This window comes from Telmatherina bonti (assembly GCF_933228915.1).
Source record: "Telmatherina bonti genome assembly, chromosome: 5".
Lineage (NCBI taxonomy): Eukaryota > Metazoa > Chordata > Actinopteri > Atheriniformes > Telmatherinidae > Telmatherina > Telmatherina bonti.
In genome coordinates this window covers 31,459,859-31,531,947 of record NC_136623.1, presented here as the reverse complement: position 1 = coordinate 31,531,947, position 72,089 = coordinate 31,459,859, and the positions used below count along the sequence as shown (strand labels likewise).

General features: G+C 39.0%; 1 protein-coding gene across 1 annotated transcript; it reads right to left on the bottom strand.

Annotated features, from left to right (window-relative positions):
• Positions 1-45,465: 45,465 nt before the first annotated feature.
• emc2 (ER membrane protein complex subunit 2) lies at positions 45,466-71,795 on the bottom strand. The gene is made up of 11 exons (XM_079240186.1): positions 71,744-71,795; positions 70,376-70,489; positions 66,838-66,902; positions 65,781-65,866; positions 64,081-64,138; positions 58,801-58,886; positions 58,506-58,565; positions 55,086-55,167; positions 54,736-54,846; positions 53,002-53,106; positions 45,466-46,056 (listed from the first exon to the last, which is right to left on the bottom strand). Exons 1-11 carry the CDS (start codon positions 71,781-71,783, stop codon positions 45,970-45,972), a joined length of 894 nt encoding a protein of 297 aa, XP_079096312.1. The 5' UTR covers positions 71,784-71,795; the 3' UTR covers positions 45,466-45,969.
• Positions 71,796-72,089: the final 294 nt, after the last annotated feature.

The window sequence follows — 72,089 nt, the reverse complement described above, 5'->3', positions numbered from 1 at the left end:
TGTTTCAGATCATGAATCAGATTTTCTAAAAGTTTCTCTGAAAGAAAGATCAACTTCTGGTGAAATGTTATGTGCTGAAGGTGTGTGAACTCTGTGTATTCAGTGATCCAGTTATTAACAATACTTTAAGCAGACCAGTTTAGTTTTATTTTAATTATGTTTATACACAAAAACAAAGGGTTATGTTTACTGGGGGGGAAAAAAAATCAAGTTTTTCTAACTTCCAAGCACTTCTGGACTAATACTTCATTAAATCATGTTCTCCCTTTCATATGTAAGTCGCTTTAGTTAACAGCATCTGATAAATGACTGTAGAATAGAATAGAAATCTGTGTCTGGTCACGATTCCCACATTGTTTACAACTCAAACACTGGATATTTATTTTCAATCTATGTTTTATTTGGTTATTTTCTTTTATCTAAAACCTACAATAAGCCTATACGAACTACTTTCCCCATTACAGCATGCAATCAATGCGACCTGCAGATCTGCAGGTCAGGATGTTGTTTCACACCAGAAAGAACAGGAGCATGCAAACTGAAACAACAACAACATGCTGCATGGATGCTTTTGAACTCGCCTTGAGGTCCCTGATGCAAGGATGACTTCAGCTACAAAGTCACTTTGACTCAGTGATTCTGGAATCAGGTAACGGGATCGGGCTTCATTAGGGTGACTTCAGCCGAGCTGGCAGACAGCCAGGTGAGCTGGACGCACAAATGGACATTGATTTTTCAATAAGGGCCCTGAGGCTGTCAGCCAACCAGGCGATGGTGATATCTTGTCTCACGGGGATGGCCTTCTCCTGATGATGGCCTGACTGGCACCCGACTAAAGGCCACCACACCAGCTCCATGCGCTGCCCTGCCCCTGACCCTACCACATGCCCTCACACTGGTATAAATAGGTATTTTTCTGAGGCGTGGCTCAGTTTTTTTTAAGTATCTCTGGAGATCTATGGTGAGGTGGCATTGTTATAAAAACATCATCTTTTGCCAAAGAAAAAAACAGGATTGATAGGAGAGTCTGTCTTAATGCCTGCACAACTGTCTTTAAACAGATCCAAGGTGTTGGAGAGAGGGAGGGATAATTTCTCTGGTCTGGTTTGCAGTTAGTGTTCTCGTTTCAAGGCCAGAAAAGGCCCCAACACTTCAGTTTCCATCCATCTGGTCTTCTCTCTACCCCAGTCTCAGTAACTCTAAGATCACAGCCTTTATTGTATTGCCCTTATCCTGAACCAAACAGTCAGCGGGGCATCCTGGTGTAAAACAGGTACAAGATGGATAGTATGAACTTATTTCAAGACAAAGAAGTTTGACAGCACAAATACAAAGAGAGCAAACAGAGAGCAAGTAGAAAGTAAGGCCTGCATTGCTCACAAACAAGACGGAGTAGCTCTTTGCTGGAGAATTGCCTCAGAAGTTAAAGACTAAACACAGCAACGCGAGATGTTTTTCTTTTCTTAATGACGTGGACAAGCCAAATCAAACTATAAAAACATAAAGATAATAAGCTTCGTGTTGTGCGAAGTCTGAATTGGGGTAACAAAGTCCAGCTTTGTCTGAACCTGCTTGAACAGTTCCCATCTCACGCTGTCAATTTGAAACACACCAACATTACAGTAAATCAAACAAATCAGGGAACAGGGAGAACTTTACAAGGATAAAAACACCAGGGTACCTAACTTCTTCATTTAGGGGCAAGCATGAAGGATAAAGAGTTGTTCCACTTTCTTCTAAAGCATGTGTTCATATTTCTTATGTGTGACTGATGCAGTCTCAAGTAACAACACTGTCTCTGTTATAATAATCACAGACAAAAATATGCTCTAAACATGATCCTCTGTGTAGCGTGTTGAGCTCAAATTATCAGTTTGAAGCATTTAAGGGGTTCAGTTTAAATGTTTCTGCAGGCGACTGTAAATCTCAGCCTCTGACAGGCGCCTTCAGGTGAACAGCACTTCATCTGGGAAATGAGCATCCCTGTATCAACATTTAGCTGCTAATAAAACCCCCAAGTTTAAATTGGATATCCGGGCTGTAAAAGAATCACCTGTAGATTTTTGGAACTACTTTGACCCTTGCGCATCAATCAAGTCCCAGTTTAGTGCTTGCACGGGCCAGATTTTTATTTTTCTCTGAGCTTTATTGGAATTTGATTTGCCAAGATAAAGTTAAAGCCATTAATCTTGCTCTTCCCACACGTCCCCTCCAATAAACTCCCTTGAATGGGTCTACATATGCCTTTGCTCCAAACCTCTCAAGAGTGAATGAGTGTGAAGGCATTTGGTGACACCATTTCGTACGTAATTAAAATATTTTCTGTCAGGATCGAACACTGAAATGAACTGCTGCATAAGTATGAAATGCAGACAGAAACCACAACTTTAATCACTTTCACAGTTCTAGGTGAAAGCCCAGCACAACAAGTCTGAAACACTTCAAAGAATACTTACCTGCAGAAAGCTAGACAGCAGTTCTTCAAGAATAAACAATCCTCCAGATCGACTTCAAGTTTTAGTTGCATTAGCTGTAAAGAAAGTAGAAATGTCTAACATATTTGCAAGCAGAAAGAAAAATAACTCATTCATCTAAGTGTGATCAACAGGCTGCTTTGTGTTGACTTCAGCTGCTTCCATTTGCATCTTGGACCTGTTGCCCACTGCGTGTGTCAGCATGACTTACACATGGTTTCCTCCTTGCATTGACATAACCACAACCACCCTCCCTGCTGCAACAAACACTCACAATTTCTGTGCTGCTGTCCCCGGATGGCCTGCACCCAGCGAGGAGCATGAGCCACACAGGTCGCAAAGGGAAAAACAGTGTTAGGTCCGCTGGATCACACTTCCACTCGTTGCCTCCCCTCTGTCCTGTTACCCACACTTTTCTCAAACAAATTTTCCCAAACTGTTGAGATTCTTGCAGCAATTAAAGCATTTCCCTCATTCCCTTCCTCTTCTTTCTTCTCAGTCCTTTTTGGCAAGAGGTGCAACCATGTTGGTCAGGTCGTCTCCGTGTTCCTGGGCCAGACCTGACACGAGCAATTGGAGGCAGCAACCATGATCTGACAAATAAAAGGAACAGTGGATTACAGCGAGGAGGACATTTGGGGTTCGAGAGGCACTGAGAATCACACAGGGCGTGCCATTGTTTCTCAACCACCAAAAGATTCTGGCAGCTGTCTGGCCTTTTCTTTCCGAAACCCAAAGAGCCGTCCTGCTCTGGCAAAAGTCTAATAAAAGAGACAGAGAGAGGTTGCTGTGAAAATAAGAAGCATTTGTGTGGCTTGAGGGCTGTTGGCGTGTTGTACTGACCTGGAATACACACCCCGTTGTGGGGTAAAGGAGTAAGGGGAGGAGAGCTCTGACGTGTGCTGGGAATGCGTTCTGTGAAAATGATGAGTCATTCAAGCGCACTGCAAATGCACTTGATCAAGAAGAACGTGTAACACTATATGAATATGATAGGTTGGTTTCAGTTTGTTTTATTTTGAAAAGCAAAGCAATATTTTGATCTCTTTAGAGTCCAGAGTAGCACTTGTTTCCACTGGCCTTAAAACCTTAAAGCAGGCCAGGCAGGATGCAGAATATAAAACCAAATGGCAGCACATTTTCCACTCTGCCCTTACCTGGTTTCTTTATATCTGTGTGTGTACTCTGCTAATGTTATGTGGGTTGTGTTCCTTTAAGTCAGTTTCTTTTAGATATTTTTTACATTTTTATGTCTTCTTGACATCATGTTCCAATCCGGATCAGTCAACAACTGCAAAAATGCAGTTGTGAAAGCCTTTTTGACACTGCTCTCATTCCTTAGTTCAGGCTTTTAGAGTTTTACAGCGAGATTTTGTCCATCATTTGCATAATTTCTTTCATAGCATGATTTCAGATCCACAAAACACCTGTTTGAGTCAATACTACTACTACTACTACTACTACTACTACTACTACTACTACTACTTATAATAATAATAATAATAATAACAATAATCATAACAATAATAATCATAATCATAATCATAACAACAATATTAATAATAATAATGACAATAATAACAATAACAATAAGTTTTCTGATTGACATAGTTAGCATCTAGCCATTGAAATGGGAACTTCACTGTAGTTGAAAACCTCAATATTTCCTCTGTGAGACCTTAAAAATGGCTGAAAGAGTGAAAATTGGAGTCGGGTTTGCCAGAAACACAATATTATCTGTAGATTCCAAGGTGAAGTTGTCCAAGTCACATAAACAACGTCAAATGAGGAGATGAGGAGGCATGTGGATATAGTAATACAATTTTACTAAGTGCAATTAGTGATTCTGACGCCACTTTTAGGGCTTTTCACCCTGATTTCAACCAGTTTAAATGTCACAAAAATGTTATAAATCAGATTTAATTTCTTTGACAGGCTGAAAAAGGAGGATATCAGAAAGGATAAAGACATTTTTCCAAACAGATCTGGTACTTTTATCTACGCAAAATGTGGCCTTCATCAAGACCTAATTTCAACTTGTTAGCATTTCATATGAAATTTCATAAATAAACTACTGTAAAACGTAAACACGAAACTTGAGATAGTTCTTTGAGGGAAGGACATCCAATGCAAGCTGGTCGTGTCTGAAACGTATTGGCGGCTCAGACTGATGGGTTGGTTTTACTTTAACAACAGGAGCATCATCAGTTAAATCTTTGTTCAGAACTTTGTTGACAAAAGGATGAGAAACAATGTAAGAACATAGGGAAGGGGTACTTTCTGATTACTATGCTTAAAGAAGCCAAAGTGAAGTTAAAAGCAAACCTAAAATAAAAAGGTCTTGGATTAGGAAGAAGACCTCCTCCTGATGACCCTATAGGGATCTGGTTGGTTCATACAAAACCAGAAGATACTGAAATTTTGGTCCGAAAGATTCAGTGCTTTATAAACAAACACCAGGATTTTGAAATCAGTTCTTTGACAGACAGGAAGCCAGTGTGAAGACCTGAAGACTGGACTTGTGTGATCTACTTTCTTGGTCTTAGTGAGTGTTACAAACCCCGACTTTGCTAGGAGAAAGGGGCAGCAACATCAAAGACATAAAAGAAATTGGCATAAACAAGAAAGATTTAATATTCAACCAACACAATGTCAACAACACAACCTGGTTGGTTCACACCACACAACCTTCCAATAACAACAAAACAAACCAACAAAGCTCACTACAAGCACTAATAAAGGTGGCCATAACAAGACTCTCAGAGGAGTGAGCCAGTCACAGTCAGTGTGTCCTGTGGACGCAGCAAATCGCAGAAGTGTGATGGCACAGATGGTAGAAGTCCTGGATTCTCTACATAAAACAAGAGGCTGAGGCCTGGGGAGGTAATAGTGAGGACTGGAGCAGCATTCTGGACAAACTTTATGTCTCTGATGGACATATCAGGGACGCTGTGGACAGCAATACAGTAGTCTAGTCAACTAAAGATTAATGCATGGACACGTTTTTCTAAATCCTGCTGAGACATCAGTCCTTTAATCCTCGATGTGTTAAAGGTAACTTTACAAATGTCTTCATGTGATGCTAAATCAGACAGAAACTAAAACTTTGTAAACTGCTGCTATTTAGAAGGGAAAAAATACAAATGCTACTCCACAGAAAGAATAACTCAAGTACTGTTTAGTCTGTCAAGCAATATCCATCTGGATGTGTTAAAAATAAAGATAATTGTTAAGGGATTGTCTGAATTTTTAATGTAAATGAGAAACACAAAAGCAACTGATGGTCAAGCATAAGAAAGTAAGGAAATGAGTATTTGGTGGATTATTTGTTGTAACAGTAGCTAACTTTACATGGAGTCAAATTGCAATCAGTTCAAAAGCTCTATCAAAATGTAAATAATCCATGTGTACGCATCACTCCCAATGAAAAGTGTCAGACCAAAAGGATTTTCATTTGGTTTCACGGGGTAGATCATTCTTTTCCCAAGCCAGTTGTGCCATCATGTAAACACTGAATCAGGAAGTTGCCAGGTTGCGTTCTTACAGTGATGTTCTGACTAAACACAAATGCGCAACAAGCGACTTTTACTTATTTGATAAGATGGAGGCAAACAAACAAATTCACTGGTGTAGCGGAATAGCCTCTACAAATTATTAATTTATTAATTACCTCGGAGCACCACTCATCACCTTTAATTAACTTAAAATTCAGGCGGATGAGACACATGAAATAAACTCAATTCAATAAACAGTCTCACGTCAAAGGAGTAAATCCTAAGAACGAATGAACCAGAAATCGTGCATTCAGAAATTATGACAATAACGGATGAATTGATTATACATATTTATTTACAATGATGGTAAACATACAGCAGTGAAAATGAGCAATGATGGAGAGATGTTATTGGTGAGATGGTATGATGAATTTGTCAACATGGAATTTCATTTATACCATTAATAAAGAACGCTGAAATTAATTAAATGAGATGGAGCAGGAAGAAACTGGTTGGAATTAAGCAAATAAATCGGGATGATTATCTTACTTAAATCTTTGACAAGAACGTGTTCAATAATTCTAAATTTGGATAAGAATTCAAATTTAATTATTTAATTAGAATTGGATGTACTGGTTTGGGACATCACAAATGTCAGAGCGCTATCAGATCCTACTTTGAACGCTGAATCCGGAGTGTGGGTCGAAGTGGGTGGTTGGTCCCCTATTCGGCGCGATTCCGGGGGAATTGGATCCCTGGAGCGTCAGAAGATGTAGGTCTACGCAGCTACTCTGGCCTTCTGGATCCGTTCAGCGGAGTTCCAGAGCGGTGTGATGATGATCCAGATTGTCCCAAAAATAGATAGTTCCAGATTTTACGTGTAAAGACGTAATGGAAAAAGTTGGAGCTACGGTTCTAGTTAATTACTGATCTCGGGAAAAATACTGGTTACAAATAAACACTTGTTGTACTTTCTCCCGTTTGGAAGAACGGAGAGGTAAAAACTTATAATGAAATAACAAAAGAAAAGAAGACGAAAGGCTAAAGACAAAAGCTAAGGACAAGAAAGAAACTTAGAGGAGACAAAAAGCTTAAACGAAGACAAAAAGCTCAGGAGGAGAAAAAGCCCAGGAAGTTGGTCTGCCAGTCTAATTTAAACAGACCCGCCTTTCGAACTTCCAGCCAATCATGAGTTGCTTCTGTCAGAGGCTGACCAACCTTATCCAATCAGGTCAGCTCCAGTTCCTTCTCTCTGCATCTCATTAATGTGAACAGGATACTTTCAATTCCTTGCTTTGTCTGCCGCAATACACATCAAATCACATTCTTTCAGAGTTATGCAGATTCCTCGTTTGCTGGGGAAGGAAAGCATTTTATAGTATTACTTTCACACATGAAAAGATTGGCTACATGTAATTTTTATTAAAGGTGGATTAATTAATTGTCATGACTCGTCCTCATTGGGTAATCCTAAAAAGAAAACTAACATTTTATTCATTCACATTAGTAGCTTAAGAGAAGTCTGAAGCTTGGAAAACATAACATTTACCGCAGTGTTTATGATTAATGTGTGTGTGTGATCAGTTCAAAGAATTAAATCACATATCAAGATAAAATAATAGAAAAGAAGAAATTCAACCAAAACAATTAACCACAGTCTTTTAGACTAAGTTAGATCGGTTCCTTCAATTGGGGAAAGAAGTTTGGATTCCTTCTGTCTCCTTCTCCGTCAGGGGACGGGTTGTTCTGGCGCCATGGAGTCTCGTCTTTTGGCTTAGAAGTGTCATTTCTGACCAGAACCAGGGTTTGGTCAGATGCGACTCTCGGCATTTCCCCCGACCTGCAACCATAAATTGTTAGATGTGCTTTAATCCTTCGTGTTGACACAGCTGCATTCTGTAGGGAGTAAAGGTGTAAATCTCTGAGTGTCACCACGCCTCTTGGGTCAAATGGTCACTCTCTCTTCGTCCTGTGTGGACCAATCTTACTGCAGAGAAAGAAATACAACTATTGTTTAATCCAGTCGAATGTTTTTAATCCTGGGAGGCCAAGATCACTACACTGGAAAACAGCAGAGATTTGTTTTTAATTCAAACTGTCTACGCTTTTTCCTCTTTGTTTGCAGTGGAAGCGCACAAGTATCGAGCTGCTGCTTGAAAGTACTGCAAAACCCACAACTGTGATGATCAGTGTCAGACCTCTCCATCTCCTATAAATCCTATAAACATCTTTCGGCGCACGTCAGACAGGACCATCCTGCTGAAATTTTAGTTCATGCATACACCAGATCAGAACAGATTAGTTCCCATGGAAACAGTTGCCCTGAAATCTTAAATCAGGATGATTTCAAACCGAATGAAGTAAAAGTCTCCAAAAGGGAATAGCTTTATTAAGCTTTATTTATAGCTTTATCAAGAAAATACATTTGTGGGAAGAGCAGATGAGCTGAGTGAGTTGAAGCCATTAAAAATTTGCCATATCTTCTCTGACAATGCCAAACAGATCCTTGTTTGGTGTCATTTATTCGACTGGAAGATAAAAGTTAAAAAAGCAACAAGACTTATTAGCAACATAATAAATTTCACAAACAGGGGCCTCAACAGCACATGGAAGAGCCACACAGCTCTGAGATGACAACACTCACCCCGACAGCGTGGGGTTTTTCAAAGACCACCTGTTGACTTTGGGTGCCGAGATAGGCGGAACGACCTGCCCGCAGACCTGACCTCCGCCCAACAAAACCTTTGTTGGATCAGCGTGGACATGCTGTTTTTGTCAGTGACCAAACCAACCATATTGGACTTGTGACAAATGCTTGAAAAAAGCTATCCTCTCAGTGTCATGATGGAGTGGAGAGATGTGGACCCAAACGCAGAGATGAGAAAGCAAGGAGGTAGGTTCCAGAAGGTTTATTCTGATCCAACGCTCACAGGGGACTAACTAAACCACGTAAGGCAACAAAGGGGAACAAAATGATCCAACAAACACAACTGAAACAGAGGGGCATAAATACACTGGAACAAAACGAGACACAGGTGAAACAAATGAACCCAGGTGAAACCAATCCAATCCAATCCAATCCAATCCAGTTTATTTATAAAGCACTGTTAAAAACAACAAAGTTGACCAAAGTGCTGTACAGAAGAAACAATAAAACATACATATTTACATCATAATGGGGCATCAGCACATTGTTAATAGTAAAACAACCCTTTAAATTAGTCAAACGCCAAAGAGAAAAAATGAGTCTTCAGACAAGACTTAAAAACAAGAAGCGATTCAGCCTGTCTAATGTACAGGGGCAGCTTATTCCACAACTTGGGACCAATAACAGAAAAAGCTCGGTCACCTCTCAGTTTACGCTTCGTCTTAGGAACCACAAGCAGAAGTTGATCTGTGGACCTCAGAGAGCGTGTAGGGGAATACCTCACCAGCAGGTCTGACAGGTAGCGAGGGGCCAGACCGTTCAGGCATTTAAAAACAAATAAAAGAATCTTAAAATCAATTCTGTAACGGACAGGGAGCCAGTGAAGGGAAGACAAAATTGGTAAAACATGGTCAGACTTTCGAAACCAATGAACAGAAAATCAATGAAGCAAAACAAGAACCAAGAGAACTAAACAGGAAAAACTACAAAATAAAACAGGAAACTAGAAACTAAGGCACTGAATGAAACCACCACATCAAAACAGAAACCACCACATCATAACACTCAGTGTGTGACTGAGCTGATAAGCAGCATGAGGAGGAAGTGCCAAGCGATCTAGGGACCAATGTACCAGCCTTTATACAATAATCGGAATCAACAGATCTTCCTTGGCAGTAACTGAAATTTGGAGTAGATTTTTTTTTAACCACAGAACCAGTTTTATTCTGCTTGTGTAAATTTTGTAAACAAAATTTTTTGTAATTTTGTGTAAATGCAGGAAAAGTTGTGTTCTCTCATATATTATAACTCTCTACAACAACACACTGACATTCTGTGTTAGACTTCTGAAAATCTCAATAAAATATCCAATTGGCACATAGACTCCAATGAAAACAAATTAAAGCAGAATTTTCACTTGTAACCAACAGTTAGTTTTTAAGATGCTTGTTTCTTTTTATGTTTTACACCAGGAGAAGAAATGTTTCACATATGTTTGCAGGAAAGCTTGCAAACAGATGAGCTAATTTCTGTTTAATATGCACTTTTACTTGAACCTTTTTTTTTTGTTAGTAGTTACCAAGCAAAAAGGAACAGGAGGTTCAGCAATGTAATAACAATGTGCATGTGCATGAGTTCACAACTTTCACTTCTTGCCCCCAAACACCACCAAAACAAGACAGAGCAGACCTGTCATGTTCTGTTTAAACAATTCTGTGGATATAAGAAGATCAACTACTTCTACCTAAGTGCAACAATCAGAAAACAGACCAGTCCTTCTCTCTTGTCCTGCAGCTGGTTCTTCACCTTGACTCTTCTCAGAGTGGAGTCAAGTTGTGACATGTATGTTAATGTAAGGCTAAAACTGATGTTTTCTGTAGTCCTGGAGTTACTCTCATCCTCTCATAATTCTGCATTATCTAAAAATATCTGAAAATATCTTAAATATCATCTCAGTGTGTAAGGTGCTGCCACTGACCATGGGAAAAGAGCATAAATAAATATCCTCAAAACCCAGCTGTCTCTGATGTTTGTAAAGAAATCTAGATGAATACCAGAAGAATGTGTTGCAAACTCTGAGAACATGCTGAGCAATGTCAGGCATTGTGTTCATGATACCATGTTAACTGCTATTGAGTGATTTGAGCTTTATTTAAAGTTCAGGGACTAGTTTGTTTCCAAAAGTACCGGTAACTATGAATCTGAGCAATCCAAAATAACCAGTGGCGTTCCCCAAGGCTCCATTTAGGGGCCACTGCTGTTCAACATCAGCATGCTCCCACTCACGCAAATGATTTTTTAAAAAAAAATTTTTTTTTTTTTAAAATGTTACCATAGTTATGCTGATGACACACAAATCTACATAACAATCTCACCCCCTAACCTGGAAAGAACACACAACCTTCAAGGGTTGAACCAGCAACCTTCTTACGGTGGAGTCACAGTGCTAATCAGTTTGCCATTCTGTTGAAGTTGCTAGATTAAATTGGATTAATTTTAACCATATGTGCCATGTAGTAAAATGAATAAAGTATCTTCTGGCTTCTCTGCAAAGAAGGCAATGGTTTAATTGGAAAACAAGCTACTTCAACCCTCAGATTGAGGGGTAAGGCAGAGGGAAACAGAGGTACAGGGCAACAAAAACAGCCAGAAACTTTAACTGTATGTTCATTCTCATTTGTTCCCAGGCTGGAGAAGCATAGCCTGTGTGTATGTGTATATAGGGAGGTAGGGAAAGAGAACAGAGGACAAATGCATGAGACGGCACTGGACAATGTCAGATACATCCACATGAGAGCATGCATACTGGATTAGACCCGCTCCTTATTTATTGCTTTACCACTGCTTTCATGAGCATAATATACTTCCAAACATCATTAAGCAGCCCAGAACAAATCCTGTCGTATTTACACAGCCAGGTACACTGAGGGCACAGCAGGACAAATGTAAAGTATCCTGGCAAATGGAGGCTTGGAGACTTTGATGATGTCCAGGTTGGAAAGTCCTACAGTAAATATTCCCACCTCCGCTTCAAGTCAATAAAATTAATCATAAAAGGTGATTTATTTTAGGGCTTCAGTGTTTGGTTTCCATTTCTGTTTCTGGTGGGAAGCTTCATGCTCAGAAAACGAAGCACACACATACTCAAATGTAAACTGTTAAAATGATGTTATCAAAAGGCCTTTTAGTGCCGACCATTTGAGAATCCTGACACACACTAATATTAGCTCTAAAAGGGGATTAATGGTGGCTTATGACTCCTGCAACAGAGCAGGTCTTCAGACAGATTTGTGTGAGTCAACACAGAGAAAGCGGGGGCTTATTGTGAATAATTAGGGAGAGATGAAATTGAGTGCAACTCCTACAGCAGCACAGCACGTTGCACTATGTAACAGAGCTCTCATCAACTTCACGCCACAAAGCTAATATGAAAAACATCTGTTTCAACATTTCTGGCTTCCTAAAGCAATGCGATTGAGTGGATTGTGGCACTGTGACCTTGACGGCATTCAGTTTTTATTCAGTTTGAGTGCCCGCATTCGTGCCAGCACCTCTGTTGCCTCTGAGGCTGAATTATGGCTGTGGAGGTTTGCTCTTGTTCAGTTTTCTCTGCTTACCATGACTGTTTTCACAGAGTGACAATCTAAAATGCAATAATTCCCACTCTACTCTCCCTGGATTTGGATGAAGTCTAACTTCTGAGTAGTGGTGGTTTGTCAAATTAGTTTGTTTTTTTTTTGCAAACAATTAGCAAAGCATAGTTGAACTGCGAGACAACATTCAGTGAATGTGTAAAACTATTGCGGAGCATCCTATGAATGAATGCAAGTAAATACTTGAGTTATTATCATATTATAATCACGCTGGTAACGTTCATATGGGTTCTGTTCATATAGAATATCTCTCTGATGTTTGTTTTAGTGGATTTTGTCAAACTGAAAAGCCATTAGCAGGATCCAAATGAACAACGTTCAATGTGGCATAAACACAACATACACATACTGCCCTTTGTTTCTGTGAATCAACCACAACACTTTATTCAGTACACCTGACATTCATCACCTAATCAGGTACGTCACATAATCATGGTTGCCACAGCAAAAACAAACACGTGAAAAATGTCAGTGACAAGATAACACGAGAGGACATATCAAAGTTTGAAAGTTTCAAACCTTGTTCAAATAAAAATAGTTATATACTGTGATTTTCAACTGGTGGTTCCCGACCCAAAAGTGGGTCACAGACCTTTAAATGGGCAAAATGCTGCTTGGAGCTGTAAACTACCCCAGTTTTTTTGTTCATAATTCCAGACCCGGGTCTCTCATGTCAATGTTACTCCTCAGAGTGAAGTAAACCCAACTTTAATTTCTTATGAAGACAGTATTTTTTAAAGGCTACACAGTGGTGGAGTGGTAAGTGCTTTGGCCTAATAACAAGAGGGTCACTGGCCAGCAGTTATGATGTGATGTTTTCCGTGTTCCAGGTTCACCTTCCCCACCGCAACTTCGTGAAAATTGCTAATAATATACTGTGAAACGACATTTCTAACATCTCTCAGCCAGTGGTACCAATAGCAATACAATAGACACTGTGGTGTATCTATCTCTTATTCTTGCTCATTCTCACAGCTAACTACTTTATCCATAGTTCGGTCAGACCAACCAAATAACTCTTTTAAGGCTGAGATTGTATAGGTATTGTATTTTTTTAATTGGTTATCGGCTGACATATCTAAAACTTTTTTTTTTTTTTTTTTTTAAACGTGTTTTCTTAAACTGCTGGTGTATGCCCTTTGTGGGTCCAACATGAGGCCCAAGTGGGTATGGGCCCCTGGGGCTGTGCCCATTTTACCTATTGGATAATCCGGCGTTGCTCACAGCCAAAAGCTGTTGCAGCGGTGCTGCAGAACACTGTTCAATCTGCAGGTGCATATATCACCAAGAAAAAAATGAAACATTCACAATGTAAACTTTATCCCATCATCTTTTGTAAACACTTTCTTTTGTGCTTGGTTTTGGTGAGTTTCTATTGTTAGTCTTCTCAAAAATAACAAAATAAAAAAGAATGAGGAGAGAACAAAGCAAAGCACAGGGTTTGTGCAGCGAAAGGCAGTGAAACACGCTTCTTGAGGCTTCTTAGACATTTTTCACTGATGCTTTCGCTGTTGTATTTAATATGTTCACTTTTCCTTTAAGAAAATTGAGGAACGTCTGCACCATCTTCATTACTCCTCTTTCACAGAAGACTTGTCCTCATACATCATCTTTAGTGCCTTTCTTCTTTCTTAATTCTCTCTATAAACAATAGTTCCATCTAGGAGAGAGCCTTGCAGAATGTTTACATTAGAGCTGCAGCACTGCAGACAGACAAAATGTCCAGCTACAAAGCCAGTCATAGTTTCTTATCATCCTGTCTTTATTTGTTTTACTTCTTTGAAAAAATAAAAGCAATACATCTTTTTCTGATGGTCATTTCACAATGATTTATAGATAAATCAAATCAGTCAGGCTGCAGGAGAAGTGCTGGATGAAATAAAAAGAAACCTGAGTTGGGTTCCTCTGTATTCTTTCACATTCTTGTTGGTTTCGAAGTGCTATCTTTGATATTTTCGCATGTTTCTCCTGGGTTTTGAGGCCAGCTGAGCAGTGTGGACTGAACACTGGACAGGGGGAGTCACCAGTAACCCAAATATTATTCCACAGAAATCCAATATGTGGGTACAAGTATAACAGCTAATAGGTTTGCCACTGTCCTTGCTGTGCACCACCCAAGGAGAAACAGCCGCTAGCACGAAAAAAATCCCACCCTCTGTCCGGCTGATCTAACGGCAAAGACCAGTTTTCATGCCAGGGTCTCAAACTGGGGTCCAGTAAGTCACTCTATAACTCGCTAACACTCTTTTCATTTTTCCACTTTCTTCTTTAAGAACACAAGAACAACATGCTGCAGAAATTCAGAGTGGGGTGCCGAGCGTGACTTGAACACTACACTAGGTGTGTCCAGATTAGCGTGGGCTGCGGCCTGGCGCCTCCATTGTATTTCATTGTTATTTCAGAACTTTAAAAGAAAACATGCAGGATGGTTTCCACAGGCTGGAACATCAGGGAGGGTCGTGTGAGCTCTGATGCAGAGGTCAGGCTTGAAGTCATTCGGCCCCAGATTTCCAGGAGAAGTTTTTACAAAGGCCACACAAAGATGTCCGCACTGCTTTTTGCTGCATCATAGCGCCTTGCCAGCCATAATTACAACATCAGTGTGTTTAAAAGCAGTCTTACGGGAATCTGAGGGCCCCATTACTGAATCAAGACTGTGCACTAGCAACCATGGAGCCATAAAACACTCATCTATGACCAGCAGTAAAAGAAGCAGCAGGGCAAAAGAAAGAAAAAAAATGGCCCCCTGACAACATCACATTTAGTACAATAACAATCACACCCTCTTTATGGTTTTATTGCATGTAAGCATGATTGATTCATTGCTTGAAGTGGAGGACACATGGAAATATATCTGCCACAGTGTTTGTAGCTATGACAGCATAATTTCCATGGATTATTGTCGTTCATGCAGCACCACGTGTGTGTTGGTTGGGGATTATCTGAGGTAAGAGGTATTGCTAGGTATCGGTGGTAAATATACATTTTCATGAAGGAGACATGCAACCCTGTTGTGAAAATAGGAGCATACTGCTTTCGGGAAAGGAAAGAACTTAAGAACTGGTACACTGTCAATGCGTGACATTTATTCATGAGATTTAATGTCTTGACTGAACACTGTTGATGTTAGCAGGGGATTCAAGATTTGCATTCGGGTTCAGGTGCATTTAGACAATGTCCCATAATGGATACTTGGAAAATATTAGGTTTTGGCCAAATACAACAAAGTTCATGGAATTTATTATTTGTCATAAATACCATTTTAGTAAAAGTTTTAATAATCTGTGTTGTATTAGTTGAAACCGCTGCAGAGGAAAATGAACTGTGCAACAATTTACGGCTTAATATAAAGACATTTATGCATATTTTTTTGCATTAATACCCAAATCCGTTTAGTTTCCTTTGCCAATGTGGAGTATAGAATTTGGTCCAATGCAACAGTACAGGCTGTGATGGTCTGGTGATCTGTCCAGGGTGTACCCTGTCCCTCACCCAGTGATTGCTGGGAAAAGCCCCAGCTTCCCTTAGTTCAACTACTGTTCATTAAAAAATTGGATGGATGGATGGAAAGGTCTAAATCAGCTGACAGTTTAAATCACTCACAGAGGATGTCGCCTGTAAAAGAGTCAATGCGTTTCATGGCTGATTTAAAACTAAATATTCAGTTTCTTTCAGAGTAGCTTATCCATTCAACCTGTCACATTATCATGTTAAAAAAAAAACTGTCTTCATAACACTGAAAATGCAGCTGTTGATGCAGCAAACATCAATAATGTCTATCTGGTACAAACGTCTGGATACCAGCATAGGTAAATACGTACCAGCAGCAGTTCTGGAGTTGGAGTACCTGGAAAAAAAAGGGGAAACTGAGAGAACTTTGTGAAGTAGAGGAAGAACTGTTGAAAGACTGCGGCTTTATTAACATGAGCATCAGATGAAGTGGAAACATAATTAAGAGCTTGTTCATCATGTCATGTCATTAGTGAGAAACCACATTAGAGTCTATAGGCTGTGGTATGGTTTACAGTATCTGCTGGTGCAATTAGTAACTTTTAAATTCACTTGTGTGAATCATTCCCACAGCTCAGTCATGTAACGCCAAAGGCCTTTGGTCACTTTTAAACCTGCATTACTTGATTTTGTTTGGCTCTGGGGATGTTAACACAACTTACACATCTTGTCAGAAAAAAAGGTGCATACAAAGAGAAAATTTAGACCTTCATGACTGTTCATAAAGATAAACGTCTGAGAAAAGTATCTTGTATTTATAACTTTCTTTATTTTAAGGTACAGAAAAATAGAAAAGATGGACTTTTGATGGACAGGTGTGCTTCACAGGCAATGTTGCCTGCAAAAATGTTCACATCTGACTCTTGCCTTTCTGTCACCTTATTGGGGTACAGTTACATTAATAGGGGGGAAAAAGCATAATAACCTTTTAATGAGTATTACTTTAGATTTGTTTTTTTATTTTTAGGAAATGTAATTAAATCTACATAAATAGTTACTTGAGTAAACATTGAGCTGTTCTTGCTTAGGTTTGGTCACCACCTCCTGAAGGAATTAATTACAAGTTTTTTTTGGTTATTCCTCCCTGTGGATAATGTTAGCTAATAGCTAGTTAGCTATTAGCAAATGTTAGCTAATAACTAACATTTTCCATCTGCAGTTTGTAAGCTGTGAAACAAAGCAAACCAAACCAACAGAGTACAGTTAGCATCTCTAGGCCAAGAGTTTTGTAGATTTTACTCTAAGTTACAGTAAATAAGAGTAAATTTACAAGACTTTGCCACAATTCATGCAACTGTATGGAATCAGATTTGTTTCAGAATCTCCAAACAAAACTTTTTAAAACTCAAGAAAAAAACAACAACAACTCCAAAACTCACCAGCCAATCGGAATGCTTCCCTGAAAGAGCCCGCCCATGAAAGGTTTGTGTCAGAAATTAAACCAAACAATCAAAACCAAAGACTGTGAGGCGCAACCAAAATAGCGAGAAGGGAGGAAGAGGAAGAGGAAACTACAAACAAAACTACTCAATTTAACCAAATAAAAGCCTAATAGTTTTCATGATGATTGATAATTTTTGATTTTGAGATAATTTATTTTACTTAAGTTTTAGAAAGTTTTGCTGTTTTTTGCTTGAGTTTTAAAAAGTTTTGCTTGGAGATTCTGAAACAAATCTGATTCCATACTAATGGGGTTCAGGAGGAATTGCCCAATCACAGGACCACGAAGTGGAAGCTTGGCAATAATAGGAAACAAAAACACTGCAGAGGCAGGATTTTTGCAGAACTGGGATAAAAGTAAGACAAAGGCATTAACCTCAGTGGCTGAATTACAAACTGTGTGGTAACAAACTGTCAGAGAAGAAAGGAAACCATAGAGATATCCTGCGAGGAAGACAAACGTAGAACAATTGTGGCTAACAGCAACAAATTGTGTGTGGAGCAGAGAAGCAGCAAGTAAAACTACCTGAAAACACAAGGAGAAAAACTGAATTAATAACTGCAGAAGAACCCACAGAGCATGACGAGAGCAGCTTAAAGGCAGGAATGAAATCAGATTCATAGGCAAATAAACATGACATAAAGGCTAGATGTGTAAGGATTTCATAAATATGGGGCAGTTTTTTTTTTTATTTCATTTTATTTAAAGCAAGAAATTACAATGAAAAAAATGATAGGATAGAACTGCTTATTTTGACTGAATTATGGCCTCCACAGTTTAAAGAAACATATTATTTTTGCATATACTTGCCCACTTTATTAGGTCAGCCTTGCCAGTACCAGGTTGGTCCCGTTTTCTTTCAGAACTGCTGTAATTCCTGGTGCCATAGAATTGACAAAGTGTTGGAAACATGCCTGGGAGATGTTGACATGAAGCATCACACAGTTGCTACATATCAATGATGAGGATCTCCAGTTCCATCGCATCCCAAAGCTGCTGTGTTGGACTGGCATTTGACTGTGGAGGCCGTTGGAGTACCATAAATTCATCGTCATGGTTCAGGTCACCAGCTGGAGATGATTTGAGCTTTGTGACATGGTGAACTCTCCGGCTGGAAGTATCCATCAGATGATGCTACTCTGTGTTCATAAAGGGATGGACTTGATTAGTAACAATACTCAGGTAGGCTGGTGTTTTCGCCACCCCTGAACCATTGACACAAAGCAGGATGGATCCATGCTTTTATGTTGTTTCCATCAAGCTGTGACCCTGTCATGCATATTGCACTTTAAATTAAGGTTCTTCAAACCAGACAACATATTTCTAAACTTCTATGGTACAATTTTGGAGAGTCTTTGTGAACTGAAGCCTAAGTTTTCCTGTTCTTAGCTGACAGGAGTGGTCTTCTGCCGCTGGAGCCAATCTGCTTCAAGGTTGGACATGTTGTGTTCAGAGATGCTATTCTGAATATTTTGACTGGAACCAGTGCTTATCCCAGTTCCTGCTGCCTTTTTTATCATCTCCAGCCGGTCTGTACATTTTCCTTTCACCTCCGGCATCAACAAGATATTCTGGTCAAGAAATTTTTTTTTCAACTTCAAATCCTTCTCTGTAAACCCAAGAGATGGCTGTGTGTGGATGACTAAATGTATTAAGTTGCTGCCATGTGATTGGCTTGTGTTAAGGGGGGGGGGGAAAGCAATTAAACTGATGTGTCTAAATTGGCGATGAGTGTAGAAGAATCTTTAAAAATCCATTTATCCTAATCGTGTCCAAATGTTTGTTGAAGACTCCCACATTACCATGTTTGTTCCCTTTTGATTGACTAATTGAAGTTCCAACAGCAAAGTGAACCTACATCTTCATCTGAAGACAGAAGTTTCTCAAAATTATCTGAATATGCTGCATATTCTAATCATGTACCCTTCAAATGATGCTGGAAAATATCAAACAGAACATAAGTGTGTTTGGCACTCTTAATGGCATGTTTAATAATAAAAGAAAGAGAGAAATGCCAAGTGTGTCTTTGTAAACACCAACATATTTACACATTTCCTATATGTAAGAACAGGTTTTTATTTACAGTGGTGTGAGTGGAGACATAGAAGTAGTTTGGCTCCATGCGCGTTATTTTTAAACACAATAAAGAGCCAGAACAGTTTAAATAGATTATTGAATATGTTTTTACAGAAAACACGATTATCTGTAACAGCAAAAAAGTACAAACACATGAAAAAATTAATTCTCAGTGACTGAAACTCACACAGGAGTTCAAACTGACAAGTTAAACATTTAACTTGTCTGATCCGACAGAACATTGCATTTAAATCAAATTATGATCTTATTGCAGACAGTATTATTTATTGTAATGTAATATTCTGAGAACTTCACAGAGTTAAATCTTCTGTTCAGTGTTAAAATCATAAAACAGAGAAGTTAGCCAAGTTCGCTGTCAATATTCAGTCACCTAATTCTGAATAAACATGCCCTTAACACAAGCATATTAAAGTTTTGATTATAGACTAATTCAAACACCCAATAATGCACTAAAATATCTGACCTTGTGTGATCCTTGGTTCACATAAAAGCATCCCAGAAAAAGCTGTGATCAAGGCGAGAGCCCAGAGTGCCTGAGCCAATAAAACTGTATGGAAGCAGTCCAGATTTTCTGGACTATTGTAGAATAAGAAGTGCTTGGCACATCGAAGCAAAGGCTTGGACTGGAGGCCCGTCTTCAGTCTTGACTGGATGCCATGAAAGCAGGCCGCAGCAGAAAAACAGGTCAATACAGACTGTTAATGCCACAACTGGATGGTTTGTGGTCTGACCATTTGGGCAACGGAACAAAATAACATTTTACTGGGGTCCATAAACCTCTTGTGGATGTTAGAATGGATCCTCCATAAATCCTAAAGTGTTAAAAGCGCATGTTAAAGTTAAAACTACAAGACTGACCAAATGTATAGAGCAGAAATGTTGCAGCAGGAGTTTCCTGTTCATATTAGTGAATTTAGTCTAGCAATACTGGTGTAAGACAGGCATGCCAGTAAGGATGGAGGACTGGGGAATGAAAATCACTTTGGGATGAAACTGCACGGCTGAATGCTGTTTGGCTGGACTAAAGGACAAAACCAATAAGTGGAATTTCTCACTCCTTCAATAAGTTTGTCACTCTTAAACTCAAATTGAATTAAAACCCATCAAGCGCTGTCACAAATGACCCATTCAGGTTTGTATATTTACTCTCGCTAACATTTTTTGTCATTTTTAGGTATGTGCATAAAACCACTAGTGGCACTGTTAACCTCTGCTCTCTCTCATATGCAATGTCTTTCTATTTCCTGAGCCAGTTTCTTTTACAGCAGCAGTTTTCAACAACGGCTTCTTAAACTCCAAAAAGTAACATCTGTGAATTAAAATAAACTTATCCAATAATTATCCAAACTGTGCAAACAGACTTCATTTATGACTCTGTCTGTGGGAGGGGAATACTGGAAGATTTCCTCTTCTGCAAAGAAGTGACTTGAAGAACATGAAGGGAGGATTGGTCAAACAGCTGGATGCACTGATGACATCTGTGATAAAAAAAAAATGTGTGTCCGTGCGTGACAAGCTCTGTGTGTGTGTGTGTGTGTGTGTGTGAGTGTGTGCTATTGCAGGAATAAAGGCTGTCATCTTGAATGTCATGGTTTTACACTGTTTGCTCCACCGCCAAACACTTCCATCCAGAGCCTTAAAACTGGAGCTTTGCGTCATTTTAAAAACAGTAACTATAATAAACCTTATAGTAGAAGATATAAAAAGAACCGGTAACTTTTATGCTCCCTGAAATCAGAAAAAAAGTCAAGACAGTATGGAAAAATACTCATAAAACAAGAAAAAGGAAAAGAAAAGCAGTTCTTTCATTACATTGACTTTTACTTCATTGCAGACAGAATGAACCCAAATATATTTCCGACAGTACACTGCCATCAAATAAACGGGAATAAACTTTGCCGAGGGGAAATGAACAGCGCTGTCTGTCTAAAGGGTTGGAAACCACCAGTGTCCAGTTTAGGTTTGTGTTTGAGGCCTTTGTGCAGAGATATTTCTCCAGATTCCTTCAGTCATTTCCTTCAAGTCTTTGTTTCATGAACATTGCTTAAAAAAAATCACTCAGGGATTTTCTCACATTTGTTGACAAACTAAAGAGTTTCTGTCCATCTGTCCTCCTCATGGACACAACCTTCAACTCATATTATTTGTTCGTTTTTTTTCCAACAGCTAATGATTTTACAGTTGTGCTCATATGTATTCATACCATTTCATTAAAGAAAAGACTGAATTTACAGCAGTCACTCAAATAACTGGAGACTTAAAAAAGGAACAATTACTAAAAATGTGCAAAAATCTAATTTATTAATATAAGACACTGTTTTTTCATCTAATTGAGTTGAAGACAAAAAACAAACAAACAAGCAAATGTGTCCTGGACAAATTAGAGCACTTTTCTCTTGAACAGTGGGACAAAATACCTGTCAACAGGTGCAGAAGTCTGACTGAGAGGAACAGAAAACACCTGACTGGAGCGGAAACATTAAAGGATTGTTCAACAAAATAGTAGTTTATGACTGATGTAATATGTAATAAATTATCTTATTTGTTTGCTCTTTAAAAAAAATACTTCTATTGAACCAGAATTAGAAAATAATGTAATGATTTTCATAAAATTTTTATTTATAATTACTTTAGTCAATTTCAGATTATTTTTCAGGCAGCTGTTTTTTTTTTTCCTTCTTTAACTTATTCTTTTATGAATAAATATGAGCACAACTGTAATTAAAGCCCATTCATGCTCCCTTTTGTTGGTACATGTGGACATTCGTTTCAAACCCTGTCATATGTCGCCGTCCTCATACCTCCCCAGTGAGCAGTGCCGAGATCAGGCGCCGTAACGCACCACTAAAGAGTTAAAGAATAAAACCGGAAAGTCTTTTGCTGTTTCTTCTACACCTCTTCAGGTGTTTTTTATTTGATGCTTTTTGCGTCGCTTTCTTTCAGTTCCTCTTCTTCTCTTGTTCGTATAGTTTGACGGTTGTTTGTCTGCTAGAAAACTCAACACTGAGATTTCTGCTGGTATTGCTTTGTTTTCTGCAGCAGGTGATACAGCCAAGCCCCTTGAAAATGGACCAAGTTACATGTGTAAATGTCGCAGGAGACGGACCAAACCAGCCGTCCATATGCATCTTCTGCATCAAGCATAAATGGGCCTTAAGTTGCATAGATCCTCATGGTAATTGACTTAAAGTTGCTTCTGTCGCAACTCTTGAGAAATGCAACAGAAAAATTCATTAATTATAAATGTTCAAGCAAATGTTTCTCCCTGACAAACTAGAAGGAGTTCCTTGATCTAAAACATAATGTTAATTTATCAAAGCAGACAATTTGAAAGGTACAGATTCCTGGATCTTCAACTAAACCATTAACACTAGAAATGTATGAAGGCTACTGGGATAACTGTCTGCTGTGAATTGCCAAATTGTTGTGTAACCTACTTTAGTAATATACATGTGTTTTTGGATTTTAATCCATAGAGTTTAATCAGATAACACTTAATTCTTACAAGGAAATTATGTTGTGATAGTTACTGTTCAAAACTGATGAAATAAAAACAGTGAAATAGAAATTATTTAATCGGCTATGAGACAGAAGTGCTGCAAAAATCAGTGACGATGCCTGTTTCCGCCGTCATAGTCAGAATGTCATGTTAAAACATCAAAGTCCAGGTTATGTTCCTACAAATGAGGTTTTATTTGGGTATAACTTGGGCTTTTTAGATCAGAAGATCAATCACCTTTTCTTGCACGCAAACACTCCCGTTGGCATGGTTACGCATCATAACAGATCTTTAAAAGTGCCATAAATTCCAGTAAGAGTCTTTCCAGCAACACAGCATCCAAACCACCACAAACAGAAATACGCTAAATAAGAAAATTTCCTGAGAAAATCTGAAGATACTAAGAAAGACTCAACGTGAGCAAGCTGCAGCAATGGCTGCCAATAATGCAGCCTTGTTCAGTTCATGCAATTTATATGAACTGCTGAGAAAGCGCTACATTTTCACGCAATATGTTATGATGCCTTGTTGTAGTAAAAAATAAAGACATGAGTTATTTTTAGTTCATTCAATAATCCTCCACCTCAACGATGCTAAAAAAATCAACTCTGAACCTGGTCCAGATGCTCCATGTGGCCCCAGAGAAAGCTGGCCTGCAGATGCTCACCAGGAGTTAGGCCATCAGGGGACTGGGGCCTATTCCAGCTGCCATCTGGTAGCATATACATAGATATATACATATGCATGCATACACAATATAGTACTCAGAGGAAGCAGCTGTAATTAATGCTGGCATCTGTATTAATTACAGACGTTACTGATCCCAGTGAGAAAATTAAGACTGCATTGATTTTTCAGAGATCTGATTAATCTCCTCAGCTGCAGCATCACATAGATACTTAGACCAGCAGTCCAAAACACATCAGGATCTTATATTTTTTTTATACCTTTTAAATGGAGCATCATGAGACTTTATATAACTTGAGCAAGAGCCTGCCCTTAAAAAAGCAACAATTGACATTAAAATCGTATATCATGCTAAACTCATGTTTATCGATGCCTGCTCAAGCATTCAGATGAAATGGAGAATTAACTCATTTGCCCTCACAGTTATTATGCCAACATGGAGGATTTGCCTTCACCAAAATGTGCAAAACAGCAAAAAGCATCTTTTGGGTTGCTCACTGTCTGACGTGATAAACATAAATCTATTTCAGAAATTTGACTTTTGTCAGGATTTCTGTCAGTGTGTGAGTTTTACAATGAGAAAAAGATGATTCAGACCAACACTGCAGTCTGATGAGCATATTTCCCCTTAAGCAAGTCTAAAATTAATCCAGAACAACATATATTCTAATTTTAATGCTACTTTGAACACAACAGATATTTGAATGGACAAAAGAAAATATTTGACAGACATCTTGGGATGAATCTTAGTTTCATCTTGCAAAATGAAATGGCCCTTATTAAAGTTAATGTCATTTCATTTGTACTTTATTTCAAGATTTAAGGCTTCTAACAGAGAGACCTGGTGAATGTAAACTTTAATTACTGACATTACTGATCAGTCAGCCTGTGGCCACAGCAAACAATTTCTCTCTTTTGGTCCTTCCTTGGATTTGTTGACCCTAAATCCAACATACACCAAAAAAACAAAATACCTATAGCCTACTGTAAAATGTCAGGGATGGGTACACTGCTGATTTACTGGACTGGAGAAACTGTCTGAATGATGGAAAGCATCTGAAATTTAGCCGGTGTGTTTTTTAGCGAAGTGCATTCATGTTTACAGACGCTGATGTGTTTAACTACATGCAGACTCACTGAAAAAGAAGTTGGTTTAAAAACGGCATCGTGATACATCTCTGCATCACAAGCAGATGAATGTGTTTAATGTTTGGTAAATCACTGTGTACGTTGTTTAGAGTAACATTTTGTGGATTATAGTTGATAAAATATCCTATAATATTGTAAAGTTCAGCTCTCGCCTGAATGGAATCATCATCTCGACCTTTGACTAAACCAATTTACTTTCTTCCTACTTTCCTTCTTCCCTGAGACCATTTATCTGTCTCATGTTGTGAAGGGAAGGCATGCTCATTTTTAGGGTAACATATAACACCTGCTGGTCTGACCTGACATTAAAGTAGCACACGTTAACACGCACATGTGAAATTTAGCCCCTTGGTGGTTGGAAAGATGATCCTCTGAAAAGTATTGTGAACTCTGGAACGGAAGCCCTGCTGTGACCGACTTATAATCGAGCATGAGTCATTCTGCCAAGACCGCACATATATTGTTTGATGACCCTCTTCACCAGGGGTGTCCAAAGTCGGTCCTCGAGGGCCGCTGTCCTGCATGTTTCCCATGTATTCCTGTTCCAACACATGTAGCTTCCACTAAATGGATCAAACAGCCAATGACGTGCACAACTGATTAAGCTCTACTACTAATTCATTTGAATCCGGTGTGTCTGAGCAGGGATACATAGAAAACCTGCAGGATTCTGGCCCTCGAGGACCGGAGCTGGACACCTCTGCTCTTCACTGTACTGCAGCTGCATTATTCGAACCTCTGCAGGACTAAGTATGATTAGGCCTTCTCTGATCCTCTTCAGATGTTCCTCTTCTTCCTTGGGGACAACAAAAGCGTGGAGCAAGACTGGAGGAGATACAGGAACTCAGAAGTTTCAGTCATGTCCTGAAGGGGCTGGATGTTTCCGTCTTTCTCTGTTTTTTCTTAACACTGCTTCCTGAACCAGTGCCACTGATTTGATTCAATTTGTCACAAAATATATCCAAGGCTGTCTGATTCACTTAGCCAATATGAAGTGTAAAATTGAATTGAAAGGGTGTGTGTGTGTGTGTGTGTGTGTGTGTGTGTGTGTGTGTGTGTGTGTGTGTGTGTGAGAGAGAGAACTGAAAATATGAGTGAATATTTGGGATGACAATGGCCTATCAGGAAGGCTTATCTTATGGTACAATCTATAAGGATTTGATAAATGGCACCATATTGCTGCTCGCCACAGCCGCCATTCCAACAATATCCCAGTTTCAGAACCACAGCTTGAATTCTTTTCTTCTTCCCATTCAGAGCCACAGGGGTGATGAGGGCAGCCTGGCTCACCCTTACCTCAAAGAAAACCCCCGACAGGTGCCAGAAGCTCCCCAAGTGCAGATCGCATGAAAGCAAACGGGGCCTGTTGAAAGTAAACAAATTTGCAGTTGGCTCTGTGTGTTGCCCTTAGGCTTTTGGTATTTCATTATAGCTGGAAGAACACACACAACCACAGGTAAAAACTCTGCTGGATGCCCAATGGTGCGGTATGTGCTTGAGGAGAAAATCAACAGGCCTCTTCAAAAGCAAGCAGATTCTCATTAGACCAGCAGTCTAAGGATATAAGGAAAGGAGACCTACGTGCAAAAAGACAGACTCTTCATATAGAGTCGAAAACTGCATTTTCTGGAAATATTGCACATAAAAAGTTTGTGCATATTGCACATCCTTCCTACAGGTGCACATTAAGAAATATGCACCATACTGTCTTTTATAAATACAGCCTAACGGGGTTATTTATCCTGCACTAATTATCATCCCAACCACTTCTAGTTGTGCTCTACTTGGTGTGGAATGTGGCAAAAAGATCCAGTTGAAATGTCCCACCTGATTAGGAGGCTTCTATCCAGAAGATCCACAAACATCTAAGCATCCATGACAAAAGTTGTAATTCTCTTAAAACTCCAAAATGCCGTCACAATGCTTCATTTTAATATGTCCTACAAACTCTGGACCATAGTTTCCAAAGGAAACGAGAGAATTCTGTCCCACACTTCACTGTGGTCCAAATATTTTTATACCACAGTCAGTGAGATTTCTGATGCCAACTAGCATGCATTATGTTTGTACATATATACACATAGCAAGTTAAATCACTGTTATATCACTACGTCATGAGTGTCACCATGGCAACGTGCAGGTTCGGACCAGCTGGCTTTTCACAGGGGTACGAGAGAAACGTGCTGTAGTTTGACAATGGCTGTTAGGTATAAAAAGTACATCAAGTACAAAATAAAATAGTTCCTAAACTTTAGCAAATTATTAGCAAGTTTTTTTGTTTTTTTTTTAAAGAAATTAACATTTGTTTTAAAATTTTGACTGCGTGGGACCATGCTGTAAGCAGATTAAACAACTCAGATCCATTCACTACATAGTTATAATGCACTTTGAAGAGGAACACCACTCCGCTGCACGTTCTAGACTCCGTACCGTGCAATAAAACTGTGTAATGAATGGCTCCTCATTGTTTAATCGTTTCATTTATAATATTATTCATGTCTTCCTTTAATGTTCAATTTTGGTTAAGCTGCACCCTGGCCATGTCTACCAAAAACAGTTTAGTCACGTTGATCAGCTGTTTCTGACAAATGTGTTAAGTGACCAATTAAAATTTATCGCATCAACTCAAAACAAAAGGTTACAGAGGAAACTCAACTATTTACACAGGGAGAAACCCATCAAGCCGTGTGAGATAGAGGCAGTTTGAAAAAATATTTTGACACAACTGAAGTACGGATCAGATTCAAAATGTTTTGTTATAAATTCACACATGTTTTGGCACACAGAGGCTCCTGGCACATCTTGCAAAGAGAAGGAAAACAACACATATCGTAGTGATGGGGTGAGGCTTGAATTCAGCTGCAGGGCAAAGAGGTGGAGGAAGGTTCAGGGAATGTTACCATCTGAGTCTGATCAGTGTAGCTGTGGGCGATCATTAATCAGTATCAGTGAGTCCAATCCTTTTCAGTCAGCCGGCCCATGACCGGGGTAAAAGTGATGACAAGTGGAGGAGGAGGAGTTTTCTGCTTAAATGAAGGGGAAAGGATATGCCAGTGGAAAGAGGCTTCACCAAACCAACGAAAGCATGGATCTCTCAGAGCAAAGTTGATCATAAAAATAATAACTTAATAATTAAGTTATCATTTTAACACTACTGTTTCAGGCTATAGTTTGTATAGTATAAGTGTCTCAACTGGTGGCATCCTAAAAAATAGCATTTAAGAAGTAGGATTGCTGCTTTTAGCAAATGAACAAAATCATAATGTATGCAGAAGTTGGTAGAGGAATCATTTTATTTTGACGCCATCTAGTCATTTAAAAGGCAGCCACACATATACATTTATTCATAAATTTGGAACATTTTCTAAGTTTATCTGCACATCAATTCTGATTTATTTGTTCCAGTCATGTAGTTAAAAAGTAGTTTTCACTGAACAAACCAGTGAGCATCTCAACATATCGTATCACATTGTATCTCTTCATCTTATCTTATCTTATCTTAACTTAACTTAACTTAACTTAACTTAACTTAACTTAACTTAACTTAACTTAACTTATCTTATCTTATCTTATCTTATCTTATCTTATCTTAACTTAACTTAACTTAACTTAGCTTAGCTTAGCTTAGCTTAGCTTAGCTTAGCTTAGCTTAACTTAACTTAACTTAACTTAACTTAACTTAACTTAACTTAGCTTAGCTTAGCTTAGCTTAACTTAACTTAATTTAGCTTAGCTTAGCTTAACTTAACTTAACTTAAGTTAACTTATCTTATCTTATCTTATCTTATCTTATCTTATCTTAACTTAACTTAACTTAACTTAACTTAACTTAACTTAACTTAACTTAACTTAACTTAACTTAACTCCCACTCTGATTTTCTGTAGAAAACAGTCACACAATAGAGAAGATGAAATAACTCTCCTGGTTATGGCTGTCAGAAAGACAGATACAAAGATTTTGTGCCTTCTGTGGTCTTCAAATGTGATGAATTCAAAATATCCACATATTTTCCCATACACTCCATCTCATTCGTAGTCCACTCCAGCCAGCAGGTCATAAGTATTAAAGCTTTACACTTCCCAAGCTCCATGCTTGCCTTCTGCAGACCACAGCTTCCTACCACAGGACTCCTGCTGCTTAGTGAGACCCTCAGGCCAGACCACTAGTCTACCCAACACTCACAGCTCTGTTTAGAGACTCAGAGCCTTTCAGAGTTGAGCCAAGCACTCTCCGGGAGTCAAATCTGACCCACAACACATTCTCACAGATTCTATATTAAAAGGTCAAACAACACGAGCACCTCTCTCCACCACAGTCGTTTTTCATTCACATCTGTCAGATTTTTACAATCCTGCTGCATTTTTCCAAGTTGTGTCCTGTATAAGACAGCAGGATCAGAAAGTGCTGCTACTGGGGGATGCACCATTAAAACATAATGTGACGATGAGCAATGCATCCCTCAGCGTTAGTCATCAACCCTAAACAAGACATGACTTTAAAAGAGTTGATCCACCCCGCCAAAGGTTTGAAAGTACAGTTTGAGATTTGTATCTTGCAAAGTGTCTTTAGAGGACAAACACTGAAGTTGGGTAGCCTACTACAGCTGCACATCTGTACGGAGAGAATACAAGAAAAATATGTTTGAAAGTTAAGTGTAAGGTAGGTGCTAAGATCTTAGAGAAGTTAGATGAGGAAGTGATTTCACAAGATATGAGGCAAGGAGTTATTAAGGTAAGATGGACCCCTACTCTGATGCAGTGGCGGATTTAAGAGATTCGGGGCCCCAGGCAAAGATTGGCATGAGGCCCTATAGTAAATATTACACTTTCTACTCGACTACTGTATATTATTTGCGTTGCTAACAAACAGCCAGTGTAAAAGTCTCTTTCCTGACTGAGAGGACCGTGTATGACGACAGGGAAGGGTTGCTTCACTCGATGGTATGAACTGATCATTTATTGTGAAGAGTCATTGTTTAAGTTACAGATCAACTCACTGACCACGTCACAGACACACACACACACAGATCACATTAGGTATTATTGCACGGCCCTATATGATATAATAATCATTTTGCTGACAGTTTGGTGAATGCATTTTAATCAAAAACAAAAAATTTTGTTAGTAATAAGTAAGTAATAAATAATCAGAAGTGTATGACAAGTTTTATGGAGCCCTAAAGAACTGGGGGCCCTAGGCAACCGCCTAGTTTTGCCTAATGTTAAGTCCGCTCCTGCTCTGATGTTCAGTTGACTCATTAGTGACTTTCAGGTGACCGGTAGCATGTTGAGTTCATTAACCAATGTGCCCTGTCTAGTTGATCAAACACAAAACACATTACAGATAGTAACAAAACAAAACAACTATCTAGTAGTTCCCAACATGGTCATTCAGCTTGATTTAGCATAAGTGTTACCCAAGCCCCTTTAAAAGAAGATATATGACACACAAAAAGAATGATGATTACAACTAAAGTCATGGAAGCAAGTAGGAATGTGGGCTGTAAGCATTAAAACACAAGTTGAAGGTGAGTAGACATTGTCACATGTATTACAGATAGCCAGAGAGCCAGACTGTGCCCTAGATGCTAGTCCCCAAGACTAGCAAGTCAAAAAATGTTGAATAAAAATGAAAGTTAACACAGCCAGTGCAGTCAGTTAAAATGTTCATTTGTTATGCTGTCATGTGTGTCACTACTAAACTACTAACAAACATAACATACCAAATGCAAAAATTTAATATGTCACCTCAGTTGGCTTGTTTCTCATAAAAACTGGAAAAATTATTTTTAAGCTCAACCGTCAAGTTTCTTTCTGTCCACTGATGGCAGAAAATAGCTGCCTGTTAATGCAAAAATCCACCTGCTTCAATAATATTAATGAAACATATTAAACAGACAATATTCTGATTAGTTTATTACAGCCCAGATTATTCTTCTGGTTCCTCTTTTTATTTTTAGATAAAAATAAAAGGGGGGGGTGGGGGTGGGGAGGGGGGCTGAGCTTGATGTGCAGAAACATCTAAAACATGCAGCCCAGCAGCCCTCCAGGACTGGAATTTGACATCACTGTTTTAAGGCATTACTTATCCCAAACAGTACTATAGTACATATCAAACAAAGCCTGTACTGCAGTTTTAATGCTGAGAAGCTTCTCACTTTGGAAATAAGGTTATTTGTCCATTCAGAGACACTGTAGTAAAAGCAGATTGACTGGGTCTTTGACTGAATTAGTTTATATTTACACTTTATTGTTTTTACATAATGATTAAAAGCAAATATTAACATTGAAGGATGAGCTGCACATCTAGGTCCATATGAGGCAGGTGAAGTGTATACATGTAGATGTTATTCAACCTCCAACCACATCATCTGGACATATCAGCTCAGTTTGCCCAGTAATGCATCTTCGACGACATCAGTAGATTTACATGCATTTTAAATATTTGGTTTTTAATAATCTCATTTGTTGCAATCATTTCAGAAAATGCAGCGACACTAGTTATTTATTAGTGCCAGGTATACATAAAACCAGTATATATCTATGTCTGTGGACTTAAATCAATAGTTTGTAGGGTTAAAAACAAAATGTCGGTTCTCAGAAGGAGCATGCTTTACTGAAAATGTCTGAGTACAGTGTGGTAAGACTGGGTTGGGTCTGACTCCCAGTGTTTGTTGAGATGGTGGAGCTCAACATGTAAATCATGTTCAAGCCTCAAACAGCACTTTGACATTTCCTGTATTGATCCATAAGATTTCTTTGAAAGATCCTGACAGAATTGACTTTCTCCTTGTGGTCGGGAAGTTACCTAGCCTCATACACAAACAGTTCCTCTTCACATGATATCACTATCTCCAACACGTATTTGCAGATGAATGCTACTGCTACTGGCTCATTATGTCAGCCTGGACTCTGCCACTGCTGCTAAAAGATGAAAACTGGAATTTCATCTGAAACCTGGAAAATTCAAAATAAAGTACAAAAGAAAGGGGAAACATATCAAATGTGTTCAATCACAGGAGCTCAATATCTACACTTTTTACTGTATGTTGCAAAAAAGAGAGCTAAATGAAGTGATGTCACATGAGAAACTCTGATACAAACATATCTAAAAGTTTATTTAAAAATCAGAAAGTTCCCTGCCTCTGAAAACACCACAGAAATAATCAAATATTTCTTAATTCAAATTTCCATTACAAATAATCAAATCAAACCAAGTTTTATAGCACCTTTCCTAAATGAAGTAGAGCAACATATTACATATTAAAAATAATAAGAAATGTGTGGGCGCCCTACATTTTGATTACATGGTTACCTGAGGCCCTGCGATGGACTGGCGAGCCGTCCAGAGTGTACCCTGCCTTTTGCCCAAAGACCCCTGGAATAGGCTCCACCTTCCCCGTGACCCTTCATTGGACTAAGCGGTTAGGACGATGAATAAATGAATGACTACCTGAGGAGCATGTGTCCATACTTATAGAAAAACTGTCCTTCTGTGAGATAAGGATAAAACTATTTTAGGACAGCACCTGAGATGCCGGCCAGACTTCTGAGTCTGTTTAATAGAATGTGGTGATCTACTATCTAACGTGGCACTAAGATTCAGAAGAACCAGGATAGAACATTTCTTGAAGTGTAAATTAAATCTAAGATCGTTAAAAATCATACAGGGCCAGCTCAATACGAAAACCAGACTGATATTTTTCTAAAATGTTGTCTTAATTCCAAAACTCATATAACTTAATAAAAACATCTATTTCTATAATCATGTTAAAAAAAATGGTTAGTTGGATACTGATTGGTAGTGATTAAAAATGTTTGGATCTAAATCAGTCTTCTCCAGAAGGGGCCTCACCACCGCTGTTTGAAGGACAGATAGAAAGACGAACATCTGTAGAGAGAGAAGGCTCAAGGAAACCATGCAATGTTTTAAAAAGCGATGTAGGAATTGAATCTAAAAGGACTGTAGCCTGGAGAAAACTTGACCAGACATCTTTGCGTCATCAAGGACAAAACTTTCCAGTGTTTCCTCAGGTAAAAACAATGCCTCAGATCTGTTCAAATATGTTCAAATGAACATTACTTTTAGATAAATAAATGGATCTAAAAGCACTAAACTTACTTCTGAAGTGGTCTGCAAAGTCCTCACATGCTGCATGTGACTTGTTTAAATCCATGTTAATTAAAATTTCATTTGTATTAAAAAAGAATTTCTGATTCTTTTTTTTTTTTTTTTTTTTTTTTTTGCTTTCTGTAATGAGATTTGGAAATAAATTGTTACCTGTTTTACTGTCTTGATGTAAATTCTGTGCGTTCTTCATTAAAATTGTCCAAAAAAAGGCTAATTTAGTTTTTCTCCATATTCTTTCTGCTCTTCTCTTCTGCAACTTCTTTTTAGACCTTTAATTACCTGATTTGTCCGTGGTGGTGTCAGCTTGAATTATTTTGTTTTAATTCTGACTGGAGCATATATATATATATAAATATATATATATATATATATATATATATATATATATATATATATATATATATATATATATATATATATATATATATATATATATATATATATATATTGTGTGCACATGTCCATGTGTGTATGTATTAAAGCCAGATGAGAGTATATTATCTGAAGCAGGTAGATGACCACATCTTTAACTCCAAGCCCACTATGAAATGCAAACTTTAAAGTGGAACTATTTTGTGCATTTCAGGGTAATTCATTTTTATTTCTGAGACCAGAATGGCCGTGTCCTGGCAGCAGCTCACCTAAAGCGAAACAGTTCTGGCTCACTTTAGATCTTATTTCTAGGTTTGGGGTATGTGTACATGGGCCAGTTTGGCCTAAAAACTAGCATGTTTAGTTGCATTTGGACCGAGTGTGGTCCATGTGTGGTGACCTCAATATGAACAAAACACTGACATGGTCCTGATTCAGCACCCTGGCACTGGCCGGAGTACTTACGCGAATTCTGATGGATCATTTCTTCTGTACTTGGGTTGAATTATCTTCTTTCATCTGCCAGAACTGACCTGTTATAGGGGCCAAACCATTTCGATGTGGACCTTGCATGAGCAATCCAGTGGTACACAATCATGTGCTAATACAGGATATCCTTTTTTTAATTATATGGCTTGATGTATCAGAACATATAAAAACCATCTGACAGTTCTGACAACACATTATACCATGTTATTATGTGTTCAACACGCACTAAGTCGAAACACAGATGCAGAGTGTGGAAAAACAAGGTATACCTTATGACCCTGCAGGCATTGATGTGGGCTCAGCTTGCTTTATATCCCATCAAAACAGTATTGCATTGAACATTCTAACACACTGATGATTTTTTAGCTACTGCTGTCGTCTATTGGACTTCTTCATCATGGGATAGACAACCCCATATTTGACCCTAGAATACTTTGGTATATAAGAGTTCATGGTTGACTCGATGACTCCAAAATGTCCAGATCCTGTTGCTCCAAAAGAAGCCCAAAATATCAACCCACCACCGCTGTGTTTGGCAGCTGGTATGAGGTGTTTGTGATTATATATGCTGTGTTTGCTTTTTCACCAAACACGTTGCTGCTTACTGTTGTCCAACATCTCCACTTAAATCTCGCACGTAAAAAAAAGAAAAAAAAAAAAAGATTATTTCTGACGTCTTGTGGATTGTTCAGATGCAACTTTGCAAACCTAAGCTGTGCTGCCATGTTTGTTTTAGAGAGAAGCAGCATTTTCCTGGCATCCCTTCCACATAAGCCATAATTATTTAGTCTTTTTCTAATCAAACTGTCACAAACTGAAACATTTCAAATGCTCGCCAAATTCCTGCCGAGTCAGTTAAGTATTTTTAGGATTTCTCACAGTACTTCTAGAACCGAGCAATGGTCTGAGACTCTGCCTCGTTGTGGGGATTATTTTTGAAGACTTGTAACAAAATGCACCCTTAACTATCAGCATCTAGTTGCTATTTATGTACTCCTAATTCATTGTACGCAATGAGGCTGCTTGTGTTTTTCCATTTTTTCAGTTACTCAAGGGACATCTGTTTGTTAATCTGTTTTCGTATTTAAACACTTCAAAGATCTAAAAAACTAATGATTATGATTTCATACATTTATACATAAAACTATGAAACTAAAGGGTTTTCCCCTCGTTTTCCAATGACTTCCAAGTGAATTTGGAGATGTTTTTCCATTTAAAAATTTTAACTACACCTTGATGATACTTATAGGTATCATTTTAAATGCAAGATCATTGTTTTTATTTCAGTATGCTGATTTTGTTGTGCAGTTGCATCTCCATTCTTCCAGTTTTCCACCACTAGTAAAGAGATTTAAACATGCAACAATATCATCATCCCACAGGCTTTAGGTAGCATTAAATGACACCAATCTGGATATTGTAGCTGTCAGCACATTCAGAAGAGCATCAACAACTCCGCTGCAGACAGATAAAGGAGATCAAGTTCTTCTTTAGGCTCTCAAATTTGTCTTTTCGCATCTGAGACACTTAAATGCAGCTCAATGATGTCAGTTGCCAGTGCCTGCTCACATTAAACCCACTGTTCCATGAAGAAATGCAACATGTGTAAAGATCTGAGGAAGTATTGTTTACTGCATGCTGAATAATACACATCCTTGGAGGGTTAAGGTTATCTTTGCAGTGATTGTTGACAACTAAAATATTTATGCCCCTACATTTTCCAACAAGAACTTTCTGCTGTCTTTAAAAATAAACTTTGATGCAAATTTGTTTTGCTGTGGGGACTTTTCTATCCGCCACTGACACCGGTCTGGTTTTCTTGCAACCCAAACTGGGATATTTTCCCAAAAAAAACAATAACTATCCAGTCTCTGAGCTGATGCTCTCACGGTTTTTATTTTTTGATATGTTATTGGAGTGTTATCAAATCCTCAAAGGAGTCTGCAAATCTGCCTGAAAATGCCAGATATTTGTGCACTAATGGAAGAAATGAAAAGGTCCTCTGCTGTTTATAACCTTTGTGGTGTCGATATCTTGACTGGTGTGACTTAGCTGCAGGAAAATGATCAATAGTTTGAAGAATACTCAGGGATAAAGCATTTACTGTATGGTTTATGATTAACATGTATGAAGAGTGAAAGGGACCTATGTTGGTACATGGTACATCAGGACGAAGAGCAAATCCCTGAAGAGGAACCGGACTGGCTTAGTAACTTAAGGTTTTGAACTCGAGACAGAACCATCATTCATGGAGACGGATCAAGGCTTGAACCTTTGGTGACACCTTCAGTCTCGTTACGATGCAGTTTCTGACATCATCACCTCCATCACCATGCAGTTGTCGCTCTTAGAGTAACATGAGTTAAACATTTCTTTAGGGTCGAATAGAAAGTTCCTCATTAGTTGACAATTAAACGTGAAAACAAAAAGGTCCACAAGGTAAAGTATTGATTTTCTCATGTTCTGGTTCAGTACCTGAGCAGCTCAGCTGGCTGGTAAGTCCACATTCTCCATCCTGAATATGGGATGTTTTTGAAGATTATAATGTAGTTACGTGGGAAACCAGTAGGGGTGGGAAAATCGAAAATATGGATTTTTTTTTGCATCGCAATTTTAAAATCGATTTTTTAAACAAAAAATCGATTTTTTTTCAAATAAAAAAATTAATCTACTATAAAATTGATGTCATTTTTATTGTTTTTATTGATCTTTTAACTTGTCTTCTTGGGCATTATCGCAGCAGAATGGTGATCTGGCTACTGTGTTGTTTTTTCCTAAATGAAATCAGAAAAAATTACTAGCAAAAAAAAAATTTTATAAAATAAAAAAAAAGATTGTTTTAATTACAAGAATCATCAATATTGAAGAATTTTGAGAATCGCAATTTAAATCGAATCGGCACTCAAAAATTCGGAATCGAATCGAATCAGGACATATCGTCACAGCCCTAATATATATTTTTTTGTCAAAAAAATACATTTACATTTTGAGTCTTTCCAACTTAAAGTCTGACTGAAGCAGAATATACACACACACAAATAAATATGTATATATACATACATATATATATATATATATATATATATATATATATATATATATATATATATATATATAGACATATATATATATATATATATATATATATATATATATATATACACACACACATATATATATATATATATATATATATATATATATATATATATATATATATACACACACACTCGCATATATATATATATATATATATATATATATATATGTGTGTGTGTGTGTGTGTGTGTGTGTGTGTGTGTGTGTGTGTGTGTGTGTGTGTGTGTGTGTGTATATTCTGCTTCAGTCAGACTTTAAGTTGGAAAGACTCAAAAAGTAAATGTTTTTTTTTTTGACAGAAAAACATTTTGAATTTTTGAAGAGTAATTGTGGACATTAAGCTTAAGAGAAGAACGGCCATATTGCTTTTTATTACCACGCATCCCAAAAGCCATCATTCATCAGGGAGTGGGTCACTTGCTCATCTACAAAAATTAAGCTTGTGTGAATCCAGAGATGCAGACTTGTATGTTAACTTCAATCTCTGTACATCCATCAGCTAAAATTCAACCATTGTACACCAGTAAATGTCAGCAAAATTTATAAATTAATCTTTCCTTCTTGATAAACTGTTAATATGGAATTTACAGATACCTTTGCAATCAGCAAAAACAATTTCAAACAACATTGTTCCTTGCATTACAACACAATCATCATTATCAGAGCTATCACTTCTCTGTTAAATCAAATGCTTACACAACAGTCTGTTTTTCTTAAACTAGTGATGTTTTTCTGATACAATCCAAACTTCAAAAAATCATTGGATGGTCACATTACTCTCTAAAGCATTTTTAGTTATTAAAATGGTAAAGTATTCTTGTTCATTACCTTCTTAGCAAATTTGTTTAGGTATTACTCTTTTATGTTGTTTTTATGTGTACTTGACTAATAATTAGCAATGGACAACACAGATGAGTGTCATTAGTGAGTGCAATGCATTATCATCTGCACAAAACAGTAAAATCCACAGTGGTTCAGTATCATGACAGCCTGGAAACTGGGGTAAACATACAGAAAAAGGATCAAAAGAGCAACACAATTTTGAGATTAGTTTTTTAAAACAAGACATATAATGATCATTATGTAGAAATGTACACCTGCTATATATTAAACTCATAAACTTTAGGTTTAGCTATGGCATTATTGTGATCAAAGCTAATTTAATTACTGTCATTAGTGGGTTTTCTGTTTGTTTGTTATCTGGATGCTTCAGTATTCCTTAAATTGAGAAACTGCCTTATTGAAAGTTTGTGCTTTCCACAGTCCAGCTGTTTAAATGGTCTTTTAAGATGCAGCCTGCCACAGGTAACCGAGTTGCAGCTTTTTTTTTTACACTCTGGCATGGACCTGGACTTTTCATTTGGTTGAAGACACATCTCATAAACTCAATTTTTTTGTTGTTTTTTTTGTTTTGTTTTTCTGTTTTTCTATTAGTTTGCTGGCTACATCTAACATTTTCAAGCTTCTTTTTTTTTCCATGTCTTTTTCCTTACTTTATGTGCTCCTATGAACAAAGAATTCTCCAACAACAAAAGCTCTGCCACAGTTTGCATTTATTAGAAGGTCTGTACCTGGAAGTAGTGGGGAAAATGGGCTCCAAGATTTACATGGGCAAGAAAGCGCATGAATAAGAAATTCTGTCAGGTTTACAAAAGCTACATAAATGTGAGAGAAATGTTGCAGGAGCTGCCAGTGGACTGGAGAAGCACTTTGTCGTTGTGCTGTGGCTCACCATGTAAAAAGTCCAAAAGCTGTGGAATGAGGAGTCTAGCGCTGTCTGAGAGATAGAGACTTAGTGGAACCCATCACGATTACCTTGGCTGTTTGTGGTTGTCTGCTCACCATATCCTCATCCTCATAAACAGATGGTAGCAATGCTGCCCTGCCAAGTTAACCAGAACCAGTGAGTGAGACACAAGTATTTATTAGTGTGCATGTGTCTATGCATGTGTCTATGCATGTGTTCGTCACTGCGCATTAAGTTGTATGTGGCAATCATATGGTGGAGTTCATTTTCATCCACTGTGAAAAGCAACTTTAAAATTCTTCCTACCTTCCACGACAGACAGTGACTGGTTTGATGTGGTAGTTATCATGACAGGAAAATGAGTAATGGCTCTTGAATGGGAAAAATCTGCATAAGGCCTACTGAGATGCAAAATGCAAACACATGGATATGTACTGGATGTAAAGTTAAGCTAGCATTGTCTTAATTAAACTTTGTGACAAACCTATCGCAGACAACACTCGTGATTATCAAGACAATACAAGAGTCATCTTGTAAAAAATACCATAATTAGCCCATTTCATATTATATGATTATTCCTAACTATATGCCATAAGCAATCGCAGACAGCGTCACAGTGTAACGGTGGCTAACATTAGCTACAAACATTTGTTAGCTTAATGGCTGCTCAGTTGTTAGCTCAGAGTATTTCTATTGCTAGCTTAAAGTAAGACTTTTTTTAAGAAGAGAAATATAATTTTACTTGTAATTTTTAATTAGCTTTGCACAAACATGATGACAAAAGCATCTAAGTTGCCCACTAAAACCACTCAAACTCAGCAAACAGCTAGATACCATTTACTATTCAAATTGCATTTTTAAAAATTTAAGCACACTTCATGTATCAACATTGTTGTTTAATTATTATTTACACCTGATAAAACTTTTATAAAACCAGGACAAAAAGACTCTTGAAATATAAAATTTCATGTATTTATATATATATATATATATATATATATATATATATATATATATATATATATATATATATAGATAGATATAGATATAGATTAAATATATAGATTTGTATGTATCGCCATGCAAATCTTTGGCTTTACAACACCAAGCATCCACATCTACTCCTAACTCCCAGGCTTGTTGCATCCATCTTAGGTTATAGAATATCCCACTGTGGTTGCCATTAACATTCACCCAGGAAGCTCAATCAGTAGCCAGTTCTGGTTTTCCCTCCTTTAAGTAATTAGGTCTCAGGCTTTGTGTGGGGTAGGCCTGTGCATTCTGGCTAAGAAGACACTCTGAGAGGGGATTTACGGTCTGGGAAGCTTGGTCTGGAAAGAACAACTGTGTGTTGGAGCCAGCAACTTGCCCGTCTCTGATTTGACACATGCCCCACATTGTGACAGAGTTTGCAGACAGGATGCAGCCTCGACATGTGTACGGTCGAGGCCTTTGCCAGAGAGTCTAAAGCTGAGAAGACATAGCAACAACCAGAAAGGACTGAGGAGGCCACAGAATATCCTCTGGAAGAAGATTGCAGCCGTCTGGAGCCTCCTGGTCAAGAGGCTTAGGAGTACAAGCATCGCCTGAAGCCAATTGTTTTAAAGTAAAAAGTAAAAGTTCATATTGTTGAAATTACCACATAGACTCACTCACAAATGTATGCAAACTCGAGCTGACACAAAGGCATGCCTGCACATTGTCGGCACATTCATAATCACACTTTCAAAACCGCACATACTCTCCCTTTTCTTCTCAAACTTTCATGCTTTTACTGGAGAAGAAATTATTTCCAAGCATCGGTGCCCTTGGAGAAAACATTAAGTTTGCATTCATTCTGGTGTCATTGTGTGAAAGGAAAATAAGTGAACAAAGACACGTTTCACAATGATCTTAAAATATAACATCTGCTAGATAACCTTATTGCCTTATGCAGTATTGCATTTTTGTTAAGTTTCACAGCTTACCTCCTTACTTTATCTGTATAAACTGCCGTGTAGAAACGCCAGAGAAGATAGTGTCCGTTTTTTGTAATCTAGCCAACCAAAACAAAAAAAAAAAAGACAGATCCTTTATGGATACATGAAATCTTTAGGTAAAAGCAACACTTTTATTAAAACAATTGTAACTGGTGGGATGCTTATGGTATTTTGACATTAGACATTCAAAGCAATATGTTTAACTTTTAGGTCAGTTTGTTGTGATTTAGGGGACGTGGCTTTATAAGACCAGTTTGATCTTCTCACTTTCTCCTGCACAGTATGTTTTCTTAAATTATTGTTTTTATAATTACCCGATGTTGTGTTAATAGAGAGATCAATTAAAAGAAAATACATCTTTGTTTTTCCAGAAAATGATTTCTTTCCATGTAAACTGCCTTAATTCAACATGACAATCCAAGCAAATCCATGTAAATGCTCCAGAATGAATGGATTCATTTTGCAATGTGTTGTACATGTGTTAATATTCAAAGTGAATTTAAACTGATCAAACATTTGGAGGACTTCACTGTTTCACATTATTGCAAGATTGCTAACTGAGTTCTGGATGGCCAGCTGCATGGCGTTTCCTCCACATCAGGTGTTATTTCACTAATCCATCCTAACAGGTCCAACTCTTCTTCTCCTGCATGTCCATTCCCAGAAGAGAAGGAGTGGGTCAGGCTGTTTCCACCAGCAGCCAAAACACTATCTCATCACCAGGCTTGCTTGTGTGACTGGACAGGGCAGGATTTAGCGCTGCATGCCTCATCCTTCTTTAGCATTCCCAGCCTTCCACCTTAAACCAGTCAGAGATGGATGCGTTTGCTGGAGTCCTGCATCCTCTTGTCATTTACTCCCTCACCTTCGGAAAGTAAAGAAACCAAGCATAGCAACCACAAATTTAGAAAAAGAAAAAAAAAGACACTAAATTGTTTTAAAGCTGAAAAATTTGGTGGCTTTTTTTTGTCTCCACCTACTGTCAATTAAAGGAATTACAAAAACACTGTTGACGCATGCTCATCAATGGTCTGTCCACAGTGAAATACTCCATTCTCGTTGTGTGAGAGGCAGCAACAATAAGCTCCTCTTTTCTGTTGGCAGAAAGGTTGAGGGCATTGCAAGATGAGTTGGAAACCTCCTGCTTATTCGTGCTGTAAGCAGCGCGATGTTGCAGTCTGTTGGGCAAAATGCAAATAGATTCTGCACTCGGCCATTAGCGAATTGAATTGAAAGTGCTTCAGTAATCCAAAAGGGAAATTAAATTGTGGCCAAAACAAATAGAGAGGCATGTATATCGTGGATGTCATCTTAGAGTCCCCTCTCCTGGAACATGAGAGGTTGTTTCTCTGGGCCAGACTGGCCCTCTGTATTAGTCCTCACTGCAGCGGGGATGAAGAAGCCTCTGTCTGAACATAACCTGTTCTTTCAACAGCTTTTCTTTAGTTAACTCCAGGTACTTTCTTTTTTTTTTATTATCAGTTTCTCCATTTTCTTTGAATCCCTGGCTTTGGTGCTGCTGCTACAACACTTAAATGTATATATACATAGAAGCAAAACTACAGTCATCACCACAAAACCATTAAAGATACATAAGAGTGTTTTTAAATTGTGATGTTATCTATTATAGTGTGTGAAGGTTTGCTTTAATTTAAAATGCATGACTTGGTTTTATCATGTAAAGCACCTTGTGCTACTTCTGGCATAAAAAGCATCTCAGAAATAAAGTTTGATCTGATTTGATATGTGGAATCTTTCTGTCAACGTTAACGTCTCCCTCTTCTTTCTTGTAAAAAATCTGTGTTGTATTTCCAGACCAGTATGTTGTCCAGGTAAACACAAAGTATCCACTGCTCTGAACAACTGCTCAACAACTTATTCAGGCTTTTTCTACCTCCTAAAATCCACAATTGTCTCCAGTTTTTATTGTTTATGTTAAAGTTGAGATGACTGTTCCCACATCATGCTACAGTGTGGCCCATCAGCTCTCCACTAAGCTTCCCGTCCACCACTCCCACTTTGCACAACACACAGAGGCTCATTCAAAGACTCCTCATCCAGACAAACAGAGGAAGCCATGATGCTTAAAGGACTGGTCCAGCAGCAAGCAAGGACGAGCTCTCACACAGGAATGGCGCTAGATGATCCACTTCCCTCTTCGTCTCCACCTTTTTCATGTTAATGCTGTTCCCACAGCAAATCTCACACAATTACCTTGTTTTTTTCCCCACTGGCTGTGTCTGTGTTCTGCAAAACCATCCACAGTTTAACTTTAATGACATGATGATGATCCAATAAGACAAAAAGCATCACCTTCAGAAACAGCATGGGGAAGAAAGTTCATACAGTGAAAGATGACAACGTCTGAGTTCATATCTGACTGCTGCTGGTGCTTCAGAGAACAGGAATCAGCACTGTGGGCTGATTCCTGTTCTCACCTCACTTCTCTCAGACTTCTCAAGCTTTTATACAGACTGCAAACACACTGAGTGTTTGCAGTCTGTATAAATGTCTTTAGTGAATAAAGTAAATCTTATTGGTGTTGTTGTAAAATGTATCATCATCCTGAAAAATTACTTGTACACCTGTACTACAGAGGCAATGACTGCCGATCAAATGTCACTGATTATTTCTCTCCAATCACTCTCAGTCCACGACTGCCTTTCAGCCCACTGTAACCATCGTTTAGTCTGTTTGGGTTTTAATGGGGGTTACATTAAGCTGTGTTGTCCACATGTCTCCTTCAGCGAGTTTCTCATAACACCACTATATTTTCCTCCAACTGATCTGAGGAAAGGCCAACAATTATACACGTAAATGACATCAAATTTACAATAAAAGTTGAGAAATGATCAAAAAGTGAAGTATTATAAACTTTTGACCAACATCAAACGTATCAATGTAAATATTAACTCAGCTGTTTGTACAAACTCTGTTGTCTTAATTTTCTAAAGGGATTTTGTAATCTTATCATTCCCATGGCTTTTGGGGACGTATTTTAATTAATGTAACTCAAGTTTATTTCTTTGTGAAATACGATTTCAAGGACTTAATTGTGAGATATTTTACTAGGATATTTTAGTTCAACGTGTTTTTATGAGCATGATTATGGTTCCTACCTGCCTCTTGTTGCATAGGTGCAGGATGGGAACGTAACAGTCAAAGAAGCATGCTTTCCTTCCTTGTTGCCTTTAATAAAGAAATTTACAAGAAGACAACTTCGGTCCACCTTTAGTCGGCAGCCTGAGACCCAGAGGACATGATCCAGCAAGGTATAAAGACAATTTTTTTATGTTAAAAAGAAATATAAAACATGTTGCAGGAGTTGTTTGCTTTATTTTCTTTGTCAGACTCACTCAGCTTTAAATCTGTATCATTGCCTCTGCTTCTGATAAACTGGCTGATCAAGCACAGCTCCGCTCCAGTGTAAGCTCATCATCCGCAGGCTCATCCTGTTCATCTAACCTGTCTGCAAGCACAGCAGCCAAGGACAAGTAAACTCCCCCCGCTAGAAGCTAATCCTCAGGGAATCCTGGATTATAGGCAGCACTAATAGCGAATCCTATATACACACACTAAGCTGAGCCGTTGCCATGGTGGGGGATGAGAGGATTGTCTCTTTGTCTTCCTCTTTCAGTGGCGAGGGCCACTTCTGTTGAGGCATGGACTAAGATTATGTTCCTGCTCTGGAACAAAGCTTGAGAAGTCTGAGAGAAGTGAGGTGAGAAGTGATACTGCGGTTCAGTCTGAAGCAACCAGACATGCACGCGCCAACAAGATATTTTTCTTGACTATAGAAGGATACGTTTGGAGAACTCTGCAGAACTGAACACAAGGAAAAGACTATCAGGTTCACGACTAGTAAATGACATGTAACCGATTTCTTTCTTCCTCAGCAAACCAGAGCTGCAGACAGGCTAGAAATAACTTCACATGCAGGTTCAACTTAGTGCACGATAGCTGCAGCCCACTTCCAGCTGCACACACACACACACACACACACACACACACACACACACACACACAGCCAGAGTTTCGACCAAAGTTCTGCATCCAAACTACAGATGGCACTATTGTCTCAGTATGGCTGGAACTGAATATCAATTTCTCATAATAAAAGTCAGGACTTCCATCATACTGATTGGCAGCCTTTCTTTTAGAAGTCCATAAATCAGTTTATAACTACAGCGTTATTTATATGGAAGTTACAGAAAAAAAGAAAAATTGCTCCATTATTGAAAAACAAACAATTTCAACCTGTAAGCCTTCAAAAAAAGGCATCATTTAGCCTCAGTGTACTTGCAAAAATATTTCAACTTGGCTGATGGTCGAACATTGAACCTGGTTTGACTGGTTTAACTAGATTGGGAAAGTAAATTAAATACAGACACAGACATCCACAGACCTACACCAGAGAATAAAAAAAACAGGGAGAGCAAGTTTCACCACTCCTGACCTCTCAATTTCAAAGTTGTCAATAAGAAGGAAAAAGGACTTAAACTCAGTACTCTTCCATCACTCTCACAGAAAAATAAGGACATGTAATTAACAGATAACAACTACAGATAATTACCAGAGCTGCCGCTCACAGATTCCTCCTCCCCATCAACCATGACTGGTACCGGATTCACAGAAAGGACTGCTGGGCTGTTCTGAGGCTCTCCATCCCAACTTCAGCTTGCTGCAGCTGTTCATTCCCTTCCACAGGTAGCTGAAAATGTTTAGTTTATGTACACCATGTGTATCTGACTACATATGCAGCTGTCCCAGCACCCACCCAACGACAAATTTCCCTCCAAGGACAATTTAAGTTCATTTTCTCCGTCTTTTCTCCCTAATTAGGGACTTTAGCAGTTATCACAAAGAAAAAATAGTTTTCATCTTAATGCCCATTATTCATCTCATGGGAAATTATTACATTTCAGTGAAAAAAGGCAATAAGTGAAAAAAAAATAAATAAATAAATAATTAGTCTTTGACAAAGATGTTGGGTTTGAAAAAGATTTATTAGTTTCATGTACATATAGTAAGCGAACAGGAAATATCAGTGCAAACATGTGAGATCCCATATGTCTTTATAAATAGCATTTACTGTACAGTCTTTCCTGTTCACATGGTGTCGGCGTTGATGTGGATGTGGCAGTAGGATGCAACGACTCCGGCCAAAACTGGAAGGATGTGGGGTAAAGTGAAGAAATGGTCTGGTCTTGGACAGAAGCACAGCTGGATTAACACTACCTGAAGTTTGTTAAAGTTTCTGCGCTGTCCTTTCAAGAATGTTACTAATATATTCCATTGAAGGTATAATTATTTAAAAAAAAAAAAAAAAAAAAAGAATCCAGGATAAAACTAGAAAGGATGTAAAAAAAATCTAAATTTAAAAAAAAAAAAAAAAAAAAAAAAAAAAAAAAGAGCCACCTCTGGTCAAATTTCAAGGCTGCTTGAGCTGCCGTGGTGCTCCAACAGACAACAGCGAAGAGGAAGAATGTGGCCAAATGCATCTAAGACATGGTGATCTGCATGGACTCCAGCATCTCCTCCACGGCCTTCATGGAGCACTTGTTCTCTTTGTTCCCACGGCCGGCCAGCTGCTCATTATTGGAGGAAGATAAGATGCAGAAAGAAGGAGAAAGGGAGGAGAAAAAGATTTAATCTCATTAAATACACGTCAACATGGCCCCACAGAGGCAGTGATGCCTCATCCACTCTGTAGCACACTGCACCAAACATCTTTGTCTTTGTTTGGCGAGAAGCTGAGTGTTGATCAGACAGATGGTAAATAGGTCATGCAAAGTAAAATTATACCTCTAATCAAAGTTTTTTTGTTTTTTTTTTTAAATGTTGTATAAGGGCCAGTTTTGATGACGGGGTGCTTGGAGACAGGATGTCTATATTAGTCCACTTCCATGGCCTCCAGTAGAGGAGTACATAACACCCCACACTGATGTCGGCTCTGTGTCCAGTTAGTTTCACAGGAAGTGCCGCAAATCCTAATCCACATAACATGTATGAGATTACTCATGCATATGCATACAGGCACACGGCTTTTCTACCCAATTTAATTTAGCGACCGAGAAGGCAAGCCCTCAAAAAATACCAAAAGGAAAGATGACTTCCTTAACTCTGGGCGTGAAGCCAAAGATTCGTCCAATTAAAGCTCACCTCACGCCAGACACAAACATCTTTATTAAATATTTCCAGTGGAATTTAAAAGAAACATGGTTGGGATTTTAATGGTTAGCACAGATCTGCGTTATTGACGTCATGCAGAAAACACACACGTACCGTGACAGATGCAAACTCCAAGCTGGATGTTTCACCTCCTGAAAGCCTGAGTTTGTCGTTATGACTGTTTATCTTTAATAAATTCAGACTAAATCTCAGATTTAATAAGCGATTCTGAAGCTTCTTTTGTCTTTGCATTTGTAGATGTAGAATAAACTGTTAACTGATGAAAGTTTTCCAACCCCACCAGTGCTGCTTAAAGGACTAAATGTTGGTCAGCTGGGGTCTTGCTCCTTGTGTACATACCCCTCTAGTAAATCTTTGTATCTTTATGGAGTGAAAATGATGATTTCCTGCAGAATCCACATATTTTCTAGTTGAGAGTTGCTCCTCTCAAATCTTTGAACTACTGACACAGTGAACTCTTGCATATGATGCTCATACTCTCTTTTAACACCAAATGATCCAACTGCCTCCTTGTCTGGAGCTGGGAAATACTCTGGTCTTACTGGTAGCATCAGACAATGTCACAGTCTAACATGTTTCTGGCTAAAATTTAAAATAGGCAACAAAACAGTTAAAATGATCTTCAGATCTTCGCTTCAGACCTTCTGATCAACATTTTACAATGAGCCTCATTTTCATCTGGCTTGTGGTTCAGACTTTAAACACAACAGTCTGCACAGTGATCTCCAGTCCACATATAAGGCGGCACCTTGTTTAGTTCTCAAAGCTGCAGCCGGTCCGTCCACATCCGACCTGAAGAATAACAGCATAACAGTCACCGCTCAACAAAATGCACGCCTTGCACTGATTTGACACATTTATTCGTTCCACCTTTGGCCCTGCGCAGGCCTCCACAAACAGGATCCAACTGTAGCCTTAACCTAGCCGAAACTATATTTCCATGGCAAAAGTTTTTTCCTTCCTCTTTTGCCAAACTCCGTCTTAGAGAGGGCAGTTGGCTAAGGTATACAATTTGCTATGTAATTTCCAAGGGTGACTCATTCATCTAGTTTTAGTATGTGTGTGTGTGTGTGTGTGTGTGTGTGTGTGTGTGTGTGTGTGTGTGTGTGTGTGTGTGTGTGTGTGTGTGTGTGTGTGTGTGTGTGTGTGTGAGAGAGAGATGGTGTAGTGTAGCTGTAATAATCAGTGCATTTAATTGCTTTGCTGCCTAATGCGCCATTACTCCAGGCCCAGAAGTCAATTATGTGTGCAGCCTGAGGTGAGGCCGCTGCATTAACTCCTGCCCTGCTCAACAGCAGCAGCAGCAGACCAGACAGCTCCATATCTATTTAGAGCATCTGATAATAGAGTCAGGAGGCAGCAGGAGCCTGTGGTCCGTGACAGAGGAGCTGATCAGAGAATTTGTGCAGGAAGACAACGCATGTAGTCCAGCATTAAAGAACCTGCACCGTTTAAACCACAAGTCTCCAAGTGTTTAAACACGTCAGCCGGCCCCACCAAGGTTATTACTTCTTTTTTTTTTTTTTTTCTTTCAAGTCAGTTGTGACCAGAGTTGTCAGCTCCCACTTGAGCTCACCTGCCTACCTTTTCCCAACGTTGAGGTATGACAATCACCAGGTACCCAAGTCTAATAAAACTGGACGACTGACACGAGCAACACTTTTAAAGGGGGCATCAATCCGCCAGCACCAGCGCACAGCAGCTCGCAGCTGTCTCACAGAGGCCCACATCGCTGCTCCTTTTTAAAGCATCTCAGAAGTCATTTCACTTGAACTGAGGCCACCTCACACCTTGTCATTTAACATGTCACACAGCAACTACAACTGGAACCTGAGTTGTATTGCGACACACACATACACACAAGGTAATAGTGACATTTCTGAATTCAACGTTGTGACATAATTTCAACAAAAACTAGAAGTTGTAGTTGTGTGCATGAAGCTCATGTGATGTTCCCTGAAGCATGACGAAGGGCTCTCATTGTCAAACAGCACCAACACTGCAGAAGCTAGCTTTTAAGCTTTATAAAGTTTAGATAAAATATACATTTTAATTACTGAAAGACAATGAAAATGTTGGGGGTTTTTTTTTGGTTTTTTTACTTTGTCAGTTTCAGCTTTCAACTTTATAAAAGAGAGTAACCTGAACTGCTGCAGACATGTAAGTGTGTGATTTTAAACAACAAACATCACTGGGAACAGATTTATTCCCTTTCTGGGGTAAACCTCCCGACACACCTGGTGTAAAGAAAATGTTTAACACAGAGACATGTGCAGCGCTACTGGTTATGTTACCACTTTCAGAAGGAATCCTTTCAAAGAAAGACTCACAATATCTGTTGATTACTGCTGCAGGAGGCAAACAGACCTTGTTCCCTACTGGACTCAAAGCTTTTCTGTTTGGGAAGATGCAGACATGCTGATCAGAGAGCAGTGTAAAGACATCTAAGTGACAAATTTTGTCCAATCTATTTTTTAATTATTATTTTAACGCCATAAAGAGTAGGGGTGGGCAAATCGAATAGAAAAATTGAATATCGGGATTTTTTTGAATCACAATTTTAAAATTTATTAACAAAAATAGATTTTTTTTTTTCAAGTAAAAATAATCCATTATAAAATTTTGGGCATTACAGCGGCAGAATGATGGTTTAGCTACTGTGCTGTTATTTCCTAATTGAAATCTAGAAAAATGATGAGCAAAAAAAAGTTTTGTACATTTTTTTTGTTGTTTTTAATCTACAAAAATCAGCAATATCAAAGAATTGTGAGAATCACAATTTAAATCGAATTGGCACCAAAGAAAAGTCTGAATCGAATCGGACAAAAGCATATCGCCACAGCCCTAATCAGGACAAAGTAAAAAGTTTGGCCTTTTCAAGACACAAAGCTGCTGGATGTTTAACCAGGATTACATTTAGAATGAGTCCTGCGACGGACTGGCCGCACCCGCCTCGTGCCTCCTAACTGCTGGGATAGGCTCCAGCTTTCCCGCAACCCTCAATCGGACTAAGCAGTTTGGAAAATGACATTTTGAAGCATGTTATTTCTGACAGACGTGTCGGACTGTTCTGAGGGCTCCATGTATGAAAAGTGTCAAAGGGACAAGTGGAATCATTTGTGCTGCCACAAAATCTTCAGAGGCTCAGCAGGGAGCATCAAAGTCAAGAGGTCACAAACATGCTGAGCAAGTAGCCACTTACTGTGTTTGATTGTTGGGGTTCTTATACTCTAAATCAAGAACCAGCAGTGATTTAAGACCCCCCTGCTGAGTCTTCTCATGTTACCACTATAATTGACAAAAGAGCAGACAAACACACCGTAAAGATGACTTCCAACTGCTGGCCAGGATGTTCAGACCTCACTGCAAGCAAACACACAAGCTTTGTACTTTTTGCTAACATCGGAGAGCGGGTCTGTCTGACTTAAGATAATCGTTGTTGTTTTGGAGAAAGGAAAAGAACCCAGAAAGCATCTCTTCGTCTTTCAGTTTGGTCAAAGCAACCTCCTTTTTGCACTCATTCACAACAGCCAATGGCCAATCAAGGTGAGCTCTCACGGAGATAACGCCAAGTCTCAATGATGTATCTTCTGTTAAATAAATAAATTAAATAGAAACATTAAAGACGCTGGATTCTGTAAAATGACACTGGGGCAAATACCAAATACTGAGAAACAGATGTCCAGTTGGTGTATGGGCAGACTTCCAGACTGTTTGCATCTCTTATTAACACGTGTAAAATGGCTTGATCAAATGTCACCACAATGCTTCATGTTCAAGGCGCTTAGCCTACATCACATACACATCATATGTTCACATGCACAGTCTAGCCCAACGATAGTTCTGACCCAACTAAGGCTTGTTCCATCCTCCACAGGAAGCAAGAATTGAGTTCTTGTTCTCGAGGCTGCAAGAACAAGAAAAAGCTTTTTCATCAGGTCCATATATCCTCCACAAGAAGCACGTCTGCAGCGGGGAGGAGATGTCTGCTTTCATGTGTCATAACCCTGGTTGTTACCTTTTCCTGGCGTCTTAGTGCTCAAGATAACTTAAAAGGTCACGGACGGATTTTTATAAAAATTTCATGAGTTGTTGGAAATGTGAAAATGAAGAAGGTTGAATTTTGGTTGTGATCCGGATCGTCGTTTGGATCCTGGAATTTTCTAAAAGGATTATTTAACATTGTGCTTGGCGGAGGTTTCTGCTCTCCGAGTGCTTTTCTAGTTTCATATTTAACGAGCAACTTCGTCCGCGGCAGGGCGGGTCGTGCATGCGGCTGGGCGGGTTGTGCACGCGGCTGGGTCCGAGTGTTTTAATGCCACATGTAAAAATGTTCGTACTTTCTCACCACCTCGATCAGCTGTTTTATCAAAACAATCCGTTTTACCTGCAACAGTAAAAACGCAGAAGCAGCAACTCCGCTTCATGCTTTCTCCGTGTTAACCACGCCCATCTCAAATGTCCGACCAATCACACGATACTTCTCGGAGCCCCGCAAGAAAAAAAGTTCTGTCAGCCTGATGTGTCGAGAACTGTCCTCAAACACGTCCACGAGAACAAAATGGGGTCATTTTCTTCTCGAGAACAAGAAAAAAAGTTCTCGCTTCTCATGGAGGATGGAACAAGCTTAAGACGTCTAGCTGGACTACTGTACTGGTCTCACTGGATCCAGTACAGATAGAAGGGACCGTCATTTATTGACCAACGCCAAGTCTACAGTGAGTGAAGATTTATCCTGGTTCAGGCATTCATATCAGGGTTTTTAGGGTTAAATATTACTTAATGGACCAAAACAACAAACAGTTAACTGGTGGGAGTGAAATCTGTATGATTCCTTTTGTCCCCAGTAGATATATTCTATCCTTACTGGTTTCTTCATGTGTTACTTTAGGCTCTAAGGCTGAGACAGGAAATATAGAACATGTGCAGCATATCTAGGTCAGCTTGGGTCCACATAAACATACATACAGCGGAGTAATTTGACCCCCGACCCTTTTTAACTGGGTGTGTTCTCCTTTAGAAAACTGAATTTCATACTATTTCAGCTGAACAAACAAGTATTTAAGTCAGATCAAGTCACACCAACTATGTTTACATGGACAGAAACATTCAGATTAAAACACAGACTGGAATAAAAACGCCTCATATCAACGTATCATTGCAAGAATCTAATCCAATAATCTGGATTTCAATCGAGACAACAAACAAATTTAAAAAACATGTTACAGCCAGAAGGAAAAGACCGCAGAACTGTTCATGTGACATTTATTCAAACATTTCGATTTTAAGCTAATTAATATTATTAAAAGGGGAGAAACTAAAACCGGTAAGATGGCAGTAAACAGCAGTAATTGTTAATAATGAGAATGTAAAAAACAAATGTTTACTCCACTCAAACGTGCAAATAAACACGTTTAAGGAATGATCAGAAAAACAGTAGAGGTGAGAATAACTGGCCTATGTGCAACATGGCTTCTGACACAATAAGTCAGTTGTTTATTTATGGTTTTGTTTTGTTTTCCAAAGTAAAAAACATCCTGCAGCCACAGGCAGGGCAAATGTACTAAGTATACTATTGTTTCAGTAAAATCCTAAATAGTTTACAGCGACCTCAAAAGTATACTTCCAACCAGATGCTCAGACGGCTCCTGTAACTGCCTTTTGTTAACACTGCAACATGTTTTGTTATGTAACAGAGGAAATAAAAGAATGAATACAAAGAAACATAAAAACTAGGTTTGTGATGTTGGAGTAAAAGCTTTTAAACCTTTGGAATCTGGTTTAGACATAATAAATGCTCTTTGACTAGACTGAACTTATAAAGCAGCTGGTTGGAAACCAAATGATTAAAAATATTAATAAAAAGTTTAAACAAGGTTTGGGACCACCTAAACTCCTGCCAGATCAGCCTGCTGATCACACAATTAGTTTTGCATTGTTATTTTCAGAGAATCAGCGCGCTGAAAAGCTCATTTCTGCTCCTTTCTGAAGTTAGCTTGTGGGCTAAAGTGTTTGCAGACATTACGGCTTTAAGTCAGCACATTAACAGTAAATGTACACGGACACACTGAAATTCACTTGGGCTGTTATTAACATACTGGAAGGCAAAGTCAGCCATGAGGTCCTCTGTGCATTCAAGGGTCATTTGGTGGTGAATAATTTTCACATTTTATGCAAATAAAGAGGTTTACAGAATGTCTGCATATTGTATGCAAATTCCTTCTGAGAGCTTAACATAACATGCAAGGCTGATTAGTGGTTTTCTGTGGCTGGGGATGGAGCAGTGTTGCGGGGTAAAAGTAAAAGGAAAAAATGCAGGTAAAACTCAACATGTGGCTCACCTTATAGGCTCTATTTATTTGCGCGGCGGCCCAGGCAGCATATTTCATATTGTCCTTCTTCACCTTGGCACTGACTTTAGGGCTGGCAGCAATGTGACTTGAAGACTAGAGGGGGAAAAAAAGGAAGAAGCAAAGAAGTGAAGAGGAGAAGGAGTGTTCTTATATCAAAACTTGGTGAAACAGCAATAAAAGCGTAATTGAGATGAATGTCCAACCACTCTTACCATCTACCACTCCACCAGTCATTGTGGCAGAATGAAGAGAAAAAACAGACCTTGGCCTGATGACACAGGGGAAACCGTTTATGGGGAGGAAAAAGTGAGGGTTTTAATGCTTCATACGTAAATTGTCACTTAACGGGGCCTAAATTCAACACCATCGAACCCAGTGATGAAAGGAGCTTGTATGTTTCGAAAAAAGGCCCAATGCTCAGAGAGAGGAGCGCCTTGTGAATCAGCGTCTCTGCTTGCCCTGACAGCTCCCCTCTGAACCACAAATCCCATGTCTTTCCCATGTTCCTGCCATCATCTCCACACAGCAAACCCCAGAGGGTTTACCCTGCCTGCACTTCAAAGCCCTCCCTACCAGTGTGCTGAAACTTTAACTACACACCAATCAACCTGGCTCTGCTATTTTCTAAAAAATGGTTTGGCATCTGTATTTTTTTTTTTTTTTTTTTTAGTAAGCATTTTCTTTATTTCTATTTTCTTTTTAACTCAGGAGAAACCTCAATTTAGATGATGTCAACCCTGACAGGCTATCCCTGAATAACAGCGTGCACCATTATGGAGGGGAATTCCCACGCATGTGTTGTCAGTAACCAACCCACATCCCAGCTGTGGTCACTGCTACCAAGTCCACTGTCACACTGACTCAGATGGTGAAAGTTTTCTGCCCTTTCACTGAACCTCCTGCACCTGTTGATATTTAAACCACTGTGACAATCTACAAAAACGCTCTTGAGAAAGATTTCAGATTACAAAGAATAGAATTTATTCTCAGCTATTCATGAAGAGAAAAACTGCAGCTTCAGAGAGAACAGAGGTGAAAGTCTTGGACATGATCCTGTCCTGCTGCTTTTGTACTTGCAGCCTCCACCTTTGGGGTTTCAGAAGGTCTTGACTGTGGTGTTTGGACTACTTGAAGCATCCCAGTGCAGAATGGGGGAAAACATTAGGGTTCTTCACGAGACCTGCTTCCCTTCTCCGCCTTATATTTCCTCCAATGCTTTGTTTGTGTTTTTATGTCAGGTTTCCTTTACATATAATGAACCGGCAGAAGCGGACAACACCCTGTTTAAACAAATATGTACTTGAAAGGGATTTTCTGCAAAGGTCGCAATCAAACTGATGCTTGATTGGATAATTTGCCAGTGACAAAATACCTGCGGAGATTGGACTGCTCTTGTGTTTTTCTCTCTTTGTTTTCTTTTTTTTTAATCCACTGGTTATTTATCTAAGTCAAATCATAAAGTTCCACCAAAGCCTGGTTATTGCTAAAATAAAGCACTCCAGAGGGGCGGACTTTTCCGATGCTGGGGTTCACTGAGTCAGCAGTGAGCTGACCTGTCTGAGAGCCCCTTCTTTGTTCCCCACAAAAGCACACACAGTCTTACTTAACTCACACTGTGGCCAACCTCAACCTTGACAAACCACAGGGTTACAAAAAAACTCTGCAGTTCTTCTTTTGCTCTTCCTTTCTCTCTCTTCTTTCTTCATGCAATGCAGTACTCACCATATAGAGTCCAAACAACGCCCTCACATTTCGGTTGTTTAGCCGCAACGCCTGGGCAAAATACTTTCTGGCCAGCTCCAGGTTTTCCAGCCCCCCTTGAGTGTACTTCACCTGTGTGAGGAGGCATTCAACACGGCCAATAAGCTGTGCTAAAGGGCAACTCAAGCAATGACATCTGGATAAGCAAGACATGACCACCCAGTGTAAACACATCTTCTTTCATGCGCATATATTCCCAGTGACGTTAAGTGTCTCTCTGTGTTAGAAAGAGGCATCATTCACAGAGAGCTAACATTCACACCACAGCTTTGCCCCCAGGTTTGATGACGGACATCCAGGCGCGTACCTACCTCAGCGTACTGCTCACAGTACAAGTGATTGTGAGGATTGGTCATCATCAGCTCCTCCAGACAAAACGCGGCTTTTCCATAGCTGTGGAAATGACAAGGCAAACAGTAAGCCGATTGATACAGCTGCGGATGCGTCATCCTTTAGCTTGCTCAACTGTGAAGCACAACGTCTATGGCCAATAAATTCACAGGTATAAATCTGATTGAAACAACTTGGGGTTCAGGCCAGCTTACAAGTAACAGACATACGACATACGTTACAGAAAACGTGTAAAGACCCACCGGATGACAGAGTTTATTTACAGGCTGACAGTAAAGACTACTTAGCGCAGGCAGCTGGCAAAAGGAAAGCCTGTGTAGTGTGGCGATTCTTCCTCCTTTGAGGACAGTGAGGATCAATCTCCCCCATCTGTGTGTTTTTTCTGCTTTTAATGTGTAGTTAACTACCTTCCTGAGGTCAGCACTACAGTAAGAGCTGGCAAAGTGTGTCTGTACTCAGATGAGATCACTTCTCAGCAGCACACTGCTGAGCTGTTGACCTCACACTAATCTGCTGCAATTCCACTTCTAATACACACTTTTCCCTTCCCAAGACTTGGCCACAGTGAGCAATGATACACTATATCATTAAGCACAAAGCAATAAAACGCCTGCACACCTAACTAAATACAGACAAGCACATGCAGACCAGCACAGACCTAACAGAAAATGGGGCTGGGCTCTGCATGCATACATACATTCAAACAATCTCAAGTTGTTTTTTATTTATTCTGTAAAGCTACTTACTTATTTACTTTGTTTGCTTTGTAAGGTTTACCATGTTTCTGAGCAAGCTACATTTTATGCTGGTTTGACAAATGAAGAAAAAGCTGCACCATAACAAACCATGAAAAACTAAAATGTGTGATTAAAATCCTGCTTTGCTAAACTAGTTGAATGATTAACAGCAAAGCCAGAGAAGAAAGGTGGGGAGGCAAAAAGAAAGAAATAAACAGTGGGAAGGAGTTGAGCTGAGGGAGAGATCAGAGGGCTTGAAGGGTTGGGGGCTGCTTACAATTACCACTTCCTCTACATAAAGACTTTCAGATGTGCTCGTGCAGTGGCCGTGGCCTGCAACAGAGCTCGCTCCATCAGCCATCAACCAGAATCTTGTACCAGAGCCAGAACCTTACCTCCTCTACTCTTCCTCTAAACCGTCTAACCCCACAATCACCAAGCTCCTCTCTGACGGCTCCTAAGCTCACTCTTCACCGCAGAGCTTCAGATTGTAGCCGTTACGACGTGTGAGACAGAAGGAATTGTATTTGTTTCTTTTGGAGGTCAGTAAAACTATCAGCGGCGGCTTTGCTGCTTTTTAATTCAACATTCTGTGTAAAACACAAAAAGGGGTTTAGACTTGAGGAAAGTATGTTTGAAAAAAATGACTACAATTTAGCATGCAGCTTTGCATGACCACCTAGTCACTGAGGCCAGAATCCAGTGGCTCTGTTTAATGCTTGCTAACAGTAGAAATAATCTCCCGCCTCATCAGACAGAAGAATTGTTTAACAGCACTAACTCAGGGGCTACGTAGTCTGTTTCTCTTGTGTTGATGCTGGCAACTACAACAACTCTGAGGCGGATAAACATTGCTTTGTTTACAACTAGCTCCCGGGCTGTTGTGCAGTAAGGTGAGGATGGTTTATTTCTCTTATATGCTGCAGCATCAACCTCTGTTTTCTCTGGCTGGGAAGAGAGTGGGGGCAGGATTTGCCACCACCTTCTCCTGGGAATTTCATCACAAGTGTCTCTGCATCCTGATCTGTCCCTGTGGAAAAGAGTGGCGATAATGCCTGGCTATCCGGAAGAGGAGGTGGAGGGGAAACAGGGAGTTTGTAACCCAAAATAAAAGAAAAGAAAGCACAGAAATTGACACGCCTGTAGATAAGGGGGCTGTGGGAGTGAATGGTGTGATATTAGGGTGTTGGGATAAGCTGGGAGATAATCCTCTCACCCTTGGATTTCCTCTGGCTACTACAACAGTAAAGCCTCCCAGACAAAAGTACGAAATATCCAATAAGTAGCCTTCTTACTGTGCTACGCATTCCTGCTGCTGCTGCCTGCCTACCGGAGTAACCACAGAGGGAAGCATGCCCACACAGACGTACAGGCATACATACACACACATGTACAATAAACACAGTCAAACTAGCAGAAAGCGGTTCACTAACTTCTGAGTCCAGGCCGAGAAAAGGTGACGCAAACATTATTATGGTTTTTTTTTTGTTACGATGCCTTTGTCTGTCTGGTCGATTCTCCTTGGCAACTGAGGTATCAGTGGGAGGCCAGAGAGTCTTTCTGCTCTCATACATAGGAGAGGCAGCTTAAGACAGAAATCCTATTAAACTGCTATTATGTGACAAACATGGACAGAGCTCTATTCAGACCCCTGGCTGAGTTAGGAATCTTAACGCCTACCATTGTGGCCATCCAACAGCCCTGTAGCGATCAAGCCATCAGTCTGATGTGAACCCCTGTGAAACTGGCAGATACAGCCTCAACATATGGCTGCCCCGTTACGGCTCAGCTTCCAAATTGCTTGTAACTGAAGAAACATTGAATGTACTCTGTGCTCCTAACACTTATTTATTGCTGGTGTGTGAACATTTCATGCAACTAACACCCATTCATTTGCATTATGCTTACATAACACTATTTGCGACTGGGGTAGCAAATAACAATGTCAAGTATGAATTTGCACTTTTTAATCATGAAGAGTAATGTATGGATGTGGTATGAAATCATGCTTTCTGTGTCCATTTTTATTCATATCATTCAGTGACAGTTTGGTAATTATCAAGATAACTTGATGTTTTAAGCACTCCTGGTGGAGCGGGGGTCCCAAGCAACCACTTTGCTCGCATATGCCTTGGACTGCCTCTGCTGAAACGGAGTCTTACTGTGAAGGTCAGCAATATCACCACTATGACAAAAAAAAAACTATTTATAGTTGTGTACTGACTAATCAGAAAGAGAAGATCAAAATGGAGGACATTGTAAGTATGAAAGGATGTTTGATAAAACCACTGAGTCCTTTCTAAAAGGTTTTAATGTTAAGTTATAACATTTTCCAGTTATTGTAGAAACTCATACTGGACAACCTCTGTGCATGGTGGCAAGCAAACAAGAATTAGTATTAAAAAAGCACTCAGAGAGCGCAAACCTCCGCCAAGGCCTTTAAAAAGCTCCTGGATCGAAACGGTGATCCGGATCACCACCAAAATTGTATCAGTTCCTCCTTCCCACATTTCCAACAACTCCTGAAAATTTCATGAAACTCTGTCTGTAACGTTTTGAGTTATCTTGAACAAAAACAGACAAACAAACAGATAAACGTCGGGCAAAACAAAACCTCTTAGGCTGAGGTAAAAATATACTGACTCATGTTCGTTGATGTAGAGCTCCGATAACTCGTGCCATGCTTCTTGGTCCCCAACAAACCTGCAAACACAAAACAAAGTTCTTCTCCTCACAACTTTGCAAAACAGCAAATGGATCTGTAACATATTCAGGCAAAAGAAAAATGTCACAATGCCAATGCTACAATAGAGCTAATGACAGTCTAGATGTGCCAGCACTTGTGAAAGTGGACTCATTTTTAATTAAAATAAAAGCTAGAGGAGATGAAAAGGAGGGGGTCGCTGACCCCCAACCCCCCCTCTGGTAGGACACTCACTGTTCTAGATACTCATTGAGCTCCCTTATGGCTTCAGTGCTCTTCCCCTGGGCCTTCAGTATGGAGATCTTGCGCTTCCTTGCTGCCTGTAGAAATGAGAGTAAACAGGATTAGGACCTCAACTCCTCAAGTGTTTGTGTGTGTGTGTGTGTGTGTGTGTGTGTGTGTGTGTGTGTGTGTGTGTGTGTGTGAAGAGTCTGAGTAAATGTAAGAGTTATGTCTTCTCAATGCACCACAATCCCTTTTAAACTTCCGCTATGACGTGGAATCATTTTCCATAAGCGTAGTCTGCAGGGTAATACAAGAGCCATGGTGATAAAAAACCAAAGATTAAGTTAACTATGTCAACTTTATTAATGCCATCAATGTGGGACTTAAATGCCCATCAAGACATAATTGGAAATAGTTAGTGGCCATGTCTAGCAGGAGATGGGCACACAGTATGACTCAATGTTTGGGAGCTGGAATGAGCTCAGTGGCTGAGATAAAGCGGTGAGTCATCCTCTTACCAAGTGGGGAAAATGGCACACTCCCCCAAACCCCAACGCCTGTCCTCTAACCGGCACAGCACGCATCTACAGCTGCACGAGCCCCACTTACATCAGCTCAGCATTTCTGCTCCGTTTTGATGTTGAACTGACCTTAAGGTGGATTAGATTCTCATCAATCTGAATTAGAAAGTATTATCCCTGCTTCTCTGACTTTTCCGAGTGTTTCACTCCCCCACTACCCTCCTCCTCCTCCTCCTCCTCCTCCTCTTCCTTTTGATAGTGAGTGAAAACCTTAACAGGAGGCTGCTGCTCCATTAGGAGTGCATTGCCCTGCCACAGCCCATTTTATTTATGGACTGGCACTTGATTGAGTGGGGCTTCCTCTCCTATACTCATAACCCAAAGCCATTGATGGTTAAGTATGAGTCATGTCTAGGGGGCTGTAAATTTGGGGCTCCTTTGACACTTCCATCACAAGAAATCCACTTATCCATCAAGCAGGGACAGAGACCTGCTGAGAGACTGCAACCTCAACTGGCAAGCAATACTTCAGCTTTTGAGAGGAAAAAAAGGGAAATGGGCAACAGTAGAACATCTTCATAAGACAAGGAAAACATCTAAACTGTACTGCTGGAGAATAGGAGGAACTTAAGTGTGACGACAGCTGAGCAATAATTTATGGGGAAATTATAAAAAATAAAACAAAAATTACAAAACTTTACATCAAGAACTTCACTGCAACATGTAAATTTTAGGAATTTCACTCAAACATCAGATTAAATTAAAAGCTTGTGGATTTTTTTCTCATCCAATATAAAAAATGAAAATGATTAGAAAAAAACTGCAATAAAGGAAAGACTGCAGTGTTGATGGATGTGGTATTCTGCACTTGTACCATTGCCACAGTTGGGATTTTTTCTCCTCCCCTCATTTTTTTTTTCCCAGATAAAGAGCTACTTGGTGCTCAAAAGAACATATGGAAGCTGGTAGCCAGAAGAGTCACACGGCACTTTATTAAACGAGCAGCTATTCAAACCCACTCCCCTTTCCCCTCCTTTCTCTACCTAATGATGCAGAAAAAACTGGCTAGGGTCTGATCCCTCTGTTGTTGTGATTCTTTTTTAATTAGTGCTTTAAGGGGACTTTAAGAGTGAGGACTGGATTATTAACATCACTCCTGGCTCTGGGCTTTGACCTACCACAAACTTCCTTTATAATAAGAAACATCGGAACAAGGCTGCCACACCGAGAAACACCTGAAAACTGACTGATGAAACAAGTGAAGGAGGAAAAGATCTATTTAAACACCACTTTTTTTTCCCCCCAAGCAGTAGCTCACACACTTCCAGTGTTTCTGATAGGCCTGTCGCAATAAGCAAAAAGTCGATTAATCGCACGATAAGAAAAAATGTGAGCAATAAGTTTGCTGGATGCAATCATTTTCATTTGTCTTTCTTTTCTCTCTCTTCAGTGTCACATTTGTTTTAAGACAATATTAACTAAAGACGACAATACGACAGGCTTCCATCTGCACTTAAAACACAAGCATCAACATCAGTTTTCCCAGCTGGGAAACAAAAGACCTTAACAAACAGGCTAGCTCCATCTTCCCGACAGTCCACGATCACTGCGGTGTTTAACCGACAGACTGAATACAAACAGGACAGTGCAACATGGTGTGCACTCAGACAGTATGGTTGGTAGAGCCGTGCTGTCCTTTAATATTGTTATAAAGGCAACATTTTGAAAAATGTTGCAAACATTTCACAGCCAGTATGAAATGCCTGGATGAACAAACATGTTACAAACGGCTATTCCACAACTTTACAATGACATGAAAAATGACATACTGAAGGCAATCAAAGAGATTAAATTTTACCTTTCCACCTCTGGTCCAGTCCAAACATGTCCCCTTATATGAGCTTTACCATACACATTGTAATTCCTGTCTGGACCCTGAACTGCAAGTGTTTAGAGACCACATGTTCCAGATAACCATGTTGCCAAAACCCCAGGAGAAATCCTGATCTGTTTTAGCAGACTGGGGACTGGATGAGCATAAACTAGTCTGCACATCCAGCTAGATATTCTTTAGAAATTAAAGTATTTTGATCTTTGAAAGGGTGTACTTGGATTATTATGGCAATGTTGTTATTTTAGTTAAAAACGGACAACATGACAACAATAATCACTCAGTGCAATATTATCGTCTATAGCAATAATTTCTGAGACAATTGCATGGAAAAATTTGTTACCCTGACAGGCCTAGTTTATGAGACATGTTCATCTGAAATGACACTTCAAATGTCACTTGTCCTACACTGACACACATTTTCCTGTAGAATGAATTTGTTATTGAGAAGATAACTTCTTGAACAGCTTATTCAACAAACACTTGCTCTAATATCAAAGTAAGCAGTGGAGTTTATGATCAGAGAGTTGTTTAATGTTTAACATGTACTAACCTGTTACATCCTGGTATGTAAATGTTGTGGCCACTGCATAATCTAAGATAATCACATAAGTGGAGAAACTGCATTCATGCGCACAGACAAGCTTTTTGCCCGCTCAGTGGAACACAACAAGCTATGTCAGGGCTGAGAGATTTAAAGGATTTTTTGGAAAGAGCCATGGCAAGAAAAAAAAAAAAACTTTAGTAATTTTTGTTGATTCAACAATTCTGGTTAACGGGTACCACATCTATTCCACAGCCTGTAATTACAACAGCTCAGTTTCCAATCTCTGCTTCGCATGCTGGGATGCCTCGCAAGTCTTCTTTGTGGTCGCCAATTTTCCGCCATTTCTCAGGCCCATCTCCTGCCCTTCTCTTCAGAGCAATGTGGAGATCGTGTAAGCAGGAGGCTGTCCTCACCCCAAGACAGGTGACCCAAATGATGTCATCATATCGTTCCGCCACCCTCCATCAATGCTGACGGTGAGGATTGTGGGAAAAGGATCCAAGGATGGGAGCATGTTTGTGTCTTGTTCCATTCCCAGTCCCAGGTTTGACTGACAGCTTAAGCTCAAAAGGGTGGCAGCCTCCAGCATACAGAGACCAGGAAACGGGCCATTCCCTTTCCGAGGATGTCCCTGCAGACTTCATTAGATCTGTGCCATGTCGGGGAGGTGCCCTGGGATTCACTGAAATTACCACTCCCATTGTCAAAACAGTGGATGGATGCAGTGATTTTCATAAGATAACAAAACAAAACAAAACAAAACACAGATTACTACTGAAACCTGGCTATGTGAGGATAAACTTGCCTGCCTGACAGTTCTTCAGATGTTTGCTGTGGGATAAATCTTTCTTTCTTTGGTGATTGTTACGATTCCAATGACTTCAGTATCAGTGATGGATCTGGTTTCTGGTGTGATTTAAAAGCATCTTTTTTCCACACAAAACTCATATAGTCTCTCATTCACTCTTTTCTGATAGTTTTTCTCTTTATTTCTTTTTAACAAAAGCTGAAAGAATACACCTTCCTACTGATAGCTGATCATGTAGCTGACTAATACAGCAGAATGTTTTATACAAATCGAATAATAAATTGGACTCTACAAAACTATAAAATGCACATATCAGTATCTCAGTAAATGTAATCTGCAGCTCATCTCCTTTTCAGGCTATAGCTTCATCTTATATCATATCATGTTGATGGTAAGGAAGCTAGCATACAGGAAAAATAGACAGCCGCAGGTCACTGATGATGACAATTAAGTTGAACATTTCATATTCATAATGTGTTTTTTTAAATGCTACTTAACTCTAATTCTAGGCACTTGCTTTAAACAGTAAAAGAAAATCATCAAATGACTAAATTTACCATCAGGAAATATTACTGATTAAATTATTTACCACACATTATCCAGCTCACAAAATGTTGACAAACTTATTCAACTTTTAAACTTGTAACATTATCAAGGCAACAAGAAAAGAAGCATCTTCCTCTTTAACAAGTAAAATGAGGTGCATCTAAGCAAAGTCAGGATTCTCAGCCTGTAAGTAAGGCCTCCTGTAGTTTTCACACATACTAGCCACACAAGGAATACAAGAAGGGCAAATGCCAACGCAGTGCCAGCTGAACAAAACATCCTAAACCGATCCATATGTCCGCCTGGCACATGAAACTTGTACAACATCTTTGAGGGAAGAATACAGGTTTTGTAGCCAAAATAAACAAACTCATGGTTTCTTTTTTTTTTCTTTTTTTTTTTTTTAAAAACCTTAAAAATAAACTCTTTGCAAAGCTACATGTCCTTGTGGAAGTAATTAACATCAGGTACATCATGTGATGCGGGACTGGAGTAACACTTTGTAAATATGCAAGTTATTTCTTACTGATTAGGAGTAAATGGAAGAAAAGAACACAGATGTCAGGTTTATTTCTGACTTCGACGTGTTACTAAAAGAGCAGAGAATGACAAAGGTGGGACAGGAGCTTTGGAAGTCTGAAAGGTCCAATAAATCACCCTCTTCAAAGACCAAACCTTTATTTATGTTTTGCTTCCACCAAACATATCTGACACTGACTAAGAGCATGAATCACCCACCCCCCTCCAACCAGCTAGCCCCCTCCCTACAACAGTTTTCGGTTGTGTGGGTGACAGTCTGATCAGCACAGTGGTTCAGGCCAGAGAGGCCAAGTGGAGTTTAACTTTGCGAACTCCTACCGTTAACACCAAAGTGCTCTGACAGATTTAAAGCCCTCCATAAAAGCTGAGACCACAATGTGAAGCAAAGAGTGATGCTAAGCAGAGCGACGTTTGTCCTGCTTTTTGTCCATTTTACCGTGTTGGTGGGGTCATCTTGAAGGATCGCGTCATAGTGTTTGTTGGCCTCGTCGTACCTACGGGGGACACAGAGTGAAAAAGCCTACAAATTAGTTTTTCCACTAATTGCAACCTCACATGCATAAAATTCTGTCGTGGTAAAACTCAGACAGAGTTCACGGTAATCAGCTTTGTGTATACAGCATGGCAGGTTTCTGATTAAAGTGAGGCTGTACAGAAGTCAGTGGTGATCTAAAGAAGGAAATAAACTCATTTAAGTGCACGTTGCCAGTAACAGCTGCCATGGCAACAGGCTTATATCACCTCACAATGACTCATGAAATCAATACAAACACAGATAATTGTTTTGATGACTAAATTTTCCTCTGATGTTATTTGACTTGATTTGCTTTTAAACAAAATTTAACTTTCACATGTGTCCAGATCCTCAGATAAGTAAATGGTTCAGCTCAAAGTATTGAACGGAGTCCACATGATTCCATTTAAAGGGAATATTATGAGCTGTAAATATCAAATCATATAGTAAAGAAATCTGGAAGCAGGAGGCATGAACACTTCACTTGTCATGTCAAATCAGGCACTGATGTATGATTCTTGAACTTTTTTGCTACAAAGGGCATTTTCCAAGGCTGATGTTAGAGCAGCGCAAGCAGCTCTGTGACCAGAGATCATCCCGCCCACAGCCTGCAACAGACAGAAGCAACTCTGGTTCTCATTAGCAATGAGCAGCCCCATTTCCAGCACTGATGCCTTCCTCACATTCACTTTATTACTCAGCCACACTTTGGGAGATTTCAGATGGCACCAGGCAACCACTCACGAGCCACTTTGATTTGCTTTATTTATTTAAGAACCAAGTGTGTGTGTGTGTGTGTGTGTGTGAGTGTGTGTGTGTGTGTGTGTGTGTGTGTGTGTGTGTGTGTGTGTGAGAGTGTGAGTGTGAGTGTGTGTGTGTGTGTGTGTGTGTGTGTGTGTGTGTGTGTGTGTGCGCAGAATGGGAAAAGCCTGACTGTTTGAAGTTGTGTCATTCAAGTGTAGCTCTGCCTGCTGCCAATTAGATCTCAGTTTGCAGTTTATTTAATCTGACAGTGGTGAAGCAATCATTCTCAATTATCACATAAACTCAGACATAACCAATAAACCAGAAAAGGTGATTTGGGTGGGGGCAATAAACATTAAATTACTCTAACTTTATCTCACCTCGCCCTAAAATACTGACTGTTTATCCTTATTCCTCAGCTTCTATATTCCGATTGTGGTGGTATGACAATATTTATTTATGGGGCCACGACATGCTCTCAGTATAGAAACCAAAACAAGACTATAGAGAATAAAAATAGAGAGTAGAACAGGGAAATAAAAAGAAAGAAAGGAGAAGAGTAACAGTATACGGAAAGAACAGAGGAGTAGAAACCAGAAATGGCTCAGGGACCCTCAAAATAACAGTGGGATTCAACCACTTTCTTTCCGGCAATCCCTGACTCAAGCTGCAGGGCCACAGGACTCCCCAGCACCCGATCTTTGCTCTCTCCCATTACCATCTTCCCCTAAACGAATCCTGGGCGATCCAAAATCAACACGCCGTACACCGCAGAGATAAGGTGCTGACAGACACCCAGGCCATTGAGCCACTTAAAATCTGCAAACACTTTTACCGAAACCCTCCTCTCTCCGGAGCTTTTGGTACCCAATGCTTACCTTTCCAGAGCTTCCAGCCTCATGCCCGTTAATCGCTTCACTCTGTGGCTCTCTGGAAACTGCTTCCTCAGTTCCTGTAGACAGGTCTGCAAGGATGTGGGCAGAGGAGAGAGACCAATAATAGATGCCAGTATTTAAGTGGATTTTAAACTCTTGTTCTCTTGCAGATAGCAAATCTCTTCTAATGCAAATCAGCTGCTTGATATGGGGAAAAAAAAGAAATAAAAAGACTGGCTTGTTCAGGGTTTTGGCTAAACAGAACAAATGTAATTCATTGAAATAGCAGCTGTCATGAAGCTGTCTTATGAGAATTTGATGTTCTTCTATAATTCATTTGGGCAGCCACACCAGCTACTGAGGAGGAAATATTTTCGCTGCCACTTTTTTGCCTCCTCTACACAAAGCTGGAGTTTGCCAGTTCACATCAAAGAGAAGGAAGGAAAAAACGGCTGCAAACACTTTCCGCACACTTCTGAATGACATGGAAAAGTCCGCAGTGTGAGCTAAAATATTCACCCTATCCATCATGTCAATCCTGACCCTTCTGTTATTTATTTTTTGTTGTTTTGTTTTGATTTGAAGTCTGCTGGCAAGGTTCAAGAGATAGCCAAAAGAGTTGTCCGAGATGAAACATTTCTTTTTGATGATCTTTTCTGATCCAAATGCAGAGTTCATCATCTTCATTCATTCATTCTTTCATTATCCGAACCGCTTAGTCGAGTTCATCTTCCCAGACGTAAACATTTCTAAATATAAATTCATGCAGCTTCATTATGGCAAATAAATATGAAGGGGAAAAAATGCTTAACGCCATAAATGTTGGCCAAGTGCAGCTAACACTTGAAGCATACTTCTCAACTCATTTGCAACACCCTCTAATTCCAACCCTCAGTAAATTGTTTTTCCAAAGTACAGACAGAGTAATAATACTTGGCCAAATAAAAATCTGATTTTTACATTTGGCAGTGTGGCTGCTGCAAAGCAGTACTGGCTGTGACAGAGTGAGCGGCTAGTTTTGAAGCTCTTGGGTGTGTGAGGGAGCGTGTCAAAAACTTACCAGAGCCAAGTCATCCCGACTGCAGTCCAGCGCTGCGATCATCACCTGCTCATAAATAATCCAAACTGGGCAGAAGAGACGCAGACAAAGAGTACAGTGTTAATGCCTGTTCTGCTGTCTAATGCAACACGTGTAAAATGACATATTAACCGGTACACTTGATGTGCAAACTCAGAATCTGTCCCCGACAGCTGGGTTTTTACTGATGCAAGCCAGATTCCAGTTCATTCAGAGAACTGTTTCATTTCATTTAACAGCCGACGGTGCCTTTATTCATGGCAAACACTGTACAGATAATATTGTTTCACCCAAAGAACTCTGAGGGTGTTTTGGCTGTTTTTGTATTCTTATATTATATGTAATATCAAAACACTTTGGAGCATTTTACACACAATTTTCCGCACTACATGAAAAGTTTCCATCACTAGCTGTGTTTTGCCTTTGCCATCCATACAGCGGTGCATGGCGCTATGCAGAAATCATTATTATTAGCTGAAACAGGTCAAACACAGGGGGCTTCAAATGTCAAGCCATTTTTTCTGTCATTATCTACTAATAAAAATAAAGACAATGCAGTGCTGTGAAAATGTTTTTGCCCACATCCTGATTTCTTACTATTTTTCTAATTTGTCACACCTAAATGTGACATATCATCACACCAGACAAACATAACTCGAGTAAATACAAAATGCTGTTTATAAATGGTGTTTTTTATTTGTGAAAAAAGGCTCTCCAAGCCTACACAACCCTGTGTGGAAAAAGTATTTGCCCCCTGAACCTTATACCTGGTTATACCACCTGCAGCAGCAAGAACTGCAACAAGCTGTTGTGACTCAGTGAGTCTTTCACATGTCTGTGGAGCAATTTTGGGCCACTCATCTCCACAGAATTGTTTTAACTCATCCACACTGGAAGGTTTTCCAGCATGAACTTCCCGTTTAAGGTCACACCACTGCATTTTAACTGGATTTAAGTCTGGATGTTGACTTGGTCGCTCCAAAACCTTCATTTTGTCTTTTTTTAAGCCATTCACAGGTGGACTTGCTGGTGTGTTTCAGGTCACTGTTCAGATTCTTTTTATTTTTCTTTGTTTCACAATATACATTTCTGTAGTATGTTTTAAAACATTGTGCATCCCTCTTGTCTCATACACTGTTAAATTAGTAACCAAGTCTATAATTTGGCAAATATCCTGACTTGCCATTTGCTTTTTCAAAACATAGGCCAACAACATAGGCAGATTTGCTTTCTATTTAATAAAAACTGTGCCATGTACATGAGCCTTTTTTCCATATCCTGTGCTAACATGCCTGTTTTAACCCTTTTGATTTCTTTTGTTTTCAAATTCCCATTACTTTTCCTAGATTTATTTTGGATCCGAATGTAATTTACTTAGTAATTACTTTCTTGTCGTCTTTCAGATACAATGATTTAACAATTAGCTTCCCTCATATTGCAGCTTCACATGCACCCCATCACACAGACCCTTTCCCATTATTATTCTCTCTTACACAGGTCCGAATTTATTTATTCCTCTTTTATTTGATCTTTATTACACTTGTATTTAATCTTCAAAGTGTTTATAATTTTTCATCTTGATATTGTCTGAGTTACACTGATCTGATAGATTTCTTGTTCTAATCCCCCCATCTTTCAGTCATTTCATTCCCATGTTTTCTACCATCTTGTCCCCTTTCTTTTGTTCTTTTCTTCTGCATTTTTGGTACAATAACAGTTCTGGTATCCACTTCAGGTCTGAGTACTACTGACCAGTCACATTTCAGTGAATTTTGGCAGCATGCATGTAATTAGATGTGTTGAAAGCAATAAATAAAACACATTTTAGAGGAAACTCAATCACAAAATCATCAGATATAGTCTTACAAACGTTGTACTTTGAAAATTAATCAATATTCAAACATTTTCTCATTATAGCTAGATAGATAAATACTTTATTCATCCCCAGGGGGAAAATTCAGGGTGTTCCAACAGTTCCTTTAAAAAAAAAAGATAAATACATTAAATTAAAGATTAATATTAAACAGTCTAATTTCTGCTGCTTATGTTCACATGTAAACCTATATGGAGGTATAACCATAGCCCTACTGCTCCAGTTAACAAGACTTTCCTACTTTGTCCTAGTTTACACACGTGGTACAAGAATTGATTTATTTAATAAAACACGTCTAATGTTGCAACACTGTTGACTCGTTCAAAAAACTGCATCATTTCCACTCTTCTCCACGTAATCCCATTGTACCCGTAAGTACAGCCGAAATCACAGCACAGATGTTGTCGTTAAGTGACCTAAAGTGACAGATAATACTTTCTGAAACCACCATTTGGCACACAGTCTGAATGGGCTGCTCACAACTCCCTAAGTATTTAAGCAAAGCAAAGCTGAAAATACATAAATGACAACAGCTTTACAGGGAATTTAGCTTTAGCCATATTTATTTACAGTTTGGATGTTTTCCCGCCAGTGGTTGCACTTCTTCCTTTGTGTACGGGAATAGGACAGCGAGGCTGGTGCAGAGCACCTAGCCCAATCTGAGTCTAACTCAGCTTCCAACAGCATTATGTGGGTGTGTGTTAGCCCGGCTTTGAGAAGTTCAGTTTCATGCAATTTTGACTAATATGTTTACATATATTTCAAAAGTTCAGCTTTGGTCAGACTAACATGGTGATTATATTTGTTTTTCTAGTCTAATGCAATCACTGCAAATAAGCAGCAATTTGTCATTTCAGGATCAGATATTTATCAACTGGTACTGCCACATTTTAATGGACATGTTAGCAATGAGACACAGAAATGTTTAGTTTTTCAATCAACTTTAACATTATAAAAAAAAACTATTTAATAATTCAAAATCAGATCAACGCGGTACAAAGCCTTGACGAGATAACTGGACAGGCTGCACCAAATTAACATCAAATTAACATAAAATACAATCCAGCTCCACTCAAAATCAGTAGGTTATGCCAGAACAAACAAATGTTCAGTTTTTTGTGACTTTAACGACTGCAACTCTTGCTCTAATAAATGTCATCTAATTTCACAACCAAACTAAAGGTTAATTTCAAGAAAAGCCCAGTGTTTTATGTGTTTATGTGCTTTCTGTAAGGGTTAATTAATATGTTTTTTATATTGCCATAAAATAAAGAAACCTGTTATTTCATTCAGGCCTATTCAACCAATAACATAAGCCTTACTCTTCGGAGGCTCTGAACCCAAAACTCTGAAAAATCCCTCAATTGAAAATATTTTTTATGTCCAGAATGAAAAAAAACAACATTCAAACCTCAATACTGATACATGCAACCAGCCACTAGGTAAAGGTGCAGATTTGTCCAGATCAAAACCTTAATAATTTTCTTGAGCAACTAAAATTATCATGTTAATAACTACCTTCCTGACTGGTATTGAAAAAATAAACAGGATTATCTTCAGTTCCAAAAATGAAGCACTTCACAGTCTGCTTAGTCTGTATCTTAGACAGAATAACCTGAGTGATTTATTTAGTTTTAAAGAACTTACTGTCATCTCCAAGTTTAGATGCATGCTCACCGATGAGCTCCTCACCAACATCCACGATTTGTTCACTATTTCTGCAGTTGTCCTCTCTCCATTTACGCAGCTTGTCTCTCATCTCTGTGGACAAAACGTTTAACCACAAGGAAAAGATATTTTAACCACAAACTTGAATTTCACTATCTTAATTTCTGTGTAGAAATTACACTTCTGTTGCATTACCCTGTAACACATCTTTAATCAATTTGCACATTCTAGGTCACTGTTTCTCAAATGGGGTTACTTATACCTCTGTGGGTACTTCAAGGCATTCCAGGGGGTACGTGAAATTTTTTAAAAAAAACATATATCTTTATATGTTTTCTTTAAAACGTCTTTAAATAAAATAATATAAATGTAATAGTATATAAATATTTAACATATTCCAATAAATGTAAATAAATCCCACATTCTGACGTGAATTGAACCCCACTGTCGCCTTGACAACGCAAACAATGGAGTCCTGGTTGAAGCAATATAGATAATAGTAGAGATGTGCATAACTCAATTAAAGTTTAAAAGGCCAAACACAAATGATAAAATGCTGTATTTCGTGTTTTTTTCTAAACCAAAAGTACTTTCCAGTGGTTAGGAGGTACTTGGCTGAAAATATATTTTACAACTGTGTTGTAAAAAGGTTGAGAACTGCTGCTCTAGGTGATGTTGGTGACGTTTGAACCTCAAACTAGACTTTTACTATCTTAATTTCTGTGGAAAATTACACTTCTGTTGCATTACCCTGTAAGACATCTTTAATTATTTGCACATTCTAGGTGATGTTGGTGGTGACAATTAAAATGCTAAAGCTGCTCAGCTAAACATTTCATGCCGAGGAATATAGTCACATTTGCTCGTTACCACTATGTAATGTGCATGTTACACGGGTACTGTCGTGATGTCTGTCATTACCTCATGTCATCATGTCTGTCTTGTTGTATCAGCCTTTTACAAGTCATTCACGACAGAACCTAACTTTAGCAATAGCAACTGTGGTTAGCTCCATGCATTACTTACTATCGCTACATGCCCATTTTTACATGCTAATACGCGTAAAATGTTTTCATTAACTTGAAGAAAAATAAGCCTCAAACTATAAACCACGAAGAGACATGTTTGAAGAAAGTAATTTAGCAGGTTTTCGGCACTCCAGTCATTAAAATGACAGGTTAGCACACGTAGCTAATTAGCATTAGCTAAGCTGTGCACGCGCTGACTTCTCCAGCGCGCGCAGCTCCAGGCGACTTTTCTCTGAGAAAACTCCGATTACATATAAAAACAGATACTGATGAAATCATACCACAATGACACACGAGGAGAAGCTAAATATTCACTTACCTTCCCACCCCACGTCATACATTTCTGATACAGACGCCATCTTTTTTTCATATGACAACACACGCGAGGCGGACAGGGGCGCTGCCAGGAATTTTGCGGCCCCACGAAAGACAACGGCATGGACCCCACCACTTGATCGCAAATTTTACATTTTTGTTTTTGCTTCAATTGCTTCAAGCTAATAAAAAAAAAGTTTTCATGGGAATAATAAAGATCTAAGGCTGTGTTTAACCCTTCATGGGGCAAATGACTATTTTTGATCACCTCGTTTTCTTTCATATTCAACATGAAACCTTTTTTTTTTTTTTTTTGTTAATGTAACAACAGAATGTAGGTCTTGGTTCAT

Coding starts and splice junctions, on each gene's coding strand:
- emc2 (XM_079240186.1), bottom strand. CDS start 71,783: ATGGCGTCTGTATCAGAAATGTATGACGTGGGGTGGGAAG. Junction 65,867..66,837: donor GTCGGGATGACTTGGCTCTG/GTAAGTTTTTGA, acceptor ACATCCTTGCAG/ACCTGTCTACAGGAACTGAG. Junction 53,107..54,735: donor CGTTGTTTGGACTCTATATG/GTGAGTACTGCA, acceptor TTCCCCCTCTAG/TCTTCAAGTCACATTGCTGC.